Raw genomic sequence first — 72,089 nt, forward strand, 5'->3', positions numbered from 1 at the left:
CTTACCCCGAGACATAAAAAAGCCAGGCTGGAGTTTGCCAAAACTTACCTGAGAAAGCCTAAAACATTTTGGAAGAATGTTCTCTGGTCAGATGAGACAAAAGTAGAGCTTTTTGGGAAAAAGCATCAACATAGAGTGTACAGGAAAAAAAAGAGGCATTCAAAGAAAAGAACATGGTCCCTACAGTCAAACATGGCGGAGGTTCCCTGATGTTTTGGGGTTGCTTTGCTGCCTCTGGCACTGGACTGCTTGATCGTGTGCATGGCATTATGAAGTCTGAAGACTACCAACAAATTTTGCAGCATAATGTAGGGCCCAGTGTGAGAAAGCTGGGTCTCCCTCAGAGGTCATGGGTCTTCCAGCAGGACAATGACCCAAAACACACTTCCAAAAGCACTATAAAATGGTTTTAGAGAAAGCACTGGAGACTTCTAAGGTGGCCAGCAATGAGTCCAGACCTGAATCCCATAGAACACCTGTGGAGAGATCTCAAAATGGCAGTTTGGAGAAGGCACCCTTCAAATATCAGGGACCTGGAGCAGTTTGCCAAAGAAGAATGGTCTACAATTCCAGCAGAGCATTGTAAGAAACTCATTGATGGTTACCGGAAGCGGTTGTTCGCAGTTATTTTGGCTAAAGGTTGTGCAACCAAGTATTAGGCTGAGGGTGCCAATACTTTTGTCCGGCCCCTTTTTGGAGTTTTGTGTGAAATGATCAATGATTTGATTTTTGCTTCATTCTCTTTTGTGTTTTTTCCTTGCAAGCAAATTAAATGAAGAGAATAATACCAAAGAATTTGTGATTGCAATCATTTTCAGGAAGAAACTGAGTATTATCTGACAGAATTGCAGGGGTGCCAATACTTTTGGCCAGCACTGTATGCCAGAAAATGGGGAGCAGGAAGTATCCCTTCATGGAGGAGGAAGGAGAGCTATGAGGCAGCGCATTAGTGTATCAATTTCCCTGTAATCTACATATACTTCATGTTCATTCCCTACCTATCAAGCACAGGGAATATAATCTACACCTGTTTATATGGGTTATGTGTTCATTCCCCTATTATCTACATATATTCAGTGTTCATTCCCCACCTATCAAGCACAAGTAATATAATATACACCTGTTCATATGTGATATGTGTTCATTCCCCTATTATCTACATGTATTTCATATACATTCCCCACCTAACAAGCACAGGGAATATAGTATATACCTGTTTATATGGAATATGTGTTCATTCTCCTATTATCTACATATATTCCATGTTCATTCCCTACCTATTAAGCACAGGGAATATAATATATACCTGTTTATATGAGATATGTAGACAAATAGCGAAAATGGCCAGCACATCCTAACTAATGTGAACAGGAGCCAACTAAAAAAATTCAAACTATAAAAATAGGTCAAAGTTGTCTCCTTGTAGCGCTTTCTTATGTTTCTATTTCAGTAATGCAGTTTCATTGTCTTAGAGCAATCACTCTTAGCAATTTAGGAGACAACTTTGACCTTTTTCTATAGTTTGAATTTTTTTAGTTGGCTCCTGTTCACATTTGTTAGGATGTGCTGGCCATTTTCGCTATTTGGGCTCATTCTCACTTGTGAGAAAAATCGGATTGCACGCGGACAAATGTTATTCTATGTGTTACATCTCATCTGCAATTTTTTTTCTCAGCTGAAATTGGACTGAGAAAAAAATGTCAGCGTGCTGCGAATTGCTGCGTATATCGGACGAGACTCATCAATGCAAGTCAATGGGTGCGAGAAAAAAAATGGATGGCATACGGACCATCTTTATGCCATGCGATTTTTACGGATACAATACCATTCTGTAGCACAGAACTGTGTAAATGGTCCTGTAAATGACTGGAGAATAATAGTTGCAGAGAAAAAAAACGCATTGCATACGGATGTCACACGGATGCTAGGTGTGAAAAATCTCATGGCACTCGCATGAAAATCACATAGCACTTGTCCGTTTTTTTCGGTCCAGATATCAGAATGTTTTTTTTTCTCCCATGTGAGTATGAGCGCTTAGTCTAATTCTCTTTTTGGCATGTGCACTCCCTCCCGCCTCAGCCTCAGGTGATTTTAAGCTGGTCCACTCCTGACTAGTGTTGAGCGATACCTTCCGATATCAGGAAATATCGTATCGGATTGGATCGGACCGATACCCAAAAAGTATCGGATATCGCCGATTCCGATACCGGAAACCAATGCAAGTCAATGGGACACAAATATCGGAATGAAAATAAACCCTTTCTTTCCTTGTAGGTTAATTCTACATGAAGTAAAACAACTAAGAATAATGTAGAATGTATTACGCGAAAAGCCGGCAATTCATCAGCGGCATACACCGGTACCCGACAATTTACAACAGAAAGAATAGAGTATCACACATAGATTAGATAGATAGAAACATGTCAGTCACATATATAATAAGTACAGTGATAGTGTTGGTTACTGTACTTGTCATTTAGTGTAAAGGATTTATTTAAAAATATAATAGTGTTTTCATGCACCGTCTCTTTAAAAAAGCCGGCCGGCAATTCAGCATCTGTACCCGACAATTTAGAATAGAAGGAATAGAGAATCATACATAGATTAGATAGATAGAAACATGTCAGTCACATATATATGAAGTACAGTGACAGTGTTGATTACTGTACTTGTCATTTAGTGTTAAAATAAAGGATTTATTTAAAAAAAAATTGGCGTGGGGTTCCCCTTAATTTTAGGCTCTAGCGGAGGTTAAGCAGACGGCTGGGGCAGATGTTTGAAGTCTGGGAAGGGGGTAATACCCACGGAGCTTCCCAGGCTACTAATATGAGCCCCCAGCTGAATACCTAGCCTTTACTAGCTATTAAAATGGGGGACCCCCTCAAAAAAATGACGTGGGGTCCCCCCTAATTTAATAGCTAGCAAAGGCTAGGCAGACAGCTGGGGGCTGATATTAATAGCCCAGGAAGGGTGCCATGAATATTGGCCCCCTCCCAGGCTAGAAACACCAGCCGTCAGCCGCCCCAGAAATGGCGCATCCATAGGATGCGCCAATTCTGGCACTTAGCCTCGCTCTTCCCACTGCCCTGTAGCGGTGGCAGTGGGGTAATAGGGTTGGGGTAGATGTCAGCTTATAATGCCAGCTGACATCAAGCCCAGGTTAGTAATGGAGAGGCGTCTATAAGACACCCCCATTACTAACCCCATAGTCAAAGTTAAAAAAAAAAACACAAACACCCAGAATAAAGTCCTTTAATTGAAATAAACACACAATTCTTTATTGTTCTAAATTAAACTCTACTTACCATCATTCCAGCTGAAGCCAACGATCTCCTGCAATAAAAGAAAAATAATAAAGCAACCTCATCCTTACCTTTCCATGGTTCCCAGGACAGCTTCAGTTCTGCTACATCGAGATGACAGGCTGGACCGCAGCAGAACGCTGCCATCCAGCCTGTCATCCCGCAGACACTGAAAAGCGCAGGCATGCTTGCGCTCCTCAGTGTCTCTCTGTGACGGCATCCAGATGAGCCGAGTTCATGTCCAATGAACTCAGCTCACCTCATGTACGTCACTGACAGCGTGGGAGAATTCTCCTGCACTCAGCGCTTCAGCGTGAGAATTTTCCCACGCTGTCAGTGACGTGCATGAGGTGAGCTGAGTTCATTGGACATGACCTCACCTCATTCACGTCACTGACAGCGTGGGAAAATTCTCACGCTGAAGCGCTGAGTGCAGGAGAATTTTCCCACGCTGTCAGTGACGTGCATTAGGTGAGCCGAGTTCATTGGACATGACCTCGGCTCATCTTTATGCCGTCACAGAGAGACACTGAGGAGCGCAAGCAAGCCTGCGCTTCTCAGTGTCTGCGGGATGACAGGCTGGATGGCAGCGTTCTGCTGCGGTCCAGCCTGTCATCTCGATGTAGCAGAGCTGAAGCTGTCGTGGGAACCATGGAAAGGTAAGGATGAGGTTGCTTTATTATTTTTCTTTTATTGCAGGAGATCGTTGGCTTCAGCTGGAATGGGCGTGATGGTAAGTATAGTTTAATTTAGAACAATAAAGAATTGTGTGTTTATTTCAATTAAAGGACTTTTTTTCTGGGTGTTGTGTTTTTTTTAAATACTTTACTAGAAATTCATGGTGGTCATGTCTAATATTGGCGTGACCCCATGAATTTCGGGCTTAGGGCCAGCTGATAATGCCAAGCTGGCCTTAACCCCTTTATTACCCAGTGAGCCACCGCACCAGGGCCCTGGATGAGTTGGGTACAGCGCCAGAAGATGGCGCTTCTATGAACGCGCCATTTTCCGGGGTGGCTGCGGACTGCAATTTGCAGCGGGTGGGGCCCAGAAAGCTTGGGCCTCCCTACGCTGCGGATTCCAGACCCCAGCTGCCTAGTTGTACCTGGCTGGACACAAAAATAGGGCGAAGCCCCACGTATTTTTTTTTTTAAATTATTTCATGAAATTGATTAAATAATTAAGAAAAAAAGGTCTTCCCTATATTGTTGTGTCCAACCAGGTACAAATAGGCAGCTGGTGGTTGGGGGCAGCCCGTTCCTGCCTGCTGTATCTGGCTGGACACAAATATAGTGCGAAGCGCCACGTCAATTTTTTTAAAATTATTTCATGAAATAATTTTTTTAAAAAAGGGCTTCCCTATATTGTTGTGTCCGGCCAGGTACAAATAGGCAGCTGGTGGTTGGGCGCAGCCCGTTCCTGCCTGCTGTACCTGGCTGGATGCAAATATAGGGCGAAGCCCCACATCAATTTTTTTTTAATTATTTCATGAATTTCCTGAAATAATTAAAAAAAAATTGACGTGGGACTTCGCACTATATTTGTGTCCAGCCAGGTACAGCAGGCAGGAACGGGCTGCCCCCAACCACCAGCTGCCTATTTGTACCTGGCCGGACACAACAATATAGGGAAGCCCTTTTTTCTTTATTATTTCATGAATTTCATGAAATAATTAAAAAAAAAAATACCTGGGGCGTCTCCCTATTTATGTGTCCAGCCAGGTACAACTAGGCAGCTGGGGGATGGAATCTGCAGCGCAGGGAGGCCCAAGCTTTCTGCCCCCCCCCGGTGCAAATTGCAGTCCGCAGCCACCCCGGAAAATGGCGCGTTCATAGAAGCTGGATGCTGTACCTGGCTGGCATACAAAAATATGGCAAAGCCCACGTCAACATTTTTGGGAAAAATTAATTAAAAAATAAATAATAATTTAGGGACTGCATCTTTATTAACTCCTCAAATGTTATTTAGTGTTAAAATAAAGGATTTATTTAAAAAAAAATTGGCGTGGGATCCCCCATAATTTTAGGCTCTAGCGGAGGTTAAGCAGACGGCTGGGGCAGATGTTTGAAGCCTGGGAAGTGGGTAATACCCATGGAGCTTCCCAGACTACTAATATCAGCCCCCAGCTGAATACCTAGCCTTTACTAGCTATTAAAATGGGGGACTCCCCCAAAAAAATGACGTGGGGTACCCCCTATTTAATAGCTAGCAAAGGCTAGGCAGACAGCTGGGGGCTGATATTAATAGCCCAGGAAGGGTGCCATGAATATTGGCCCCCTCCCAGGCTAGAAACACCAGTCGTCAGCCGCCCCAGAAATGGCGCATCCATAGGATGCGCCAACTCTGGCACTTAGCCTTGCTCTTCCACGCTGCCCTGGTGCGGTGGCAGGGGGTAATAGGGTTGGGGTTCATGTCAGCGCCAGCTGCCATGAAGCCCAGGTTAGTAATGATGGGCGTCTATAAGACACCCCCATTACTAACCTACAAAGTGTTAAAAAGAAAAAACACACTACACCCAGAAAAAAATAATTTATTTGAAATAAAACACACAATTTTATTTATTCTTAGTTTACTAAAAAAAAATAGTTACCTGTCCACGTTCCAGCGCTGATCTCCCATGCACAGCTGTCACATCTGGAGATGGTGACAGCTGTGCATGGCTGCTGTAAGCTCACACTGCCGGGAACACGTCCGCTCCCGGCAGCGGGAGCCACTGACTGAGGTCACCGGAGTGCATTCAGGCAGCGCAGCTCCGGAGACCTCCTTTACGGCACTGCTGTACCGTGGGAATTTCTCACGATACAGCAGGGCCGTAAAGGAGCTGACCGGAGCAACGCTGCCTGAACTCCGGCGAACCCGCTTATGCAATGACGTCGCTGCTTTACGGCCCCATCATTCTAGCGGCGGCAGCGGTTCAGGGCGGTCACATTCTATGTGGCTGCTCTAAACTGGAGATCATCGTGGGACACTCGTGGACTACTACGGAGGGGTAAGGATAAGGTTGTGGTTTATTATTTTATATTTTATTACAGGAGATCGATGGCTTCGGGGAATTAGGTGTCTAGGTGAGTATAGGTGTAGTTTTTTATTTTTTACTTTATTTTAGGTGGCGATCGGCGGGGACAGGTAATGTATGAACTAATTTATTGTAGGTAACCACTGGCCACCAATGACATGTATTTAAAATTTATTGGGGAAACAGTAGGGCAATTTAAATAACAGGATCAGGCTGATGGGAACTACTGCTCCCATCGAGCTGATCCTGCTGGCACGAGTGGACGGGGGACAGACATAGGCCGATGGGAGTAGTAGTGTCACATCGGCCTATGTCTGCCTGTACGCACACACCCGCACACACTCGCAGACATCGCACAGACACCGCACACACCCGCAGACATCGCACAGACACCGCGCACACCCGCACACATCGCACAGACATCGCACAGACACCCCGCACACACTCGCAGACACACGCACAGACACCCCGCACACACTCGCAGACACACGCACAGACACCCACACACACCAATCATGACGGGCTGATCGTCTGGGAGGTGAGGCTGACCTGTGCGGCTGTGGGAAAGTTCATGTGAGTTCGTGCAATGCAGTCAAGCATGAACTCACGTGAACCCTCTGAGGGCACCGCGGCTACTTCAAATGAACAGCTGATCAGCATCACCTGATACCTCAGCTGTTCATTTGAAATAACCGGCGGGAAAGCGCAGCACAGAACGGGAAAGCCGGCAGTGAAGTCTTTTCACTGCCGGCTTCCCCGCCCGGGTCCTTCGCTCCCCGCTCCTTGGTGCTGCGCTCCCCGCCCGGTCCTAACTTACGATCGGGATGGGAGGTGGCGAGGGGAGCGGAGGATCGGGGTGGGAGGCTGCGGGGAAGCAGTATGGGGCTGTGTGATTGTTTAAAAGCCGGCTTTTAAACGATCAGGAGAATTCTCCCACGCTGGGATGGCATTCTGATGACAGGCTGGATCGCAGCTGAGCGCTGCCATCCAGCTTGTCATCCTTCAGAGACACTGCAGAGCGCAGGCATTATGGGAACTTCCGATTCCGGTATTCGATATTGTAAAAGTATCGGAATTAAGTATCGGAATTCCGATACAGCGAATATCGGCCGATACCCGATATTTCAGTATCGGAATGCTCAGCACTACTCCTGACCCATAAATTGTAGGCTTTCAGCCCAGGAGAGGTGACAAAACAGGACAGGGACCCAACAATGAAAGACGACCTTGACGCTAGCTGTTGGGCACACATATATTGGCCAATGTATGCACTAAGTGCTTTCCTTTACTGTAATTTTTCATATTAATATTACAGTAAATGTCATGTGCACATTTTGTAGTGCTTTCTTATGTTTCTATTGTAGTAATTCAGTTTCAATGTCTTAGAGCAATCACTCTTAGCAATTTAGGAGACAACGTTGACCTTTTTATATGAGATATGTGTTCATTCCCCAATTACCTACATATATTCCATGTACATTCCCTACCTACCAAGTACAAGGAATATAATATACACCTGTTTCTATGGGATATGTGTTCATTCTCCTATTATCTACATATATTTCATGTTCATTCCCCTCCTATCAAGCACATGGGATATAATATACACCTGTTTATATGGGATATATGTTCATTCCCCTATTATGTACATTTAAGTTCCTTCCCCACCTATCAAGCACAGGGAATATAACATACACCTGTTTCTATGGGATATCCGATCATTCCCCTATTATCTACATATGTTATATGTTCATTCCCAATCAAGCACAGGGAATATAATTTACACCTGTTTATATGGGATGTGTGTTCATTCCCCTATTATCCACATATATTATCCACATATATTATATGTTCATTCCCCTCCTACCAAGTACAAGGAATATAATATACACCTGTTTATATGGGATATGTGTTCATTCCCCTATTATCTACATATATTATATGTTCATTCCCCTCCTACCAAGCACAGGGAATATAATATACACCTGTTTATATGGGACATGTGTTCATTCTCCTATTATCTACATATATTATATGTTCATTCCCCACCTATCAAGCACATGGAATATAATATACTCCTGTTTATATGGGATATGTGTTCATTCTCCTATTATCTACATATATTATATGTTCATTCCCCATCAAGCACAGAGAATATAATATACACTTGTTTCTATGGGATATCTGTTCATTCTCCTATTATCCACATATATTATATGTTCATTCCCCTCCTATCATGAACAGGGAAATATAATATACACCTGTTTATATGGGATGTGTGTTCATTCTCCTATTATCTACATATATTTCATGTTCATTCCCCACCTATCATGAACAGTGAATATAATATACACCTGTTTATATGGGATATGTGTTCATTCTCCTATTATCTACATAGATTTCATGTTCATTCCCCACCTATCATGAACAGGGAATATAATATACACCTGTTTATATGGGATATGTGTTCATTCTCCTATTATCTACATAGATTTCATGTTCATTCCCCATTTATCAAGCACATAGAATATAATATATACCTGTTTATATGGGATGTGTGTTCATTCCCCTATTATCTACATATATGATATGTTCATTCCCACCTATCAAGCACAGGGAATATAATATACACCTGTTTATATGGGATGTGTTCATTCCCCTATTATCTACATATATGTTCATTCCCACCTATCAAGCACAGGGAATATAATATACACCTGTTTATATGGGTTATGTGTTCATTCCCCTATTATCCACATATATTATATGTTCATTCCCACCTACCAAGCACAGGGAATATAATATACACCTGTTTATATGGGTTATGTGTTCATTCCCCTATTATCTACATATATTATATGTTCATTCCCACCTATCAAGCACAGGGAATATAATATACACCTGTTTATATGGGTTATGTGTTCATTCTCCTATTATCTACATATATTATATGTTCATTCCCACCTACCAAGCACAGGGAATATAATATACACCTGTTCATATGGGATATGTGTTCATTCCCCTATTATCTACATATATGTTCATTCCCACCTATCAAGCACAGGGAATATAATATACACCTGCTTATATTGGTTATGTGTTCATTCCTCTATTATCTACATATATTATAGGTTCATTCCCCACCTACCAAGCACAGGGAATATAGTATATACCTGTTTATATGGGTTATGTGTTCATTCTCCTATTATCTACATATATTATATGTTCATTCCCCACCTACCAAGCACAGGGAATATAATATACACCTGTTTATATGGGATATATGTTCATGCTCCTATTATCTACATATATTATAGGTTCATTCCCCACCTATCAAGCACAGGGAATATAATATACACCTGTTTATATGAGATGTGTGTTCATTCTCCTATTATCTACATATATTATATGTTCATTTCCACCTATCAAGCACTGGGAATATAATATATACCTGTTTATATGGGTTATGTGTTCATTCTCCTATTATCTACATATATTATATGTTCATTCCCCACCTACAAAGCACAGGGAATATAATATACACCTGTTTATATGGGATATATGTTCATGCTCCTATTATCTACATATATTATAGGTTCATTCCCCTCCTACCAAGCACAGGGAATATAATATACACCTGTTTATATGAGATGTGTGTTCATTCTCCTATTATCTACATATATTATATGTTCATTTCCACCTATCAAGCACTGGGAATATAATATATACCTGTTTATATGGGTTATGTGTTCATTCTCCTATTATCTACATATATTATATGTTCATTCCCCACCTACCAAGCACAGGGAATATAATATACACCTGTTTATATGGGATATATGTTCATGCTCCTATTATCTACATATATTATAGGTTCATTCCCCACCTACCAAGCACAGGGAATATAATATACACCTGTTTATATGGGTTATGTGTTCATTCCCCTATTATCTACATATATTATATGTTCATTCCCACCTATCAAGCACTGGGAATATAATATATACCTGTTTATATGGGTTATGTGTTCATTCTCCTATTATCTACATATATTATATGTTCATTCCCCACCTATCAAGCACTGGGAATATAATATATACCTGTTTATATGGGTTATGTGTTCATTCTCCTATTATCTACATATATTATATGTTCATTCCCCACCTAACAAGCACAGGGAATATAATATTCACCTGTTTATATGGGTTATGTGTTCATTCCCCTATTATCCACATATATTATATGTTCATTCCCCACCTATCAAGTACAAGGAATATAATATTCACCTGTTTATATGGGATGTGTGTTCATTCCCCTATTATCTACATATATTATATGTTCATTCCCCACCTACCAAGCACAGGGAATATAATATACACCTGTTTATATGAGATGTGTGTTCATTCTCCTATTATCTACATATATTATATGTTCATTTCCACCTATCAAGCACTGGGAATATAATATATACCTGTTTATATGGGTTATGTGTTCATTCTCCTATTATCTACATATATTATATGTTCATTCCCCACCTACCAAGCACAGGGAATATAATATGCACCTGTTTATATGGGATATATGTTCATGCTCCTATTATCTACATATATTATAGGTTCATTCCCCACCTACCAAGCACAGGGAATATAATATACACTTGTTTATATGGGATATATGTTCATGCTCCTATTATCTACATATATTATAGGTTCATTCCCCACCTACCAAGCACAGGGAATATAATATTCACCTGTTTATATGGGATATGTGTTCATTCCCCTATTATCTACATATGTTATATGTTCATTCCCACCTATCAAGCACTGGGAATATAATATATACCTGTTTATATGGGTTATGTGTTCATTCTCCTATTATCTACATATATTATATGTTCATTCCCCACCTAACAAGCACAGGGAATATAATATTCACCTGTTTATATGGGTTATGTGTTCATTCCCCTATTATCCACATATATTATATGTTCATTCCCACCTATCAAGCACAGGGAATATAATATACACCTGTTTATATGAGTTATGTGTTCATTCTCCTATTATCTACATATATTTCATGTTCATTCCCCACCTATCAAGTACAAGGAATATAATATTCACCTGTTTATATGGGTTATGTGTTCATTCTCCTATTATCTACATATATTATATGTTCATTCCCCACCTACCAAGCACAGGGAATATAATATACACCTGTTTATATGGGATGTGTGTTCTTTCCCCATTATCTACATATATTATATGTTCATTCCCCACCTATCAAGCACAGGGAATATAATATACACCTGTTTATATGGGATGTGTGTTCTTTCCCCTATTATCTACATATATTATATGTTCATTCCCACCTACCAAGCACAGGGAATATAATATACACCTGTTTATATGGGTTATGTGTTCATTCCCCTATTATCTACATATATTATATGTTCATTCCCACCTATCAAGCACAGGGAATATAATATACACCTGTTTATATGGGTTATGTGTTCATTCTCCTATTATCTACATATATTATATGTTCATTCCCCACCTACCAAGCACAGGGAATATAATATACACCTGTTTATATGGGATATATGTTCATGCTCCTATTATCTACATATATTATAGGTTCATTCCCCACCTACCAAGCACAGGGAATATAATATACACCTGTTTATATGGGATATATGTTCATGCTCCTATTATCTACATATATTATAGGTTCATTCCCCACCTACCAAGCACAGGGAATATAATATTCACCTGTTTATATGGGATATGTGTTCATTCCCCTATTATCTACATATGTTATATGTTCATTCCCACCTATCAAGCACTGGGAATATAATATACACCTGTTTATATGGGATGTGTGTTCTTTCCCCTATTATCTACATATATTATAAGTTGATTCCCCACCTACCAAGCACAGGGAATATAATATTCACCTGTTTATATGGGATGTGTGTTCATTCCCCTATTATCTACATATGTTATATGTTCATTCCCACCTATCAAGCACTGGGAATATAATATATACCTGTTTATATGGGTTTTGTGTTCATTCTCCTATTATCTACATATATTATATGTTCATTCCCCACCTAACAAGCACAGGGAATATAATATTCACCTGTTTATATGGGATATGTGTTCATTCCCCTATTATCTACATATATTATATGTTTATTCCCACCTATCAAGCACTGGGAATATAATATATACCTGTTTATATGGGTTATGTGTTCATTCTCCTATTATCTACATATATTATATGTTCATTCCCCACCTAACAAGCACAGGGAATATAATATTCACCTGTTTATATGGGTTATGTGTTCATTCCCCTATTATCCACATATATTATATGTTCATTCCCCACCTATCAAGTACAAGGAATATAATATTCACCTGTTTATATGGGTTATGTGTTCATTCTCCTATTATCTACATATATTATATGTTCATTCCCCACCTACCAAGCACAGGGAATATAATATACACCTGTTTATATGGGATGTGTGTTCATTCTCCTATTATCTACATATATTATATGTTCATTCCCACCTATCAAGCACAGGGAATATAATATACACGTGTTTATATGGGTTATGTGTTCATTGTCCTATTATCTACATATATTATTTGTTCATTCCCACCTATCAAGCACAGGGAATATAATATACACCTGTTTATATGGGATATGTGTTCATTCTCCTATTATCTACATATATTATATGTTCATTCCCCTCCTACCAAGTACAAGGAATATAATATACACCTGTTTATATGGGTTATGTGTTCATTCTCCTATTATCTACATATATTATATGTTCATTCCCCACCTACCAAGCACAGGGAATATAATATACACCTGTTTATATGGGATGTGTGTTCTTTCCCCTATTATCTACATATATTATATGTTCATTCCCCACCTATCAAGCACAAGGAATATAATATACACCTGTTTATATGGGTTATGTGTTCATTCTCCTATTATCTACATATATTATATGTTCATTCCCACCTATCAAGGACAGGGAATATAATATACACCTGTTTATATGGGTTATGTGTTCATTCTCCTATTATCTACATATATTATAGGTTCATTCCCCACCTATCAAGCACAGGGAATATAATATACACCTGTTTATATGAGATGTGTGTTCATTCTCCTATTATCTACATATATTATATGTTCATTTCCACCTATCAAGCACTGGGAATATAATATATACCTGTTTATATGGGTTATGTGTTCATTCTCCTATTATCTACATATATTATATGTTCATTCCCCACCTACCAAGCACAGGGAATATAATATACACCTGTTTATATGGGATATATGTTCATGCTCCTATTATCTACATATATTATAGGTTCATTCCCCACCTATCAAGCACAGGGAATATAATATACAACTGTTTATATAGGATATATGTTCATGCTCCTATTATCTACATATATTATAGGTTCATTCCCCTCCTACCAAGCACAGGGAATATAATATACACCTGTTTATATGAGATGTGTGTTCATTCTCCTATTATCTACATATATTATATGTTCATTTCCACCTATCAAGCACTGGGAATATAATATATACCTGTTTATATGGGTTATGTGTTCATTCTCCTATTATCTACATATATTATATGTTCATTCCCCACCTACCAAGCACAGGGAATATAATATACACCTGTTTATATGGGATACATGTTCATGCTCCTATTATCTACATATATTATAGGTTCATTCCCCACCTACCAAGCACAGGGAATATAATATACACCTGTTTATATGGGTTATGTGTTCATTCCCCTATTATCTACATATATTATATGTTCATTCCCACCTATCAAGCACTGGGAATATAATATATACCTGTTTATATGGGTTATGTGTTCATTCTCATATTATCTACATATATTATATGTTCATTCCCCACCTATCAAGCACTGGGAATATAATATATACCTGTTTATATGGGTTATGTGTTCATTCTCCTATTATCTACATATATTATATGTTCATTCCCCACCTAACAAGCACAGGGAATATAATATTCACCTGTTTATATGGGTTATGTGTTCATTCCCCTATTATCCACATATATTATATGTTCATTCCCCACCTATCAAGTACAAGGAATATAATATTCACCTGTTTATATGGGATGTGTGTTCATTCCCCTATTATCTACATATATTATATGTTCATTCCCCACCTACCAAGCACAGGGAATATAATATACACCTGTTTATATGGGATATATGTTCATGCTCCTATTATCTACATATATTATAGGTTCATTCCCCACCTACCAAGCACAGGGAATATAATATACACCTGTTTATATGGGATATATGTTCATGCTCCTATTATCTACATATATTATAGGTTCATTCCCCACCTACCAAGCACAGGGAATATAATATTCACCTGTTTATATGGGATATGTGTTCATTCCCCTATTATCTACATATGTTATATGTTCATTCCCACCTATCAAGCACTGGGAATATAATATATACCTGTTTATATGGGTTATGTGTTCATTCTCCTATTATCTACATATATTATATGTTCATTCCCCACCTACCAAGCACAGGGAATATAATATACACCTGTTTATATGGGATGTGTGTTCTTTCCCCTATTATCTACATATATTATAAGTTGATTCCCCACCTACCAAGCACAGGGAATATAATATTCACCTGTTTTTATGGGATGTGTGTTCATTCCCCTATTATCTACATATGTTATATGTTCATTCCCACCTATCAAGCACTGGGAATATAATATATACCTGTTTATATGGGTTTTGTGTTCATTCTCCTATTATCTACATATATTATATGTTCATTCCCCACCTAACAAGCACAGGGAATATAATATTCACCTGTTTATATGGGATATGTGTTCATTCCCCTATTATCTACATATATTATATGTTTATTCCCACCTATCAAGCACTGGGAATATAATATATACCTGTTTATATGGGTTATGTGTTCATTCTCCTATTATCTACATATATTATATGTTCATTCCCCACCTAACAAGCACAGGGAATATAATATTCACCTGTTTATATGGGTTATGTGTTCATTCCCCTATTATCCACATATATTATATGTTCATTCCCCACCTATCAAGTACAAGGAATATAATATTCACCTGTTTATATGGGTTATGTGTTCATTCTCCTATTATCTACATATATTATATGTTCATTCCCCACCTACCAAGCACAGGGAATATAATATACACCTGTTTATATGGGATGTGTGTTCTTTCCCCATTATCTGCATACATTATATGTTCATTCCCCACCTATCAAGCACAGGGAATATAATATACACCTGTTTATATGGGATGTGTGTTCTTTCCCCTATTATCCACATATATTATATGTTCATTCCCCACCTATCAAGCACAAGGAATATAATATTCACCTGTTTATATGGGTTATGTGTTCATTCTCCTATTATCTACATATATTATATGTTCATTCCCCACCTATCAAGCACAGGGAATATAATATACACCTGTTTATATGGGATGTGTGTTCATTCCCCTATTATCTATGTATATTATATGTTCATTCCCACCTTTCAAGCACAAGGAATATAATATTCACCTGTTTATATGGGTTATGTGTTCATTCTCCTGTTATCTACATATATTATATGTTCATTCCCCACCTACCAAGCACAAGGAATATAATATACACCTATTTATATGAGATGTGTGTTCATTCTCCTATTATCTACATATATTATATGTTCATTTCCACCTATCAAGCACTGGGAATATAATATATACCTGTTTATATGGGTTATGTGTTCATTCTCCTATTATCTACATATATTATATGTTCATTCCCCACCTACCAAGCACAGGGAATATAATATACACCTGTTTATATGGGATATATGTTCATGCTCCTATTATCTACATATATTATAGGTTCATTCCCCACCTACCAAGCACAGGGAATATAATATACACCTGTTTATATGGGATGTGTGTTCTTTCCCCTATTATCTTCATATATTATTTGTTCATTCCCCACCTATCAAGCACAAGGAATATAATATTCACCTGTTTATATGGGTTATGTGTTCATTCTCCTATTATCTACATATATTATATGTTCATTCCCCACCTACCAAGTACAAGGAATATAATATACACCTGTTTATATGGGTTATGTGTTCATTCTCCTATTATCTACATATATTATATGTTCATTCCCACCTATCAAGCACAGGGAATATAATATACACCTGTTTATATGGGATATCTGTTCATTCTCTTATTATCTACATATATTATTTGTTCATTCCCCACCTATCAAGCACAAGGAATATAATATACACCTGTTTATATGGGTTATGTGTTCATTCCCCTATTATCTACATATATTATATGTTCATTCCCCATCTACCAAGCACAGGGAATATAATATACACCTGTTTATATGGGTTATGTGTTCATTCTCCTATTATCTACATATATTATATGTTCATTCCCCACCTATCAAGCACAGGGAATATAATATACACCTGTTTATATGGGTTATATGTTCATTCTCCTATTATCTACATATATTATTTGTTCATTCCCACCTATCAAGCACAGGGAATATAATATACACCTGTTTATATGGGTTATCTGTTCATTCTCCATTATCTACATAGATTTCAAGTTCATTTCATGTCCAAGATGCAGAAGCTATCTGTAATGCCTCTCCATATGTTTGGACCTATAAGTTATTAGGTTCATTCTTATTTATTCCTTTTCTTCATTCCTTTTAGTATGTCCCCATACCAAGAGCTGTAATGCATTGAATATTAGAGAAGCCGCTTATCCCCAGCAGCCCTGTGTATAGGCCACAGATGGGAGTCGTACTTCGGTACTACGCCCCCCACCGTACACGACCCAGCAGAGCGCCCGTGCAGTGTGTGCACAGCCATATCACAGCTGAGGCCGCGGCAGCTCCGGGTGCTTTGTTCTCTAGCACCGCAGGAGGTGAGTGTGTACAGTGACAGGAATACAGTGTGAGCCCTGGCTGCCATGTGCACGTAGTGGAGGGCGCGGACAGCGGCACCACAGCAGCTTCTTCACATCCCTGACAGCCGCTGCAGAGCTCCTGGTGCAGGTAAGACATTGGGGGCTGTCTGGTAACATGTGGTCATGCACTGACATTAGCCTTAGTGTCACCAGGCTCAGAGCTAGGGCCGGGAGCCACAAACCTCCTGATTGGATGTCAGGATCTGCATGGGCGGGGCTTAATCTTACAGCAACCAATCACTGTCCAGTGGTTTTTGGTTATGAAGCTGTAATGTAATAATCACCATGAAGCACATTATTGGACAATGTTACATTTACTGCAGGCATATTTCTAAAGGTTCGTGATTTTTATCTAATATTTATTTTACTTTGATAGATCTGTGTATTTATTTCTACATTTATAAGAAATGTTAAAGGGTTACTCTAAGTATTATAAATGGCTAAAATTGCAAAGTGTTTGCAATTTTTTTTTAAATAAAAAATCTTTTCTATTCTCAAAAACAGTTTTTTTTTTATTTTATTATTTACTGATTGTAGCATAGGGAACTTCTGATAGCGGTGATCAGGCTCCAGACAAGGCGCTCAGCACTTGTAGGCTCTTTTCTGTCCAGCTTGTAAGCGCTGGCCGGATTGCTTAGCTTCAGTGACCTCTGCACTCCTCCAATGCTGCAGAGACAGCGCTGCCTCTAGTGGCAGCATGGGAAAGTGCAACGTTCGGACCAGCAGCTGAACGAAACCTCTTGTCCAATCTGTCAATCAAGCATAATCGCACCATCCCGAAGTAGGCAGGAAGCCAGGAGGTAGGGGTGCAGTACACTGCTGAACATGCAGGATCAGGTAACAGCTTAAGCTCCAAATTTGTAAAAATATTCTTAGTCTTCAACCACTCAACTAAAAACATTTTCCTGCTCATAAATCAATACTAACCACATTGGAACCAAATATGTATTTTTTTTAAATCTTTACTGTCTTAAAGAAAATGTTTTGTCCAAATTGTCTTGATTAAAAATAACTTAAAGGGAACCTGTGATCAGTTCACATCGAACACCATATCACATATATAGCCAGCAGCTTTTGTTTTTGTTTTGGCTATGCTGTCTCCCACTCTCAATCCATCATTATCTGTGCTCCCCCACTACACCCTCAATACATCATCATTCACTGTCCCCAGTCACCCACCTTCAATCCATAATTATTTGCTGCTTCCTATCCCCAATCCTCAATCCATCGTTATTTGCTGTCCCCGTCACCCATTCTCAATCCATCAGTATTTGCTATCCCCCACCCTCAATCCATCATTATTTGCTGTCCCCGTCACCCATTCTCAATCCATCAGTATTTGCTATCCCCCACCCTCAATCCATCATTATTTGCTGTCCTCCGCCCCCAATCCATTATTATTTACTGTCCCCCATCCCACACCCCCAATCCATCATTATTTGCTGTCCCCGGTCTCCCATACTCTATGCATCACTATATGCTGTCCCTGGTCCCCCACCACCAATCGAAAATTATTTGCTGTCCCCCGCCTCCCACCACCACCCACAATCCATCATTATTTTTTCTCCCTCACGGCACCCTCAATACATCGTCATTCACTGTTCCCCATCACCACCCCCAATTCATTATTATTTGCTGTCCCCCACCCTCATTCCATGATTATTTGCTGTCCCCCGTCCCCCACCCTCAATCCATCATTATTTGCTGTCCCCCGTCTCCCACCCTCAATCCATCTTTATTCGCTCCCACCACACCCATTTAATTAGTTTTATTAAAAAAAATCACGATCCCCTGCAGGTGCAGCTCCTCTTCTGATATCCTCCTGGCGAGTGGAGCACATACATGCCGGTGTGTATGCAATAACGTCATCGCGCACGCGCTGTTACCAGCGCGTCACAGAATAGGCGGAGGGACTCCCTTGGAGCTGCACGGCTGTTCCATGGAGCTCTAGAAAGGCAGAAAGGCTCCCTCCGCCTAGATCTGCGCCGCCTACATTATTATACCCTGGGGCCCGGTGAGCAGAAGCACAAGAGGGGGAAACTGGTCTTGGCCCGGGCCCCCCCACCTTTGTTTCAGCTCACTGGGTCCCATACAGTAGTAAGGGCAGTAATGCCCTGATAGCGGCCCTGGACGTCATCAAGACCTTACTGAGCTTGCACCTTTTTTGCCACCTAATCTGAAAGCAGTACGATGTAGAGACAGACTGAGACCCTGATTCCAGCAATGTGTCACTTACTGGGCTCCTTTCTTTGGATATAATCACTGTTTTATCAGTAGGAGATTATCATTAGAGGACTAGTAAACTTGTTGCCGTATAGTTCTCCAGATTCACGAGATCTGTATAAACTCACACCCATCACTGACTGGCAGCTTTTTGAGTACACTGTGCATAGGCAGAAAGCTGACAATCAGTGGTGTGGGTGGATTTATACAGAGCTCAGCATTCAAAAACAGCAGAGAAAACATTCTTATCAAAACTACAGCAAGCAGCCCTGTAAGTGATACATTACTGGAATCACAATATCTGCCCATACATTATGCTCCACTCAGATGGGGTAGCAAAAACCTGGTGACAGATTCCCTTTAAGCCCTTACATGTAAGGAGCCAGTCAATAGCAGGTGTATGGAATGGGATCACAGGGTGAGGCCGCCCCATACCTGGCAGGTAATGGGTTGTGTGTTACAGCCAGGACCTGCCTCTAACAAGCGCTGCCTGCGATTGTTACCCTCTAAATGCGCCAGCAGGAGGGAATGTCATTTAATGTAATATGGGGTGTAAACACTTTCAGAAAAGTCTGATCTATCAAAATATAAAGTAATTAACCCAATCAGTAAAAATTGATTTTTTTTTCACAATTTCACTGCACTTGGAATTTTTTTCCTGTTCTCCAGTACACTATGTGGTAAAATGAATGGTATCACTCAAAAGTACAACTCGACCCGCAAAAACCAAGCCCTCATATGTCTATGTGGACAGAAAAATAAAAAAGTTATGAGTCTGGGAAAAAGGGAGAAAAAAAAACAGAAACGCAAAAACGGAAATTACTTTGAGTAGGTGTTAAAAGACCTTTGCATAAATGGCATTAATTTGGGATATAAAATCCTGATGACAGGTTCCTTTACTGTTTTTTGTCAGCTCTCATACAGGTCTCTTATGTAATCGTTTTATATAACGAGATTGCTAACTAGGCCGGGTTTAGACGAGCGTATGAAAAATTGTCGGCTTTTCATCTAGGAAAAAATGGCTTTTTCATCCATATGGTTTTCTGTATGTCTGTTTTATACATCAAAAATGAAAAAAATATACAAGGCCAATAAAGTTTCCTACCTTATCAATTGCAGTGGATCCAGTAAAACCACATGGATGGTGTCCATATGGTTAGTCATTTGTTTGACACCCCAATTGGATTTAAGGGGTCAGATTAGCGTATGCTTCAATTACCGAGGACCATCGATCCCTGTATAAAAATCAAACATTTATTCGAGGAGCGCCGTGACGGCTAGATTGTGAATGTCACAACCCCATTGTATGCCTGTAGAGTATACAGCTGCTGGTGTCACAGCTGCGGAGTGAAGGCAATCTTCATCTGCGAATGTATTGAGGAGTAATAGGAGATGGACGTTCCTGGTAGACCGCGCTGCTGCTGGAATAGTAGTCGTTCCACGCATTGGCAGTATTAAATAGTAGCTTTATTACCCGTTTCAAGTTCATATCGAACTTAATTTTAAAAAATAGACTACGTACAGCTGTGAAAAACGTCTTGATGATTCAGGGCTATAGGGTCTTGCCTGTACGGAGAGAGGTCAGATTGCAACCAGAAGGGATCTAGAAGTATCAATACAAAAGTGCTCGTTATATCAACAGTGCAGTGATGAAAACCAGGTCAGTCTTACCTATCTGGTCCATAAGAAAAGGCCAAGTCAGGGAAATACTGCATTAACCCTTCTTTATTTTAAATGGGCCCTCAACTGTAACGTAGCCCTAAAATTACACTGCCTCAGTGAAAGATGTCATCTAACAACACAAGAAATGTGCAGATATCTTGACTTGTAAAAGAGTTTGAACTAGTCGGTCCTTTCTTTTAAAGGATATAACAATTCAAACTATTTTCCAAATGAAGCTATCTGCAAATTTCCGTGACATGACATTACATGAGGCGTCAATGGGTTGTTCTAACGTTCTCTTATCGGAAGTGCACCACTCCCACCCCCTGATTTTCTGCTTTGCTCCTGAAAATTGACAATTTGGATCAGTGGCATAGTCGTGCTCCTGGACCTAACTGTGCGCTCTCCAAGGCTGCTACCATCGTTAGCTTTACCTGTGCTGTAGGGGAGAAGCTGTTGGATCCAGCTATCCAGCAAGCTTCAGAGCGGTGCAAGGAGGCACTAAAGCGTAGCGCTCTTCACAACTGGGTAACCGGCCTCTCTGAGACTGCAGCGTGGCTGATAACCTAGGCAATGAGCTGTATAAAATTAAAAATCCCTCAGTTTTCGAGACCCTAGAGCAGGGGTCTCAAACTCGGCTGGGTATATGGGCCGCACATGGAAAAAATTTGAATTTGGGGGGCCGCATTCTTTGTTCAATGTGACATTTTTAGTGATACCATTTTTTTTGTATACACCTTTTGAACATTTTTGCCGTGTTTATTTTTTTATGGCTTGGGTCGTTATGGATGTGGCGATAATAAACGTGCACTTTTTTGTGTTTACTTTAATTTACATATAAAACAGCATTTTTAGTGCCCAATATTTTTTCATGCTTTATTTTATTTTTTATTTTTTTTACAATTTTATTTCCCCCAATTGGCCACATACAGTAATATTGTCTCACAATTAGCATCATATAGTAATAATGGAAAACATCTTGTAGTAATGTTCCCCATCCAAGTCCCCATCTTGTACTAATGTGCCCCATCCAGGTCCCCATCCTGTGGCTATGTGCCCCATCCAGGTCCCCATCCTGTGGCAATGTTCCCCATCCAGGTCCCCATCTTGTGGCTCTGGTCCTCATCTTGTGGCTCTGTGCCCCATCCAGGTCCCCATCTTGTGGCTCTGTGCCCCATCCAGGTCCCCATCTTGTGGCTCTGTGCCCCATCCAGGTCCCCATCTTGTGGCTCTGTGCCCCATCCAGGTCCCCATCCTGTGGCAACGTGCCCCATCCTGGCGCCCATCTTGTACTAATGTGCCCCATCCAGGTCCCCATCTTGGGGCTATGTGCCCCATCCAGGTCCCCATCCTGTGGCTATGTGCCCCATCCAGGTCCCCATCCTGTGGCTATGTGCCCCATCCAGGTCCCCTCTTGTGGCTATGTCCCCATCCAGGTCCCCATCCTGTGGCTCTGTGCCCCATCCAGGTCCCCATCTTGGGGCTATGTGCCCCATCCAGGTCCCCATCCTGTGGCTCTGTGCCCCATCCAGGTCCCCATCTTGGGGCTATGTGCCCCATCCAGGTCCCCATCCTGTGGCTATGTGTCCCATCCAGGTCCCCATCTTGTGGCTATGTGCCCCATCCAGGTCCCCATCCTGTGGCTATGTGCCCCATCCAGGTCCCCATCTTGTGGCTATGTGCCCCATCCAGGTCCCCATCCTGTGGCTATGTGCCCCATCCAGGTCCCCTGTTGTGGCTATGTGCCCCATCCAGGTCCCCTCTTGTGGCTATGTGCCCCATCCAGGTCCCCTCTTGTGGCTATGTGCCCCATCCAGGTCCCCATCCTGTGGCTATGTGCCCCATCCAGGTCCCCATCTTGTGGCTATGTGCCCCATCCAGGTCCCCTGTTGTGGCTATGTGCCCCATCCAGGTCCCCTCTTGTGGCTATGTGCCCCATCCAGGTCCCCTCTTGTGGCTATGTGCCCCATCCAGGTCCCCTCTTGTGGCTCTGTGCCCCATCCAGGTCCCCATCCTGTGGCTCTGTGCCCCATCCAGGTCCCCATCTTGTGGCTATGTGCCCCCTGTGTTGTTCTTCACGCACATAAAATAGAAAAAAAAAAAGATGATTCTCACCTGTCCTCCGTTCCCTCGGCGGCCTTCCTGCAGATGTGGCCCGCAGGCACCACAGAGTCCGACCCCTTGACGATCCCGACCTGGTCCAGGAGGAGCCGCCGACAGCAGCGCTGCATTGCCGCACAGAGACTGTCTCCCAGCACAGCATTTTCAATGTCAGCCGCCGGCCAATCAGAGGCCAGCAGCTGACATCTGCATATGGCAATGACGTCATACTCGCTGCGCCGACACGCAGATATCAGCTGCTGGCCTCTGATTGGCCGGCGGCTGACATTGGAAATGCAGTGCTGGGAAACAGTCTCTGTGCGGCAATTCAGCGCTGCTGTCGGCGGCTCCTCCTGGACCTGGTCGGGATCGTCAAGGGGTCTGTGCCTGCGGGCCGCATAAAGCAGCCTCAGGGGCCGCATGCGGCCCGCGGGCCACGTGTTTGAGACCCCTGCCCTAGAGCATTTCTAGTAGAAAGTTAATAATAAAGTTGCTTGTTTTACCAGCACTTTGCAATTTTGCCTATTTAAGAATGTAATGTAAGCCCTTTAAAGGGAACCTGTCATCACGATTTAGTATGTTAATATAAAGTTATGGCCATAATGGTGCTTTTATACTGGTTTAATAGATACCTGTAGGGAAGAAATCCGGATCCTGATTCTTGTTTAATTCATGTTAGAAGTTTTGGTGCAATATCCTGTTCGTGCATCAGGGCAGGACTTTGGGGTGGGACTGTGGGTAGGGTTTTTGGCTCTTCTGCGGCCCCTCCGCACTTGTACGAGCCTTCTTTTTTAAAGTTCGCACTAGCACCTCCCTTGCTGCTGTTGGCGCTTCAGCACATTCATCTCCCAGTGTTTTTCAGCAAAATAGTGGCGGTGGTGGCGCATGCGCAGATTGAGATCTCGGCTCGTAATTGAGCTGAGGTCTGAATCTGCGCATGCGCCGTACCCAGCTCCATTTTACTGAAGACATTCAGATGTCGATCTGCGCATGCTCTGCCATTGGCGCCATTTTGCTGGCTACAAGTGGGAGATAAATATGCGCAGGTGCCGCCAGCAGCAGGGGCGGCGCTAGCGCAAACTTTAGAAAAGGAGGCTCGTACAAACAGAGAGGTCGCGGCAGATACGAAAACCCTACCCACAGTCCCGCCACAAAGTCTCGCCCTGATGCACGAAGAGGATATTGCACCAAAACTTCTAACTTGAACTAAACAAGAACCAGGATGCAGATTTCTTCCTTACAGGTATCTATTAAATCAGTATAAAAGCACCACTAAGACCGTACCTTTATTTTAACATACTAAATCGTGATGACAGGTTCCCTTTAAAGGGATTTTGTCACCCTGAATCTTCAGGAGCACACTGCTCTCCTGCCTCCCGACTTCCTGCAGCACTCCTCATTGACAGATCAGAGCAGCGATATCATTGAGCCACCTTGCCTCTCCAGGGCAGCAGCGGCACAGGGGCACGGTGACTGGCCAGATCCAGCGATTTGACCAGCTCATACAATGCAGCAGTGGCAGGTAACGTAGGCGACGAACAATAAACAATAAAATTAGGGAGCCCTTCATTCTTGAGAATGAAGAGGACTTTTAATAAGGAGTACATTGCAGAGTTGCTTGTTTTTATAAGCACTTTGTCATTTTATCAATATATGATAATAAGATTAACCCTTTAGCAACTGTGACTACTTTTAGTATATAGTGTAATCTTTGGGTTTTTTTTTTTGAACAGGGAAATGGCGAACTTCCCATCAGCCATACTGTCTATGTACAATGAAACGCTGGAAAGGAAAGAAGCAGTTAAACATTTCATCTCATCCTTGGAGTCAATGGTAAACCATATTCCTATGATGCCTTACAGAAAAATGTGCTTGCCTGTCTACGAGTCCTAATGCAGATTTTCCATAAGGCCCTCCAACTATCACTGATCTTTTTTATAAATTCGTTGTTTTGAAAAAAATTCTTCATAATAAAAATTACAGTTATGCAATGAATGGTACAAATTCTGATCTTGTTACAGATATCTGCAGATATTAATTACACTACAATGTCTTATATCATATATTAACCAATGATAACTACTATACAGTAGAATAGATTAATGTACAAATCATTGCAGTCATCTGATGCATCGAACTTATATAGATGTAATGGAGATCCAAGTACACATTAATCAAACACAAGGGTACACTGTTTAATCCATGAAAAATCATGGATCTCATCACATATATGAATGAACCTGGAGCACACTAGGGTATATAACGCGAAAGTGAAGAAGTCAGTGCATTAGGACATAAAGTTTGTTAGAGGTGAGCTACACCATTTCCACAGACTTTATGGAACTTTTGGGGACACCCCTATTTCTATATACAATATTTTCATATGGTATGGCATGGCATGTCAGAGTGAGGAGACTTATATGCCTTTCATGCTGTTCTGAGAAATTAAATATGCAACTTGCCTCTCCCGAGAAGAAGAGGAGTAGAACTCTAGTGCCACCTATTGGAAGTAGTCAATATTGACCTTTTAACGGACCTTGCTATATGACTTACTGCAGGATAAAAGCCAAACCATAATCTCAATTTGCAGACATGGTGTTTCGGTATATTGCCCCTCATCAGTGGACCATCCATGGCGTATAAGTCTCCTCACTCTGACATGCCAGGCCTGGCTTGTCACTCTCCACAAGGAGAAACGTTACCCCTTAGATCCCAGTCTTAAGGCTATCACCTAGTCAAATCAGATCTCATACTTTGCACTGACGAGGGGCAGTACCCCGAAACACCGTGTCTGCAAATTGAGATTCTGGTTTGGCTTTTATCCTAAGTCACATAACAAGGATTGTTAAAGGGTCGATAGTGACTACTTCCAATAGGTGGCACTAGAGATCTAGTCCTCTTCCTCTCTGAAGAAGTAATTTGCATGTTAAATGACAATAAAACTTCATTTTCAATAACATGGTCTAGCGTTGCTATGTGACATCGTATCCAGAATATAGGGTCCTGTAGTATTTTAAACTGCAGAAATTCGGGGATATCCCACAACTGAGTCTCACCCATTTGGTCAGTAAACTTTAGGACATGCTTATTCTCTTTCCATACCTGTATTGCCTGGCTGTGTGCATTTAATAAGCCCTGAGGTGGTTTCTAGCATCCTTCTAGTATCACCCACACAGAATTCCCATTCTAGAATTGAATGAGATGGGCCAACTATCACTGATATTTAAAGGGGTTGTCTGATACATTTATTGCCCTTTATAAATATGTATCTTTAAGCCCTAACCACTTTTATATGACGTACTGTTTCGGGAGGGGGGATAGAAGCTGTGGGAAAGTCGTTGTGGGGCCATCCTCCTGTGATGTCCCATTTAAACTTCCCTCAAACAAAACTTCAACGGAAGTAAAAACATTAGCGAATAGCAGGATAGGGAGAATGGTAGGGAATTTTATAATAAAGCTAAATGCAAAAGTGGTTAGTTCTTAAAGATAGATATTAGAGATGAGCGAGCGTGTTCTGTTAACCCTTTCGGCAAGCATGCATCGGTGCTTGCCGAGTATTTGCGGCGTGCTTGAATGTTATGTTTGAGTCACTCCGTGTGCATGATTTGCAAATGTTTGACAGCTTTATATGCATGTGAGGAATTCCTAACAAACAGGCATTCCTCACATGTATTAAAGCTGTCAAACAGTCGCAAATCGTGCACACGGGAGTGACTCAAACATAACATTCGAGCACATCGAAGATACTCGGAAAACAATCGCGCATGCTCGTAAATCTCAAGTAACGAGCATGCTCACTCATCACTAATAGATATTTATGAAGGGCATTATTGGTATCGGACCACCCATTTAATAGTTATTTTTATTTGGGTCTTAGGGACCTTTTAGGCCCTCTCTAGCTGCTTCACTGTATTACAGGATTATTTGAATAGAAAAGAATAGCTCTAGAACATAATGGATCATGTTTCCTGCATAATCAGCACTGCATCTGCGCCAGACTGCTGGGATCAGCAAGGACATGAATACTGCAGCCAATCAGCATTGCTGACTGGCTGCAGAGTTCACATTTCCTCCTATTGGAACAAACAGTGTTCTTTGTGCTCTGACAAAATTTGAACGCTGCAGGCGATCAATGGATGACCTCCCCAGAAGTTGATCCCAACAGAATGGCTGACGGCGCAGTGTTATTGGTCTGTGATGTGAGTATATTTTTATCACCTCCCTGGGCCCATTAAAAGGGGTTATACAGTAGTGGAAATCACCCGTAAAGGAGTACAGAGAGTAGTCAGGAACTTTTTACACTGTTGGCTCATATTAAGATCTGAGAAAAGTGAAGGAAAGCATAGCTAGCTGCAGGCAGATACTTGCAGCCCCCCCCCCCACACACACCCACCGCACAATGGATATATGTATGACAAATGATAACTGTTATAAATGTTTTCACATATATAACATATTGCTGTATTCTTTTACAGTTAATCTGAATTTTTCCACTTTTCTCTGCAGTGCAAGCAGTTTGCCAGGGTGAAGGCAGAAGTAGCATGCATTGCTGTATGTGATTCAGAAGCGTTGGTTGTTGGCAGCAGGAAAGGAAAAGCCTTCTTTGATTCCAGGAAGGATCTGCAGAACGATTTCATACAGTATTGTGAGTATTTTGGAACATTAAATGCAATGATGCTCCATAATTCTTCTCAAAAACTTTTGTGCACAGTAAAAAAAAATAACACATATGGTAGAAATTCTATGCTTCTTATCCTTGGATTTCTTGCAGGCAATTTGGATGAAGTTTGTGTTTCAGAAACTGTAAAGAAGACGCTTAGATTGAGATCGAATCACGCAGAGATTGAGTCACTCCAGAAATGTGTTGAGGATTTGTTCTGTCTTTGTTATGGTATGATGCATTACTGTGCTTCTTTGTAATGTCTATTATATATAGTTTATGTATAGTTAATCTTAGCAGTGGTCACCATTTAGTTTCACCCACTTTCCTCTGTTGCTTGTAAAATATGATATCTGAGAGCCGCTGTTGGTATCTTCTCCAGACTGTAATGGACATAAACGTCATATTCATGTTATTGCCCTATTTGTCTAAGCAGATCATAAATGACCCACAGATTCTAGTTGAGGAATTGTAACCAGAAACCTCCAAAATAAAATAAATTTGTTTTTATTGAAAAAATATATTAAAAACACCATAATATACAATTAGAAATGATCTCAAAAGAAGAAAGAAAGTACAAACACCCATGGTACAACGGGAAAAAAGCAATTCACATCAATTTCATAATTGTGGTTATATGAACACAACCTCAGATAAGTCTATGAAGAGTAAATAAGTGCACATACGTATCCTAGTAAACATGCGCAAATCAGTGTCTAATATATAACTTACCGATGATGCCAGAGGTGGAGAATCCTCCTTGCTGCACCGACGCGCGTTTTGCTTGTTACTTTCCTAAGGGATAGTGCACTGTAGGATGCCTTGCTCTAGTTAATATAGGCTCCTTCATTATTGCCAATTAATTGGCACATCAGCACCGCAGACCAGATATAATGCTTCCGCCTTCAGTCATCTTTACGGCGCGCGCATGTGGGTTAAAACTGACTCGGTGACGTCATTTCCATGCGAGCGTCGCTCTACGGATGTTCCAGGCGGAAGCAAACATGGTGAGGGTTACAACGCGCATGCGCACATCGGCAGCCATTTTACAGAAGATCAAAGGGCACATTCATATTCATACCACTATTATGAAATTGATGAGAATAGTTTTTTTCCTAATGTACTATGGGTGGTTGGATTTCCTCTTGTACTTTCTTCCTCCTTTTGAGACTATTTCTAATGGTATATTATGGTGTTTTAAATATATTTTTCAATGAAAACTAATTTATTTTATTTTAGTGGTTACTTCATAGTCGTTCTTTGGTATACATAATTTTGGGCGTACTCCATCCCTTATCCAATTATGTGCATTGATTGGGGGAACTTAGTGTTGGTATGTTCCTAGCCTGGAAATATTATTGGTGCTATATGGGATTGTTCAATTAATCATTTGTACTCATAAAACATTTCTTCTTATGATTTACTAAGGTTCTGTTCACATTGCTGTCAAGAGACTAAAATAGCGGGCACCACAACAACACCCTGACAGGAAGAAGCACTGTAAGTCATTGGGGGCTGTCAGATGCAGCAGCTATGTATAGGAGCCACAACACAAATGTGAACACAGCCTAAACCATTCATTTTATTTAATAGAATAATTCTTGTTATTCCGTACACTAAAGAGATGACTGCCACTCTTATACAAAAACCTCTGGCTGCGTACACAAAAAACTGTAACCTGCCTGAAAAAGCGCTAAATAACGGCTATAAGGAATGAACCTATGCACTGTAGTGTATAAATGACTTGCTGTTCTTAGGTTCATACTTTTGAGCTTTTTTTAATTGCTTCATGTTTCCAAAGCTATGATGTGACCTGACCATTCTTCTCCTCTTGGAAACCGCTCAATAGTTTATACAGGACAAGTAAAAAAAATCATTGGTGGCCAAAGACATCACAATAAACACTAAGAAAGTGACCTAAAAAGCTAAAAAAAAAGATGCTTCAGGACAAAAGTCTTCGGCGTGTCCTGAAGAGTCTTCTGAGAAACTCATGGGGCTTGCACACATCTTATAGACGTCTTGTGTAACATAACCTAACTTCCCTTTCTGCATTTTTTTACGCAACGTAAATTGACTTGCGTTGCTGTTACGGGTCCAGGTAGTGGAACCTCTGTGCCGAGGTGCAAGGAGGGACCCAGAGGGGCGTGACTAAGTATCCACCCGAACCGACCCTGGTCGTACGGCAGCTAACGACACTGTGACCAGGGAGGATCCGGGCTGAGGGACCAGGTGCTACTCTGGGGACGACCTTGTAAGAGAGCAGGTGGCTCCCACGGTTCAGATGGCTGGGACTGACCGGTATGGCGGATGGACACGGCAAGTAGGCGGAAGTCTCTGGTAGCTGACAGGTGGTCACAGTTCGAGAAAGCAGGGCAAGAAGCAGTCTTTAGGTTTACCAGGAAGGTGGTCACAGCAAGTGACGGCAGGGTCTCCAGGCAGGCTGGCAGGAAACAGGCGGGTGCTCCCAGGTGAGCGGGCAGACAGACGAGGCAGGTAACTGGCAGGTAACTGGTGGGCGCTCCCAGGTGAGCGGGCTGACGGACACAGCAGGTAACAGGCGGGTGCTCCCAGGTGAGTGGGCAGATAGAAGAGTTCTCTCCTCAGGACCAAACCCCTTCCAATCTACCAGAAAAAAGGTCTTTCCTCTTACCCTCTTGGTGGCCAGAATACTCTCTACTAGAGATGAGCGTTGTTCGACTCGAACTGTTCGCCAATCTCAAATTCGAGCTGTTTTGGGCGGTGTTCGAGCTGTTCGGCGAACACGAACGATTTGAGAAAAATTCGGCTGTTCGAGGTTATGTTCGATAACTGTTCGTGCACCAAAATCATAACTGGATTTTTTCTCAGTAATGATGAAAATTAATGTTAATACGCAGTTTGAGTGTACAGCGGGGTGGGGGGAGGGGCAGGAGATGGATCTCTGCAGGAATAATGAAGATCTCCATTTTTTTTTCTCTTTCCCGCATTTGCAGTGGGGAGGTGCAATCTGTCAGCCTATCAGCAGCGCACACACGGAGCGAAGTGCTTTTTTTCACACAAGCAAGGGCATGTGTCATTGGCAGTGTATGTCACATGTCCTTGCCCTATAAGACCAAGCCATTTTCCCCGTCGCCACCATTTTCTCACTGCTGCAGCTGCGTGTTAGACGGCACCGCTGTTGCTGTGTGCGCTATACCTTGTTAATTTCAAGCCAATTATCGCACAAATCTACAGATAGCTTGGGAGTAGGGAATAGTTGTGATTGCAGTCCTTTAAGGACTAGGTTACAGCATTTCCTACGACTTTTATCAGGCTGGTCTGTGCTCTTAAATAGATAGGTTGGGAGTAAAGACTAATTGTAATTGGAGTCCTTTTCAGGACTAAGTTACATCAGTTCCTATCAGTTTTTGCCAGGCAGGTCTGTGCCAGTGCTGTGCAAGTTTTTTTCACAGCATTTGGCTGAATCTAGCAAAGCTAATCCCTTTTGGCCTATTGCAGAGTGTGTTAGTCAGTGGAGTAGCCTATCTGTGTTGCAAGATACACCACCTGTGTATAGAATACCAATTTTTTTACTGCACCTAGTGAAGTAAAACCTTTTGGGCATAGCATCATTCTATTAGTCCATCTATACTGACCTCCATAAGGTTGCAAATTGAATATCATTTTTTTCTGCATCTAGCTCTGAAAAAATATTTGTCCTTCTAGCAGTGTGTGGGACTTGTTCTACTAGTCCATCTATACTGACCTCCATCAGGTTGCAAATTCAAAATAATTTTTTGTCTGCATCTAGCTCTGAAAAAATATTTGGCCTTCTAGCAGTGTGTGGGACTTGGTCTATTAATCCATCTATACAGACCTCCATCAGGTTGCAAATTCAAAATATTTTTTTGTCTGCATCTAGCTCTGAAAAAATATTTGTCCTTCTAGCAGTGTGTGGGACTTGGTCTATTAGTCCATCTATACTGACCTCCATCAGGTTGCAAATTCAAAATAATTTTTTGTCTGCATCTAGCTCTGAAAAAATATTTGGCCTTCTAGCAGTGTGTGGGACTTGTTCTATTAGTCCATCTATACTGACCTCCATCAGGTTGCAAATTGAATATAATTTTTTTCTGCATCTAACCCAGCCAATACTTTTGGGCTAATACCACAGTTTGGCCACTCAGCTCTGCTCGGTTCCCATCCATTGTTTTTTTGTGCAAACAACTCCAGAGTTGTTAATTAGTTAACCACCAAAATGAGTGGAAAAAGGCCTGCTGCTGGTGGAAAGGGGAATAGGCGTGTTGGGAAGGGGAAAAAAGGTTGTGTCTGTGGGGTAGGTGTTAAAGCAACAATAACTTCTGCAGAAGAAAGACCATCTTCCAGCCAAACTAAAATGTCTACTTCTTTTAGCGGACAATGTGATAAGATCCCTTTCTTACGGCCACGCCAATCGCTACAAATTCCAGATGAGGCACAAAAACAGCAGGTGCTTCAACGGATATCAAGTGTTCCTTTAAGTGAGCTCTCCTCCACATCAACTTCAACATCACAAATACTCCAGTCCTCAAAGGTGTCACCCCAATCGCACTTGCTTCCTCACAGCTCCCAAATCTCCAGCTGCCCGTCTGAGTATGAGGTAGAACAGATGGTTGAGTCTGCAGAGCTGTTTACTCATACTATAGCCTGGGAATCAGAGGTCGGCTCCAGCGCTTCTGTGAATCCAGTAAGGGAAATGATCTGCACTGATGCCCAGAATCTTTATGAGTCGGATCCAGGACCAGACGCTGAAGGTTCTGACCATAATGTAGACCCTCATTCCCAAACTGTAACTCCTGTTGGTGGAGACAATGAGGAAGACGATGATGAGACTCAAATACCTGATTGGAGCGACAACTTTAGTTTTTTGTCATGGCAGGAACAGGTTGGCTCTGAGGACGACGGGTGTGATAACGCACAGGGTGATGATGATGAGGTTGGAAATCCCACTTACTGTCAACCCACAGTCAGCCAATAGATGAGGTCAGCAGAGGAGGTGGAGGAGAATGCTAGTGACGACGAGGTCAGGTTGCGCCTTCCTGGACAGAGAAATAGTACTGGAAGCACGTCAACAACTGCATCCTCAAACACAACTCTGCCTCTCACCACAAGTCGTGGTGGCTCTTTAGGTCGCATGGGTGCTAAGTAGTGTTGAGCGATACCTTCCGATATCAGGAAATATCGTATCGGATTGGATCGGGCCGATACCCAAAAAGTATCGGATATCGCCGATTCCTATACCGGAAACCAATGCAAGTCAATGGGACACAAATATCGGAATGAAAATAAACCCTTTCTTTCCTTGTAGGTTAATTCTACATGAAGTAAAACAACTAAGAATAATGTAGAATGACATGAAAAGCCGGCAATTCATCAGCGGCATTCACCGGTACCCGACAATTTACAACAGAAAGAATAGAGCATCACACATAGATTAGGTAGATAGGACCATGTCAGTCACATATATATGAAGTACAGTGACAGTGTTGCTTACTGTACTTGTCATTTAGTGTAAAGGATTTATTTTAAAAAATATTAGTGTTTTCGTGCACCGTCTCTTTAAAAAAGCCGGCCGGCAATTCAGCAGCAGTACCCGACAATTTATAACAGAAAGATAGAGCATCACACATAGATTAGATAGATAGAAACATGTCAGTCACATATATATGAAGTACAGTGACAGTGTTGATTACTGTACTTGCCATTTAGTGTAAAGGATTTATTTAAAAAAATATTAGTGTTTTCGTGCACCGTCTCTTTAAAAAAGCCGGCCGGCAATTCAGCATCTGTACCCGACAATTTAGAATAGAAAGGATAGAGAATCACACATAGATTAGATAGATAGAAACATGTCAGTCACATATATATGAAGTACAGTGACAGTGTTGATTACTGTACTTGTCATTTAGTGTAAAGGATTTATTTAAAAAAATATTAGTGTTTTCGTGCACCGTCTCTTTAAAAAAGCCAGCCGGCAATTCAGCATCTGTACCCGACAATTTAGAATAGAAAGGATAGAGAATCACACATAGATTAGATAGATAGAAACATGTCAGTCACATATATATGAAGTACAGTGACAGTGTTGATTACTGTACTTGTCATTTAGTGTAAAGGATTTATTTAAAAAAATATTAGTGTTTTCGTGCACCGTCTCTTTAAAAAAGCCGGCCGGCAATTCAGCATCTGTACCCGACAATTTAGAATAGAAAGGATAGAGAATCACACATAGATTAGATAGATAGAAACATGTCAGTCACATATATATGAAGTACAGTGATAGTGTTGGTTACTGTACTTGTCATTTAGTGTTAAAATAAAGGATTTATTTAAAAAAAAATTGGCGTGGGGTTCCCCTTAATTTTAGGCTCTAGCGGAGGTTAAGCAGACAGCTGGGGCAAATGTTTGAAGCCTGGGAAGGGGGTAATACCCACGGAGCTTCCCAGGCAACTAATATCAGCCCCCAGCTGAATACCTAGCCTTTACTAGCTATTAAAATGGGGGAACCCCCCCAAAAAAATAACGTGGGGTCCCCCCTAATTTAATAGCTAGCAAAGGCTAGGCAGACAGCTGGGGGCTGATTTTAATAGCCCAGGAAGGGTGCCATGAATATTGGCCCCCTCCCAGGCTAGAAACACCAGCCATCAGCCGCCCCAGAAATGGCGCATCCATAGGATGCGCCAATTCTGGCACTTAGCCTCGCTCTTCCCACTGCCCTGTAGCGGTGGCAGTGGGGTAATAGGGCTGGGGTTGATGTCAGCTTATAATGCCAGCTGACATCAAGCCCAGGTTAGTAATGGAGAGGCGTCTATAAGACACCCCCATTACTAACCCCATAGTCAAAGTTAAAGAAAAACACAAACACCCAGAATAAAGTCTTTTAATTGAAATAAACACACAATTCTTTATTGTTCTAAATTAAACCATACTTACCATCACGCCCATTCCAGCTGAAGCCAACGATCTCCTGGAATAAAAGAAAAATAATAAAGCAACCTCATCCTTACCTTTCCATGGTTCCCACGACAGCTTCAGCTCTGCTACATCGAGATGACAGGCTGGACCGCAGCAGAACGCTGCCATCCAGCCTGTCATCCCGCAGACACTGAGAAGCGCAGGCATGCTTGCGCTCCTCAGTGTCTCTCTGTGACGTCATCCAGATGAGCCGAGTTCATGTCCAATGAACTCAGCTCACCTCATGCACGTCACTGACAGCGTGGGAAAATTCTCACGCTGAAGCGCTGAGTGCAGGAGAATTTTCCCACGCTGTCAGTGACGTGCATGAGGTGAGCTCATGTCCAATGAACTCAGCTCACCTCATGCACGTCACTAACAGCGTGGGAAAATTCTCCTGCACTCAGCGCTTCAGCGTGAGAATTCTCCCACGCTGTCAGTGACATACATGAGGTGAGGTCATGTCCAATGAACTCAGCTCACCTCATGCACGTCACTGACAGCGTGGGAAAATTCTCACGCTGAAGTGCTGAGTGCAGGAGAATTTTCCCACGCTGTCAGTGACGTGCATGAGGTGAGCTGAGTTCATTGGACATGACCTCGGCTCATCTTTATGCCGTCACAGCCAGACACTGAGGAGCGCAAGCATGCCTGCGCTTCTCAGTGTCTGCGGGATGACAGGCTGAATGGCAGCGTTCTGCTGCGGTCCAGCCTGTCATCTCGATGTAGCAGAGCTGAAGCTGTCGTGGGAGCCATGGAAAGGTAAGGATGAGGTTGCTTTATTATTTTACTTTTATTGCAGGAGATCGTTGGCTTCAGCTGGAATGGGCGTGACGGTAAGTATGGTTTAATTTAGAACAATAAAGAATTGTGTGTTTATTTCAATTAAAGGACTTTATTCTGGGTGTTGTGTTTTTTTTAAATACTTTACTAGAAATTCATGGTGGTCATGTCTAATATTGGCGTGACCCCATGAATTTTGGGCTTAGGGCCAGCTGATAATGCCAAGCTGGCCTTAACCCCTTTATTACCCAGTGAGCCACCGCACCAGGGCCCTGGATGAGTTGGGTACAGCGCCAGAAGATGGCGCTTCTATGAACGCGCCATTTTCCGGGGTGGCTGCGGACTGCAATTTGCAGCGGGTGGGGCCCAGAAAGCTTGGGCCTCCCTACGCTGCGGATTCCAGACCCCAGCTGCCTAGCTGTACCTGGCTGGACACAAAAATAGGGCGAAGCCCCACGTATTTTTTTTTTTTAATTATTTCATGAAATTCATGAAATAATTAAGAAATAAAGGGCTTCCCTATATTGTTGTGTCCAACCAGGTACAAATAGGCAGCTGGTGGTTGGGGGCAGCCCGTTCCTGCCTGCTGTACCTGACTGGACACAAATATAGTGCGAAGCCCCACGTCAATTTTTTTTAAATCATTTCAGGAAATTCATGAAATAATGAAAAAAAATTGATGTGGGGCTTCGCCCTATATTTGTGTCCAGTCAGGTACAGCAGGCTGGAACGGGCTGCCGCCAACCACCAGCTGCCTATTTGTACCTAGCCGGACACAACAATATAGGGAAGCCCTTTTTTTCTTAATTATTCCATGAATTTCATGAATTTAAAAAAAAAATACGTGGAGCTTCGCCCTATTTTTGTGTCCAGCCAGGTACAACTAGGCAGCTGGGGGCTGGAATCTGCAGCGCAGGGAGGCCCAAGCTTTCTGGGCCCCACCCGCTGCAAATTGCAGTCCGCAGCCGCCCCGGAAAATGGCGCGTTCATAGAAGCGCCATCTTCTGGCGCTGTACCCAACTCATCCAGGGCCCTGGTGCGGTGGCTCACTGGGTAATAAAGGGGTTAAGGCCAGCTTGGCATTATCAGCTGGCCCTAAGCCCGAAATTCATGGGGTCACGCCAATATTAGACATGACCACCATGAATTTCTAGTAAAGTATTTAAAAAAAACACAAACACCCAGAAAAAAGTCCTTTAATTGAAATAAACACACAATTCTTTATTGTTCTAAATTAAACCATACTTACAGTCACGCCCATTCCAGCTGAAGCAAACGATCTCCTGCAATAAAAGTAAAATAATAAAGCAACCTCATCCTTACCTTTCCATGGTTCCCACGACAGCTTCAGCTCTGCTACATCGAGATGACAGGCTGGACCGCAGCAGAACGCTGCCATCCAGCCTATCATCCCGCAGACACTGAGAAGCGCAGGCATGCTTGCGCTCCTCAGTGTCTGGCTGTGACGGCATCCAGATGAGCCGAGGTCATGTCCAATGAACTCGGCGCACCTCATTCACGTCACTGACAGCGTGGGAAAATTCTCACGCTGAAGCGCTGAGTGCAGGAGAATTTTCCCACGCTGTCAGTGACGTGCATGAGGTGAGCTGAGTTCATTGGACATGACCTCACCTCATGTATGTCACTGACAGCGTGGGAGAAGTCTCACGCTGAAGCGCTGAGTGCAGGAGAATTTTCCCACGCTGTCAGTGACGTGCATGAGGTGAGCTGAGTTCATTGGACATGACCTCGACTCATCTTTATGCCGTCACAGCCAGACACTGAGGAGCGCAAGCATGCCTGCGCTTCTCAGTGTCTGCGGGATGACAGGCTGGATGGCAGCGTTCTGCTGCGGTCCAGCCTGTCATCTCGATGTAGCAGAGCTGAAGCTGTCGTGGGAACCATGGAAAGGTAAGGATGAGGTTGCTTTATTATTTTTCTTTTATTGTAGGAGATCGTTGGCTTCAGCTGGAATGGGCGTGACTGTAAGTATGGTTTAATTTAGAACAATAAAGAATTGTGTGTTTATTTCAATTAAAGGACTTTATTCTGGGTGTTGTGTTTTTTTAAATACGTTACTAGAAATTCATGGTGGTCATGTCTAATATTGGCGTGACCCCATGAATTTCGGGCTTAGGGCCAGCTGATAATGCCAAGCTGGCCTTAACCCCTTTATTACCCAGTGAGCCACCGCACCAGGGCCCTGGATGAGTTGGGTACAGCGCCAGAAGATGGTGCTTCTATGAACGCGCCATTTTCTGGGGCGGCTGCGGACTGCAATTAGCAGCGGGGGTGGCCCAGAAAGCTTGGGTCTCCCTGCGCTGCGGATTCCAGCCCCCAGCTGCCTAGTTGTACCTGGCTGGGCACAAAAATAGGGCGAAGCCCCACGCATTTTTTTTTTTAATTATTTCATGAAATTCATGGAATAATTAAGAAAAAAAGGGCTTTCCTATATTGTTGTGTCCAACCAGGTACAAATAGGCAGCTGGTGGTTGGGGCAGCCCGTTCCTGCCTGCTGTACCTGGCTGGACACAAATATAGTGCGAAGCCCCACGTCAATTTTTTTTAAATTATTTCATGAAATAATTTTTTTAAAAAAGGGCTTCCCTATATTGTTGTGTCCGGCCAGGTACAAAAAGGCAGCTGGTGGTTGGGGGCAGCCTGTTCCTGCCTGCTGTACCTGGCTGGACACAAATATAGGGCGAAGCCCCACATCAATTTTTTTTTTAAATAAATCCTTTATTTTAACACTAAATGACATTTGAGGAGTTAATAAAGATGCAGTCCCTAAATTATTATTTATTTTTTAATTAATTTTTCCCAAAACTTTTGACGTGGGCTTCGCCATATTTTTGTATGCCAGCCAGGTACAGCATCCAGCTTCTATGAACGCGCCATTTTCCGGGGCGGCTGCGGACTGCAATTTGCAGCGGGTGGGGCCCAGAAAGCTTGGGCCTCCCTGCGCTGCGGATTCCAGCCCCCAGCTGCCTAGTTGTACCTGGCTGGACACAAAAATAGGGCGAAGCCCCACGTATTTTTTTTTTTAATTATTTCATGAAATTCATGGAATAATTAAGAAAAAAAGGGCTTCCCTATATTGTTGTGTCCGGCTAGGTACAAATAGGCAGCTGGTGGTTGGGGGCAGCCCGTTCCTGCCTGCTGTACCTGACTGGACACAAATATAGGGCGAAGCCCCACATAATTTTTTTTTAATTATTTCATGAATTTCCTGAAATAATTAAAAAAAAATTGACGTGGGGCTTTGCACTATATTTGTGTCCAGCCAGGTACAGCAGGCAGGAACGGGCTGCCCCCAACCACCAGCTGCCTATTTGTACCTGGTTGGACACAACAATATAGGGAAGCCCTTTTTTTCTTAATTATTCCATGAATTTCATGAAATAATTAAAAAAAAAAAAAACGTGGAGCTTCTCCCTATTTTTGTGTCCAGCCAGGTACAACTAGGCAGCTGGGGGATGGAATCCGCAGCGCAGGGAGGCCCAAGCTTTCTGCCCCCCCCCCCCCTCGCTGAAAATTGCAGTCAGCAGCCGCCCCGGAAAATGGCGCGTTCATAGAAGCTGGATGCTGTACCTGGCTGGCATACAAAAATATGGCAAAGCCCACGTCAAAAGTTTTGGGAAAAATTAATTAAAAAATAAATAATAATTTAGGGACTGCATCTTTATTAACTCCTCAAATGTCATTTAGTGTTAAAATAAAGGATTTATTTAAAAAAAAAATGGCGTGGGATCCCCCATAATTTTAGTCTCTAGCGGAGGTTAAGCAGACGGCTGGGGCAGATGTTTGAAGCCTGGGAAGGGGGTAAAACCCACGGAGCTTCCCAGGCTACTAATATCAGCCCCCAGCTGAATACCTAGCCTTTACTAGCTATTAAAATGGGGGACCCCCCCAAAAAAAATGACGTGGGGTCCCCCCTATTTTAATAGCTAGCAAAGGCTAGGCAGACAGCTGGGGGCTGATATTAATAGCGCAGGAAGGGTGCCATGAATAATGGCCCCCTCCCAGGCTAGAAACACCAGCCGTCAGCCGCCCCAGAAATGGCGCATCCATAGGATGCGCCAATTCTGGCACTTAGCCTCGCTCTTCCACGCTGCCATGGTGCGGTGGCAGGGGGTAATAGTGGTGGGGTTCATGTCAGCGCCAGCTGCCATGAAGCCCAGGTTAGTAATGATGGGCGTCTATAAGACACCCCCATTACTAACCTACAAAGTGTTAAAAAGAAAACACACACTACACCCAGAAAGAAATAATTTATTTGAAATAAAACACACCATTTTATTTAATTCTTAGTTTACTAAAAATAATAGTTACCTGTCCACGTTCCTGCGCTGATCTCCCATGCACAGCTGTCACATCTGGAGAAGGTGACAGCTGTGCATGGCTGCTGTAAGCTCACGCTGCCGGGAACACGTCCGCTCCCGGCAGCGGGAGCCACTGACTGAGGTCACCGGAGTGCATTCAGTCAGCGCAGCTCCGGAGACCTCCTTTACGGCACTGCTGTACCGTGGGAATTTCTCACGATACAGCAGGGCCGTAAAGCAGCTAACCGGAGCAGCGCTGCCTGAACTCCGGTGAACCCTTACGGCCCCGTCATTCTAGCGGCGGCAGCGGTTCAGAGCGGTCACATTCTATGTGGCTGCTCTGAACTGGAGATCATCGTGGGACACTCGTGGACTACTACGGAGGGGTAAGGATAAGGTTGTGGTTTATTATTTTATATTTTATTACAGGAGATCGATGGCTTCGGGGAATTAGGTGTCTAGGTGAGTATAGGTGTAGTTTTTTATTTTTTACTTTATTTTAGGTGGCGATCGGCGGGGACAGGTAATGTATGAACTAATTTATTGTAGGTAACCACTGGCCACCAATGACATGTATTTAAAATTTATTGGGGACCATGGGGCAATTTAAATAGCAGGATCAGGCTGATGGGAACTACTGCTCCCATCGAGCTGATCCTGCTGGCATGAGTGGACGGGGGACAGACATAGGCCGATGGGAGTAGTAGTGTCACATCGGCCTATGTCTGCCTGCACGCACAGACACCGCACACACCCCGCACACACACACCCGCACACACACCCCGCACACACACACCCGCACACACACACCCGCACACACACCCCGCACACACACCCCGCACACACACATCCGCACACACACCCCGCACACACACCCCGCACACACACCCCGCACACACACACCCGCACACACACCCCGCACACACACACCCGCACACACACACCTCGCACACACACTTCGCACACACACTTCGCACACACACACCCCGCACACACACACCGCACACACACACCCCGCACACACACACCCCGCACACGCACACCCGCACACACACCCCGCACACACACACCCGCACACACACCCCACACACACACACCCGCACACACACACCCCGCACACACACTTCGCACACACACTTCGCACACACACCCCGCACACACACCCCGCACACACACTAATCATGACCGGTCTGATGGTCTGGGAGGTGAGGCTTACCTGTGCGGCCGTGGGAAAGTTCATGTGAGTTCATGCAATGCAGTCAAGCATGAACTCACATGAACCCTCCGAGGGCACCGCGGCTACTTCAAATGAACAGCTGATCGGCATCACCTGATACCTCAGCTGTTCATTTGAAATAACCGGCGGGAAAGCGCAGCACAGAACGGGAAAGCCGGCGGTGAAGTCTTTTCACTGCCGGCTTCCCCGCCCGGGTCCTTCGCTCCTTGGTGCTGCGCTCCCCGCCCGGTCCTAATTTACGATTGGGATTGGAGGTGGCGAGGGGAGCGGAGGATCGGGGTGGGAGGCTGCGGGGAAGCAGTATGGGGCTGTGCGATTGTTTAAAAGCCGGCGGCTTTTTACCGCGCGCCGGCTTTTAAACAATCAGGAGAATTCTCCCCCGCTGGGATGGCATTCTGATGACAGGCTGGATCGCGCTGCCATCCAACTTGTCATCCTTCACAGACACTGCAGAGCGCAGGCAATATGGGAACTTCCGATTCCGGTATTCGATATTGTAAAAGTATCGGAATTAAGTATTGGAATTCCGATACCGCGAATATCGGCCGATACCCGATATTACAGTATCGGAATGCTCAACACTAGTGCTAAGCCTTGCATAGCCTGGGCATTTTTTCAGATCGATAAAGATGACCCAACTCGTGTTATCTGTAACATTTGTCAGCAAAAGCTAAGTAGAGGCCAAAAAATACATAGTTTGAGTACTTCATGCATGAACCGGCACATGGACATGAAGCATAAGTTGCAGTGGGAAGTTCACTGTGCTACAATGCGGCCTAGCCGGCCGGGCCAACCACCGTCTGCCATATCTTGTGCATCCACGGCCTCTTCATCCTCTGTGACTGGGGGGACAGCAGTCACACCTGTTTTGGGGCGCAGACCTGCCACCTCTTTACCCGCAACAGCCAGCGTGATTGGCAGGTCATCATTTTCTTTGGAGGTGGTAACACCAGCTGGTGTTGAGCGCTGTCCGACATCGATAGCACCACCTTTGGATCAAGGCAACCTAACATGTCCGCCTGCATCTTCCTCACAGACCGGCAGTTTGCCGGGGACACCCTTATCAACCCCATCTAAGCACAATAGCCAGCCCTCAGTCCCTCAGATGTGGACAAGTAAAAGACCATTTCCTCCTAGCCATGAGAAAGCTAAGAGGTTGAATTTCACCATCTGCAAGCTCTTGGCTACAGAAATGCTGCCTTTCCGCCTGGTGGACACAGAGGATTTTCGAGACCTTATGTCCGTCGCAGTGCCCCAGTACCAGATGCCCAGTCGGCACTACTTCTCAAAGAAAGGTGTGCCTGCGCTCCACCAGCATGTCGCACACAACATCACCGCTTCTTTGAGAAACTCTGTGTGTGACAGGGTGCATTTCACCACAGACACTTGGACGGGTAGGCATGGACAGGGGCGTTACATGTCGCTGACTGGGCACTGGGTAACTATGGTGACAGCAGGACAAGGGGCTGCTGTCCAAGTCTTGCCGTCCCCACGAGTTGTGCGTCAATCCTCTTTATCTCAAAGTTCCTCCACTGCTTCTGCCTCCTCAACCTCCTCTCGGTCCTCCACCTGCACCCAAAGCCTGTCTGGTCATGCCACAAGCTTTCTAACTGCGCAGAAGGGATGCTGCACACCTCCTTACTATGCTGGCAGTAGGGCTCAACGTCATCAGGCGGTTTTTACTTTGAAATGTCTGGGAAATGTGAGTCACACAGCTGAGGAATTGTGGTCAGCTCTGGAGAACCAATTTCATGAATGGTTGTCTCCACTGGACCTGAAACCAGGGAAGGCCGTGTGCGACAATGCTGCAAACCTGGGTGCGGCCCTTCGCCGGGGCAATGTCACACACGTGCCTTGTATGGCTCACGTGTTGAACCTGGTTGTCCAGCAATTTTTAGCCCACTATCCCGGACTAGATGGCCTTCTGCAGAGGGCACGGTCGCTGTGTGCTCACTTCCGCCGTTCGCATCCCGCAGCTCAGCGACTTACATCTCTACAGAAGTCGTTGGGCCTGCCACTTCACCGGCTAAAATGCGATGTGCCTACCCGGTGGAATTCAACTCTGCACATGTTGCAGCGACTGAGGCAGCACCGACAAGCCCTGGTGCAATACGTTCTGACTTATAGCCTGGGCCAAAGAGATCCAGAGGTGGGGCAAATCACGCTGGAGGAGTGGTCTCAGATCAGGGACCTATGCACCCTTCTGCACAGTTTTGAAATGGCGACGAAGATGTTTAGTGCTGACGATGCCATTTTCAGCATGACTATTCCGGTGATTTACATACTGGAGCACATGTTAAACAGAATTCGGAGTCAGGTGGTGGCACAAGAGGAGGTGGAGGAAATAGAGGAGGAGGAGTTGTATGCGGAAGGGCTAACATCTGCAAGGTCCAGACGGTCGGCAGCACCAAGGCGGCAGGCATGTGAGGGTGGGGGAGATGGTTTTACCAGGGCGCATGGTAGCAGCCAAACTAGTGAGGAAGGTGCAGGAGCCCAGGAAGAAGTGGAGGACGAACTGATGGAAGACTCATCAGATGAGGGAGACCTTGATCACTTTTCTGTTGTGCGAGGTTGGGGGGAGAGGACAGAGGAAGGAAGCATGATTGTTACCTCGCCACCAACACAACAGGGACTTGGTGCTCCTGGATGCGCAACACACATGAGTGCCTTCTTGCTGCACTACCTGCAACATGACCCTCGAATTGTGAGAATTAGAAATAATCCTGACTACTGGGTTGCCACACTGTTAGATCCCCGGTACAAAAGTAAATTTGCAGAAATTATTCCTGCCATAGAAAGGGATGCACGCATGCAGGAGTATCAGCAGAGACTGTTGCAGAATCTTACATGTGCTTTTCCACAAAACACCAGTGGTGCACGTACTGAATCTCACAGTTCCAACTTGCCAACCGTGGGACCGTCGAGTGTTCAGCACTCAAACCGTAACAGAAACACAGTATCTGCTGGTAACATCAATTTTGCGGAATCATTTCACCACTTTTTTAGCCCATCCTTTGCAAGGCCACAGGAGACAAGAAGTCTGACACATAGTCAACGCCTAGAGACGATGGTACAGGAGTATCTCCAAGTAAACATTGAAGCCATGACTGTGTCACTGGACCCTTGCTCTTTTTGGGCTTCCAATCTGGATAAATGGCCGGAGCTAGCCACTTACGCCTTGGAGATCTTGTCATGCCCCGCAGCCAGCGTTCTGTCTGAACGTGTGTTCAGCGCTGCTGGTGGTGTGCTGACAGATAAGCACACGCGGCTCTTCCCTGATAATGTAGACAGACTCACGTTTATAAAGATGAACAAATCATGGATCCGAAACGACTTTTATACCCCTGTGTCATTCTGGGGAGAGTAAAAGCTTGATGATTGGTTAAAATCACCTCACCAACCATTTTAAGCTTTCAAATTACTAATCATGTTTATCTGTATCTTGGCTGGAAAATTATTTGGGCTTTGTAGCAGTGTGCAGTACTGATTCTATTAGGCCATCTATACTAAGCTCCACCAGATTTAAAATTACTAATCATGTTTATCTGTATCTTGGCTGGAAAATAATTTGGGCTTTGTAGCAGTGTGCAGTACTGATTCTATTAGGCCATCTATACTAAGCTCCACCAGATTTAAAATTAATAATAATTTTTAGCTGCATCTAGCCCGGAAAATAATTTTGGGGCTCCGAGATGCGCAAAACACATAAGTGCCTTCTTGCTGCACTACCTGCAACATGACCCTCAGATTGTCAGAATTCGAAGTAATCCTGACTACTGGGTTGCCACACTCTTAGATCCCCCACACTCTTCGATCAACCTTTTCATTTTAATAAAGACCAAAAAAATGGTCATTTTTTAAATTATAAGTATTAGCAGGTTATTAGAAACTGAAATCAAACAGTTTTCAACTCAAAACTTTATTCTAGGTGATGTTACATTTGCACATAGGACCCCTTGTTCGAAAGGAGCTTCTGAACTCTCTCGTCCATTGAATTTGTCAGGTTTTGGATGGTTTCTGCTTCAATTGTTTTGCATGAGGACAGAATACCCTCCCAGAGCTGTTGCTTAGATGTGAACTGCCTCCCGCCATCATAGACACTCCTTTTGATGATGCTCCAGAGGTTCTGAATGGGGTAGAGGTCAGGGGAGCATGGGGGTTACACCATAGGTTTGTCCCCTTTTATGCCCATATCAGCCAGAGATGCAGATGTGTTATGTGCAGCATGAAACGGTGCATTATCATGCATGAAATGATCTTGCTGTGGAATACACGGTTCTTCTTCTTGAACCATGGCAGGAAGTGCTGTTTGAGAAACTCCACATACATTATGGAGTTCATCTTTACCCCTTCAGGGATCCTAAAGGGGCCGACAATATCTCTCCCCATGATTCCAGCCCAAAACATTACTCCACCTCCTCCTTGTTGGCTCTGTAGCCGTGTTTGCGTGGGGTGTCCATCAACCAGCCATCCTCCACTCCATCCATCTGGACCATCGAGCGTTGCACGGCACTCATCCGTGAACAAAACAGTTTTAAAATCAGTCTTCATGTAATGTTTGACCCACTGGAGCCGTTTCTGCTTGTGTAAAGTGGATAGAGGAGGTCGACAGGATGGCGTATGCACAGCTGCAAACCTCTGAAGGACCCTGCATCTTGTTGTTCGGGGGACGTTGGAGGCACCAGCAGCTTCAAAAATTTGTCTGCTGCTATGTCAAGGCTTTTTTGCCGCTGCTCTTTTAACCTGACGTAATTGCCTGTAGGAAAGAGTCCTCAATTTGCCCTTATCAGCACGCACACGTGTGTACTGTGAATCAGCTACATACTTCTTGATTGCCAAGACACTTCATCCTGATCATCGCACAATGTTGATTGTAGTCATGCCTTGACCTAAACACTCCACAATTTGTTGCTTCTCAGCAGCCGACACATCCTTTTTCTTTCCCATTTTGGCAGAAAATGTAGGCTGCTTAGTAATGTGGGACAGCCTTCTTAAGTAGACTTGCCTTTCATTGGACACACCTGCCAAACTAATTAGCACAGGTGTCTGCAATTGCTTACAGTGATATAAAGAGCCCTGACACACATCACCATCAATGAGTTTAACTGACAAACAAACAAATTCTTCCCTTATCACTCCTAAACACTTTTTGCATAATAATTTGGAACACAGTGTACATGTGCTTTTCCACAAAACACCAGTGGTTCACATAGTGAATCTTACAGTTCTAACTTGCCAACCGTGGTTTGTATGGAGTTGTTCAATAAAGGGCCCAAAATTAAGATAACATAGATGGGAGAGGTCTCTATGAATAGGAATTCCTAAGTATTTGATACCCTGTGAGGGCCAGGCAAAGGGAAAGTTGGACTGGATGGAATCCTGTATGGATTTGGGGAGGGAGACATCGAGGGCCTCAGACTTCGCTGCATTGATTTTAAAATTTGACCATGTAACAAAGTGATCTATTTCAGCCATAACAGCAGGGATGGATATATGTGATTGAGTGATATATACTAGGTCATCATCAGCAAATAGAGAGCACTTGTACTCGGTGCCTCCCACCTCAATCCACCTAATATTGGGGTTATGGCGAATTGATGAGAGCAGGTGCTCCGTCACTAGGATGTATAAGAGAGGGGACAGAGGACATCCCTGCCTTGTCCCATTGGTGATTATGAAAGGTGATGAAAATGTTCTGACGCGCCCTCTGGGCCTTGGGACACCCGGAGCCGGACCCTTTTTGGTGGATGCTGGTGGTTGTAGTCTCCATGGCGGCGACCCGGTTCCGTGGCTCAGGGCGGTCAAACCAGTGGCGGAACTATTTATGTGGTTTTGATGTTTAAATGTCCGACTACGCCACCCGTGGTTTGCGGTCAGAGTGAACCGCCGCTGCAGGGCAGACCGCTGAGGCTGGTGTTGTGGGTGCAGCAGAGCGTAGCATAACTCCCCACGGGAGGAGTATAGCCTCAGGGCAGTGTATGCGGAGGATGGGGGTGATGGTGCAGGGCAGCAGCAGTAACGACACGGAGTCAGTGATGCAGTCCAGGGCCTTTACTCACAGTTCTTATTATCCAGACCACGTCTGCAGGTAACGGCTGCCCACGTCGTACTGTGCTCACCAGGTGAGGGGCTCAGACAACTCCCAGATAACTTTGGAGCGCTTCACAGGACCCCCTTTGTGTGTCCTTTGTCTGGCCTTAATTACCAACCCTTCTGTCCGGCTGCCTCGGGCCTCCTCTTGGTAAACTTGGCGCCAGTTTCTCTGACCCTATGTGGTGCCTTCCTAGCGGGTGTAGCGAGGGGCTGCGCCACATAAAATGTCACAGCCTCCGGTTTCTAGCTGAGGGTCGTTTCCCGCCTCCACTAGTTTCGGGGACCGGTCTCCCCCTTTGGCCTGACCCCTCCACGCAGGTGGATTCGGGCGTGCGGTGGCGACTCGCCCGTCCGCACCCCTGGGATCCCTTCGTTCCTCGTTCCTGGAGCCTTCTCCGCTCCTCTTCCTTCCTTCTCCCTCTTCCAGGCCTGGGCCTCTGTTACTATGCCCGCCTCCGGAGCAGAGCTCATGCAGAGCCCCTGCTCCCTGTCACTTCTGCTCAGACTTCTCTGCACTGAACTAAGATGGTGCCCACCTTTTATACTCCCTTCTCAATGCACCCAGGAACTGCTTCCTCCCTGCTCCTGCACTACAGGGTTCCCCTTCCTCAGTGTTCCCTCCCCCCACTCCAGCCAGGGACAGGGACTGTCGTGCCCATCTCAGGGGCATATTGGTCGCCCTGCCCCACGGCAATGTGGTGTAATGCATGCAGGTGTCGGGTCCTGATCCACACTCCATCCTTACCTGAGAGTGAGATATCACACCTCTGGGTGAGGTGCAATACCTCTGTAGCAACCGAGCCCTCAGGGTGCTACAGTTCCATTTATCTTCAGCCTAGGTGACGTATTGCGATACAGGGCCGTGATTTTGGCTATAAAAGGGTCCCCTAGACCTCTACCCCAAACATTTTAAGAGAATAATATATGGCGTGCCAGGAGACTCTATGGAATGCTTTCTCAGCATCCAACGAGAGTATCTAATTACAAATTTTTAACTGCATCTAGCCCAGGAAATACTTTGTGCCTAGTAGCAGTGTCTGCTAGTCAGCGGATTATCCCGGCTGTTAAGCAAGCTACACCACCTGTAGTTTGGACACTTAATTTTTTCAAAGGAAATGCTTCGGGACCATGGGATAGTCAGTGAAGAGCATCAGGAGGCACCCCAAGGCATAGGGGCTGGGACTGGCAGTAGGATTCCTTGCGGTGGACAGCCGAGCTCGATCCTTATAAAAGCTTTTTAACTGCAGCAGCTTTAGTGGACACTACTGGAGCTGGAATTACGCGGCTGCTGGCATGAGACTTGCCCTCCAATAGATCCTTGTAAATGGATTTAAAGTGTATTCATTCAAATTAGAGAGACAATTTAAATTAAAAAGCTTAGAGCTGCCTCCACCACAGGGGGGCTCGCTCGACCCACCAGCGGACAGGCACCAGTATTGGGAGAGGGGGGCTGGCCGTCAGGGTTCACCGCGGCTCTGGCACAAACCCGGCGACACGGAGGTGGCACGGGCAGGAGCGGACTGGCCGTGTCGGCTTCTCACTTTTTGGATTTTAGAAGGGCATGACATGCCTATATCTGTGTCTCCCCCGCCTTTTACTCCTCCACCTCTTTTCTTTTCGCATGACTATATGTACTTGTCACTTTTCCATGTGTTAGTTATGTCTTCTGAGCAGTTTGTCAGCTTTTGGACACCTTTGAAGGTGTTTTCTATGTGTTTCTATGTGTTTTTGTTTGCCTGCCATTGGTTTTAACGGTGTTCGAAGGTGTTCGACGAACAGTTCGGCGAACACACGGGTGTTCGACGAACCGAACCGAACTCGAACACTACGGGGGTGGCTCAACACTACTCTCTACCTCAAAGACGTCTTCAGCGGAAACCGGAGCAGAGGAAGCACCTGGATTGTTGGAAAAAGAGTTAAAGACAACGGGTTTGAGGAGAGATACGTGGAAGGAGTTGGGAATCCGTAGGGTGGCCGGGAGTTTAATTTGTAGGCCACTGGATTAATTTGCTTGAGGATTTCGAACGGGCCGATGAAGCGAGGACCTAACTTGTAGGAGGGTATCTTGAGCCGCACATGTTTGGAGGAGAGCCAAACCTTGTCTCCCGGACGGAATTGAGGCGGATCCAGACGTCTCTTATCAGCATATCTCTTCATCCGCTCGGAGGACAGAAGAAGTGCGGACCTAGTACTCTCCCAAATGGTAGAAAACTCGCTGACAAGAGACTCTGCGGCAGGATTGTCCACAGAAGCAGAGACGGGAAACGGAATCCGGGGGTGTTGGCCATAGACAATAAAGAACGGGGATTTGGAAGAGGATTCGCTCTCGTGGTTATTATAAGAGAATTCCTCCCAAGGAAGGAGGTCCACCCAATCAGAATGGTGGGCATTAACAAAGTGCCGGAGGTAGCTGGTAAGGATCTGATTGATCCGCTCCACTTGACCATTGGACTGAGGGTGGTAAGCGGAGGAGAAGTCCAGGGTGACGTCCAGTAGTTTACATGTGGCTCTCCAGAAGCGTGAGGTGAACTGAACCCCTCGATCCGACACGATGTGGAGGGGTAGGCCATGGAGACGGAAGATATGGCGGATAAAGTCCTTAGCCAGCTCAGGTGCAGACGGGAGACCAGGCAGGGAATGAAATGAGCCATTTTAGAAAAGCGGTCCGCGACCACCCAAATGACAGTACACCCGGCGGAAACAGGGAGATCGGTAATGAAGTCCTTGGCGATGTGTCGCCAAGGGGCAACAGGTACGGGAAGCGGCAGGAGATGGCCGGCTGGTAAGTGTCTGGGAACTTTGTTGCGGCCACAAGATGAACAGGCAGAGACGAAGTCTACCACATCCTTATGCAGGGTAGACCACCAGGAATGCCGGGAAATGAGCAGAAAAGTCTTCTTTTGGCCGGCATGGCCAGCTAGTTTAGAAGAATGACCCCAGCGAAGAACCCTCTCACGGTCAGGAACCGCCACGAATGTCTTGCCGGGTGGAAGACGAGTCAAATCCAAGGGGACCACATTCATCACCTTGGAGGGGTCGATAATGTGCATAGGCTCCTCCTCTTGGTCGGAGGACAGGAAGGATTGAGACAAGGCATCAGCTTTGACATTCTTGTCCGCCGGGCGGAAATGAAGGATGAAATCGAAGCGGGCAAAAAACAAAGACCGCCGGGCCTGACTTGGATTAAGTCTCTGGGCATTTGGGAGATATGCCAGATTTTTGTGATCCGTGTAGATGATCACCGGGTATAGAGCCCCTTCAAGCAGATAGCGCCACTCCTCCAGCGCCAATTTGACGGCCAGCAGTTCTCGGTCTCCTATGGAATAATTGCGCTCAGAGGAGGAAAAGATTTTGGAGAAAAAGCTGCAGGTTACCATTCTCCCTGATGAAGACTTTTGGGTGAGCACCGCTCCGGCTCCAGAGGAGGAAGCATCAACCTCCAGGTAGAACTGTTTGTTGCAGTCTGGACGGTGCAGCACAGGGGCAGAGGAGAAGGCTTGCTTCAGGGAAAGGAAGCTTCGGGCAGACAGACGAGGCAGGTAACTGGCAGGTAACTGGTGGGCGCTCCCAGGTGAGCGGGGTGAGGGACACAGCAGGTAACAGGCGGGTGCTCCCAGGTGAGCGGGCAGACAGACGAGGCAGGTAACAGGCAGGTAACTGGTGGACTCTCCCAGGTGAGCGGTCTGACAGACAGGGCAGGCGGATGCTCCCAGGTGAGCGGACAGATAGCCAAGGCAGGTAACAGGCAGGTAACAGGTGAGCGATCCAGGTGAGCAGGCTGGCAGGCTCGGCAGGTAATGGGCAGATAACAGGCTGGCAGGCAGGACGAGAAGTCAGGCTAGCAGCTTGACCTGAGGGCTGAAGCACAGATCAGACACAGTGCAAACAACTTTGCTCGGGCACCTCCATTTTGGAGGAGGTGCCTTATATATGGGAGGTCCTCCTGCAATTGGCCGGGGACTCCTTAGGACTGCAGCAGCGTGGAGAGAAGCGCTGGAGGACGCCGCGCCAGGAGCGGGGAGGTGAGAGGGACGGCTTCTCTGCCTAGCAAGGGGCAGAGACGCCGATGCTACAGTTGCGTTTTTGAAATCCACAACGTATCAGTTTTTCTTCTTGTAAAAATGTTTTATATTTGCAGATTTTCCCTATAGATTTGAATGAGTTGAGCAAAATCCATGTGTTTTTAGTGCGTTTCCGCAATGGAAATTCACAAAAAATGCATATAATTCGCACATGACTTTATCAATAAAGTTCTATGAAATCCAAGTAACAGGAAGTATCCAAAACAAAGCGGTTTTATTTATAACATGACGTACCAAAAAGAGAAAAAATGTGACGTATGTAAAAAAAAACCTCAAAAACGTAAGTAGCCTAATTTAACTAAATGGTGTAGAAATGCTGCAAAACATCTGCAACCTCAAAAATGAACCAAATACTCATTGTGGGAACTTAGCCTAATACTTCATTGTAATCCGGTCTGTGATGATAATAAGACTGCTGAAAAGTTTCTGTAACAACCTGGAAGTAACAGTCTGATATTAGACCTAGTGGCCAATGTGAAAATTACTAAATTTCAGATTTTTTTATGTAGATAGTTATATGAAAATATATATATATAGTCAGTTTTTTTAAAATATGTGTAACATAAAAACCTGATTTATACAATCGAATTTGTCTGATGGCAAATTACTATTAAGCGTAAACCAGTCATATTTTCTATTTCCAGGCAATTTCTGGTCTTTTACAGTGTGTGTGTTGTTAAAAGAGACTCCATGTTTCCAAATTAGAAACTATGTAAAAGCTGCAACTGATATATTTTAAAATTTGGCTCAAAAGTAAAAAATTTGCAAAACTTCTCCAAGTGGTTTTGAATGCATTTCAGTCATACTAGTTATTCTGTATTATTTTTCCTTTTACTATTCCAAATAAGGTAAGGCATTAGGAAGAACAACGCCAGTACCCATCCCATATGAAAAGATGGCTGGAGACCCCACTGCTGTTGTGGTATGTGGCCTCCCAAATGATATAGTCATTAAAAATCCATCAACATATGACCTTCACACTATCAAGCAAATCTTGGAAAACAAGTCGAGCATATATTTTACCATAAAAAGGTGAGTATTTGATTACTTGCTGCTATGATAGAGCACCCATGTCCAGGGGGTGTCACCTCACCAGAGCAGTCCGGCCTCAGATGCTGTAATGAAGACCCCTGGGCACGATTAACGTCCTCCTCACTGCACTGCAGAGATGACAGGACCAGTAAGGAGGACGTCAATCATGCCCACATGAAGGCTGAGGTAAGACTCTTCTGGGTAAATCAAACCCCCCAGGACTAGCACTAGTCCAAGTTAATTAGCATCGTCCAGGACAGCAATAGCCATATATTAACTATTGTCTGTGTCTTCAAGGATTTGACATGGGTGCAGGATTGGAGCACTAAATGAAAATGGGTCTGTTTGGGGGACTTGAAAGGGTATCTTTAAATCAGTCCAAAATATACTTTAGAACAGGGATGTCAAACTCAAACACACAGAGGGCCAAAATGTAAAACTTGGACAAAGTCGTGGGACAACCAATATACAATATAATGGGCCCCACATAGTCCTCCATACAGAATAATGGTCCCACATAGTCCTCCATACAGAATAATGGCCCCACATAGTCCTCCAAACAGAATAATGGGCCCTGCATAGACCTCCATACAGAATACTGGGCTCCACATAGTCCTCCATACAGATTAATGATCTCCACATAGTCCTCCATACAGAATAATGGCCCCACATAGTCCTCCAAACAGAATAATGGGCCCTGCATAGTCCTCCATACAGAATAATGGGCTCCACATAGTCCTCCTACAGATTAATGGGCCCCACATAGTCCTCCATACAGAATAATGGGCCCCACATAGTCCTCCATACAGAATAATGGGCCCAACATAGTCCTCCATACAGAATAATGGCCTCACATAGTCCTCCATACAGTATAATGGCCCCACATAGTCCTCCATACAGTATTATGGCCCCACATAGTCCTCCATACAGTATAATAGGCCCGACATAGGGGTGGTGGTTCTGGAGTCACTGGACAAATAAAACCACCTTGAGGGCCAGATTTGGAGTTTGACGTGTATGCTTTAGAACGAACCAATTAATAGAAGTGTAGCTGCATACTAGGCCGCATTCACAATGCAGTGTTAAGGCCCCTATACAAATTAGATGGCTCTCAGCTGAATGATGGTTTGGCCGGCAGCCATCTCGGCCAGCTCTCTCATAGATTGAGGCGCTCCTGTGTTTTCTATGAAACAACTGCCGCCAGACACCACTGCCAACAGCTTATCTCAAGGAGAACAAAGCGATCCTAAATCGGAAATGCCCAATCGACATGTACCCCGACCATCAGTTAGCTGGCGCACCCATACACATTAGAGTGTCCACTGAACCCGTCAATATCGGGCACCTGTGGCGGACATCCTAATGCGCATGGAAGGGCTTTAGTAGAATTTTTGATGATTTTTGCTACGTTTATCTTCTATGCTTCTTCCCCATTTAGATCCAGTATTGGTGTTAAAAACACCCACAGTTTTTAATTAACGTTACGTTAAGACTTTTTTCACAATGCATTTTCCTTCCATTAAACACATATGAGGGAAAAGCTTCCAACGTATTCATCTAATGAAAGGCTGTCATGGATGTCGTACAGTGGCATCCATTGCCCATGGTACTCCATTGTAAAAAATGTATACTGTGCCACATGTGTTTTTTATACTGGATGCCATAGTACGCATTAGTGCCGCCTGCCGAACTGTTCAGTACCTTTGTATACTGTGGACTGGAAGTACAAGGTGGAGAAGGAGGACCAGTGCTCAGCCCATTCATTCTAGCACCTGCTGGCAATTTCAGCACCAGAATACATATATATATACATATATTCACTATGTTATTGTATGTTTTTTTAATCAGGTCCTTTCCTGATAGGTACTTACCTAGTGAAGATATTCTAACTATGAACTTTTATTTCTTTCTTTCATCCCCAGATATATTCGGTTGTGATTTTACATTACAGTAAGGACTAGTGTTGAGCGAGCATGCTCGACACTGCTCTGTACTTGCCCGAGCATCTCACTACTCGGGATACACGGCGAGCACCGAGCATTTTCGGGTTACTCGGGCGGGAGCTCGGGTCTCCGCCCTGCATGTTTGGCGCTCTTTACAGAGCCAATGAACATGCAGGGATTGCCAGCCAGTCACTGTAGTGCCACAGCCATGTTGGTTGTGGGCATTACAGTGAATGGCTGGCCGCACAGCGTCACCTTGAGTATTTAAAACCGGGCACCGCCATCTTGGACACAGTCGCTCTGGATCAGACAGTGTAGGGAGAGTGCTGCTGAGCTAGGGAGAGATTTATACTGCGAAATAGGTAGTGTAGGGTCTCTATAGCCTGCAAAATCAAACAAACAGTCCTTCTGAGGACTAATATCCATCCCAGATATCAGGCTGGCAGGCTGTATAGGAGGCGCAGTGGTTATACCAACAAACACTGCATTACAGTCCTGTGTGCTGCTAGACTTAGCCCCAGGTCTCAGGGGCCAGGAAAAATCCTTTTTTTTTCATCTAAATCCTCTTTTTTTTTCCCTCAGTCAGACTGTACAAATACCCGTCTTATTAACCTTTTGTTACCCCCCCTCCCAAAAAAAAAAAATTGAGTGTGTCTGTGAGTGTTCAGACACAAATATATATGTTTAAAAGAGTCTGGTTTCGGGCAGATAACTAGAACTGTGGTTTTGCAGTTCCACAGTTCAAATCTCTGTATTATCCACTTTTTTGCATTTTTTTCCATAAATAAAAAACAGTTTGAGTGTCTCACTGACTGTTCAGACACAAATATATCTATTTTAAAAAGTCTGGTATACACCAGGAAATTAGAAATGTGGTTTTCCTCTTCCACGGTTCATATCTGGGTGTTATCCACCTTTTTGTCTTTTTTACATAAAAAAAAACAGTTTGAGTGTCTCACTGACTGTTCAGACACAAATATATCTATTTTAAAAAGTCTGGTATACACCAGGAAATTAAAACCGTGGTTTTCCTCTTCCACGGTTCAGATCTGGGTGTTATCCACCTTTTTGCCTTTTTTCCATAAAAAAAAAAACAGTTTGAGTGTCTTGCTGACTGTTCAGACACAAATATATCTGTTTAAAAGATTCGGGTGTAGGCCAGAGAACTAGAACTGTGGTTTTCTTCTTCCACGGTTCAAATCTGGGTGTAATCCACCTTTTTGCCTTTTTTACATAAAAAAAAACAGTTTCAGTGTCTCGCTGACTGTTCAGACACAAATATATCTGTTTAAAAGATTCTGGTGTAGGCCAGAGAACTAGAACTATGGTTTTCCTCTTCCATGGTTCTAATCTCCTTTTTATTACTGTTTTGCCATTGATAATGCGATTGTAAGCTATTTTACTTCATTTACAACGGGCAAAGTGCTTGGCAAGGGACGTGGAACTGGACGTTCTGGTGATGGTGCGTGCAGAGGACGGGGCCGTAGCCAAGGTGAAAATGTGCCACAACCAACAGCCATATCTTCTCACTCCCAGTTCTTGACCAAATTACTAGGGAAGCACACAACAACACCACTATTGCGAACTGATCAGTGTGAACAGGTTATTAATTGGATAGCAGATAATACTTCCAGTCACCTGGGCACCACCACCTCCGGTCTGTCTTCCACACGGTCAAGTCTTAGTAGCCGTGAGTCTCGACCGCATACTCCTCCTCACCCTGATGCTCCTTCCTCCCACCATGCCGAGTGTCGTCAGACAGCAACTGATCCCACAGTTGGACACTCTGAAGAGCTGTTCACTGGTCCTTTTCCATATTTGGGCCCCTCGCCTGCTCCGCTTGAAGTGGTGGAAGAGGAGATCCCATGTAGCGATGGCCAAATATTTGAACAGCCACAGCCACAGGAAGGCGACGCTTGCAATTTGTCACAAGAGGTGGACTATGACGAGACACAATTGCCACGAACTGAGGAGGAGGACCGTGGTGTGGAAGTGGAAGAGGAGGAGGTGGTGGATGATCTAGTAACTGAACCAACGTGGCAGGAGGACACGCAGAGCGAGGCCAGCAGCACACAGGGAGAGGGAGACAGAGTACCCCAACAGGCATGAAGAAGCAGTGTGGTGGCCGCAGACAGAAGGCGGGCAACCGTTCCCCGTAACACCAACACGAGGGACGTTGCCAGTACAACTGGTAGGTCTTCCAGAGTCTGGAATTTTTTTTAAAGACTCTGCTGATAACCTCAGAAAGGCCATTTGTACCACCTGCCATGCCAGCATCAGCAGGGGTCACAAAACTATCAGCCTGACCACCACCAGCATGATCAGGCACATGTCAGCAAAGCACCCGACTTTGTGGGGCGAACCCCAGGGTCCACGACCAGTGTCAGCGGGTGTCACCACAGCTTCTTCCGCTGTTGTGCGTGTAAGAGAACCCCCTGTTGTATGTGCAAGGCAATCCCCTGTCCATACTGCATGTAAAGATGCCCCCTCCTCTTAGTCTTCACTTGTTATGGCAGTTTCTCAAGAAACAGCATCAACGTCCACGTCCCACCGCAGCGTTCAATTGTCCATATCCCAGACCTTTGAAGGAAAGCGCAAATTCGCAGCCAACGCCCCACAGGCTACAGTCCTAAATTCGCACATTTCATGACTGCTTGCGTTGGAAATGCTGCCTTTTAGGCTGGTGGAGATGGAATCCTTCCGCAACCTTATGGCGGTGGCCGTCCCTCGGTACTCGGTCCCCAGCCAATACTATTTTGCCCGGTGTGCCATCCCCGCACTACACAAGCACGTGTCCTAAAACATCTGCCCTGCCCTCAATAACGCAGTTACTGGGAGAGTCCACCTGACAACGGACACGTGGACAAGTGCTTGTGGCCAGGGACGGTACATCTCCCTGACGGCACACTGGGTAAACATAGTGGAAGCCGGGACCCAGTCGGACCTTGGGAGGGAACACATCCTCCCCACACCGGGGATTGCGGGCCCTATGTCAGTCAGAGTTGCCCCCACAGTGTACAGCTCCTGCGCATCATCCTCCTCCTCCTCCTCATGTTCAGCCTTCATCTCAGATATCACCACATCAGTTACAAGCTGGAAGCACTGCAGTACTGCCTCAGCCAAGCGGCAACAGGCTGTGCTGAAACTCATAAGCTTAGGTGATACACCTCACACTGCTTGTGAGTGTTGGACAGCTGTGAAAAAGCAGGCAGATCTGTGGCTGAGACCGCTGAACCTACATCCAGGCATGGTCGTGTGTGACAATGGCCATAACCTTGTGGCGGCTCTGAGGCGAGATCACACACGTACCATGCCTGGCTCATGTACTTAACCTCATGGTTCAGCGGTTTCTTAAATCATACCCCACGTTGCCAGATCTGCTCGTCAAAGTACACCACCTGTCAGCTCATTTTCGGAAGTTGGCTACAGCTTCCGCCGCCCTTGCTGTGTTGCAGCAGCGTTTGCAGTTTCCGGCACACCAACTGGTGTGTGATGTCCCCACACGTTGGAACTCTACCCTCCACATGTTGCAAAGCATTTGTGAGCAGAAGAGAGCAGTTGTGGAGTACCAGCTGCAACAAGGCCGTCGATATTCAGGTCAGACTCCACACATAAGACCTCAGGAGTGGACCTGGATGTCTGACATATGTACCATCCTGACAAACTTTGAGGAGTCCACCAAGATGGTGAGTGGCGATGACGCCATGATTAGCGTCAGCATCCCACTTGTCGGTCTTTTGCAACGCTCTCTGCAGAGAATTAAAGAGGAGGCATTGCAGCCAGAGTATGATGAGATGGATCAAGAAGCCGTAGCGGGTGATTACACACAGCCCAGCCTCATCTCATCCCAATGTGCATTGGGGGACAATGAGGGAGAGGAGGAGGAGGAAGAACAGGAGCTAGTATCATGCGCTGTAGACGGTAGTACCTGTACAACTGTCATACCGTCGGTTCAGCGTGGGTGGCCTGAGGACAGGGGGGAGGAGGAGGAGGAGAGCATGGTCAGTCGTCATCTTGGTGAGGACACAGAAGTCTTGCCCGTTACCAGTCTGACACGCATGGCTGACTTTATGTTACGCTGCCTTAACCGTGACCCTCGTGTTGTCAAAATGTGACAGTCATTACTGGTTGGTGACACTTTTAGATCCCCGCTACAAGGAGATCTTTCACTCTTCTTATTCCTGAGGTGGAGAGGTCTACAAAAATGGGTCAGTACCAGAAGGCCCTTGCTGCAGAACTGTTAAAAAAATTCCCATCTGAACACGCTAGCGGCAGAGGTCACAGTTCATTGCCCAACCAAGGCGTACAAGCGAGAGAGACGCAACTTCAATCCAGCAGAGGCAGGGGAACACTGTCAACGTTCTGGGACAGTTTTCTGAGACCCGCCCAGCTTACAGGCCCTGAGGCGCGGGGTACTCTCACAAGGAGTGGAAAGTTTCAAAAGATGGTGAGGGAGTACCTTGCCGACCATACCAGCGTCCTCCGTGATTCCTCTGTGCCTTTTAATTATTGGGTATCCAAGCTGGACTCTTGGAATGAACTCACTCTGTACGCTTTGGAGGTCCTGGCCTGCCCTGCCACTAGCGTGTTATTGGAGTGTGTTTTTAGTGCCACTGGGGGAATTATAACTGATCAGCGCACTCGCCTGTTAACTGACAATGCTAACAAGCTGACCCTTATCAAAATGAACAAGGGCTGGATTGGGCCAGACTTCTCATCACCACCAAATGACAGCAGAGTAACATAAAGTCAAATCCACTGTGTTATTTCGGGAGGTGTATTCCCATGCACCGCTTCACACCCACACATGGGTATACGCTTCCTCATTTCGGCTGTTTTTTGCTCTTCTCCTTATCCTTAGCCTCCACCACCACTATACCACCAGGGTGACCGTGGTCCGTGTTGCTAGCATTGCAAGTTCCTCCGTCCTAATTTTTGGCAGCTTTTGCTTGAAAGGCATAGGCAAAGACTATGGGAGACCCACTCCCCAATAATGAGAATAATGTTTTTAATATGCTGTACTGCATGGCTCTTGTAAGGGGCATTGCAAGTTCCTCCGTCCTAATTTTTGGCAGCTTTTGCTTGAAAGGCATAGGCAAAGACTATGGGAGACCCACTCCCCAATAATGGGAATAGTGTTTTTAATATGTTGTAGTGATGAGCGAGCATGCTCGCCACTGCTCGGTACTCGCCCGAGCATCTCAGTACTCGAGATGCTCGGAGCTTGCCGAGTACTTTCGAGATCCTCGGGCGGGAGCTTGGGTCCCCGTCCTGCATGTTTGGCGCTATTTAGGGCACCAATCATGCAGGGATTGTCTGCCACTCACTATATTGTCACAGCCATGGTGGTTGTGGCATTACAGTGATTGCCCAAATTGATGGGAACAGTGCTCACAGTTAAACATGAAAAGCCGGCAATTCAGCAGCGGCATACACCGGTACCTGACAATTTAGAACAGAAAGAATAGAGCATCACACATAGATTAGATAGATAGAAACATGTCAATCACATATATAATAAGTACAGTGACAGTGTTGGTTACTGTACTTGTCATTTAGTGTTAAAATAAAGGATTTATTAAAAAAAAAAATTGGCGTGGGGCTCCCCATAATTTTAGTCTTAGCGGAGGTTAAGCAGACAGCTGGGGCAGATCTTTGAAGCCTGGGAAGGGGGTAATACCCACGGAGCTTCCCCGGCTACTAATTTCAGCCCCCAGCTGAATACATAGCCTTTACTAGCTATTAAAATGGGGGACCCAAAAAAGAAATTACGTGGCGTCCCCCCTATTTTAATAGCTAGCAAAGGCTAGGCAGACAGCTGGGGGCTGATATTAATAGAGCAGGAAGGGTGCCATGAATATGGCCCCCTCCCAGGCTAGAAACACCTGCCGTCAGCCGCCCCAGAAATGGCGCATCCATAGGATGCGCCAATTCTGGCACTTAGCCTCGCTCTTCCCACTGCCCTGTAGCGGTGGCAGTGGGGTAATAGGGCTGGGGTTGATGTCAGCTTATAATGCCAGCTGACATCAAGCCCAGGTTAGTAATGGAGAGGCGTCTATAAGACACCCCCATTACTAACCCCATGGTGAAAGTAAAAAAAACCCACAAACACCCAGAATAAAGTCCTTTAAGTGAAATAAAGACACAATTCTTTAATGTTCTAAATTAAACTTTACTTACCGTCACGCCCATTCCAGCTGAAGCCAATGTCTTCTGCTATAAAAGTAAAATAATAATACAACCTCAGCCTTACCTTTCCATGGTTGCCAGGACGGCTTCAGCTCTGCTACATTGACATGACAGTCTGGATCGCAGCAGAACGCTGCCATCCAGCTTGCCATGCACCAGACACTGAGAAGCTCCTCAGTGAAGCTCCTCAGTGTCTGGCTGTGACGGCATTCAGATGAGCCGAGTTCATGTCCAATGAACTCAGCTCGCCTCATGCACGTCACTGACAGCGTGGGAGACTTCTCCTGCTCATGCGGTGGCGGCAAACATCACAGCTTGAGCAGGAGAATTCTCCCACACTGGGACGGCATTGAGATGGAAGGCTGGATGGTAGCAGCACGCTGCCATCCAGCGTGCCATCCTTCAGAGACACTGAGGAGCGCAGGCATGCTTGCCACTCGATCTATGGATAGTGTATCAAATAAGGTCATGATAAATGTGGCTTTCTTTATGGCTCACCAAAAAGGCACCTCGTTTTGTAATAAAAGTAAATATTTCGCACCCCTCCCTTCTATCTCCACCCTATTGTCCGGTTTACTCAATAACCTATGTAATAAATAAATAAATGTCACTGATTATACGCAATCATAATTTACTGCATCAAATAAATTAGTTAATCACAACATTCTCATGACATGGTGAATTGTCATTGTCATTTTGGAATTGTTTGTATGACTCGGTGCATGATTATGATTTTTGAGCGCAGAGTATGCGTTCCACGCTCTGAAATTGAAGCAATGGACATTGAGGATGTGCCTCTATATTTGCGTAGTGGTGGAGTGCAGAATGTGCAGCTCATACTCCGGAGGTGACGTGGGGACGCAGATCAGCAAGGGACTGCTATGTGCGCCTCTGACCTCGGAGCTGATGTGGGAGGAGCGCAGCGACTGCATTCAGGCGGCTGTGTGACGCGGAACAGCTGTTCGCGAAACCGGAAGTGGGAGGAGTTTCATGCGATCCACAGGTTCAGGAAGTAGTGGCGCACACACCGGATGCTGCGCTGAAGCACCTACATGTGGATGCATGGTATCTTAGAAGGGATCAGGGAGGTGACACCTACAAGGGGGATGTCTATAGGTAAGCCATATGACACTACCAATTAATCTCACACACTGAGAGGTATTTATACAGACCCTGTTCTGCATCCCACTCTCTGCAGATTAGGACAGAGAGTGGAGGGACCCATGTTGATTCTATGCACCTAGCACTTTAATACCCTGGATACAAGATAGTCCCCTGAGGATTCTACTTGGATGAAACGCGTAGGGACATGAAAAAGGGAAAGCGCAGGGTCTCCATACAGGGCTAGCTGTGGATTGTCCTTGTAAGGGCAGGAGTTGTGGGGTCAGTAATATTGTGAGCTGACAGGGATTAAATAGGGTCAGCCCACCTTGTGTTCAAAAGGTATCTCTGGACATTAATCTCATCCCTTGAAAACAAAGAAAGAATGGGTGAGAAAATTCCATTTTCTTCTTTTATATAATTGAATTGTGATAATTGTGTCTGGTCTGCACTCAGACTACACTATGTACAATCACCTTCTTATGTCACTTTTATCTTCATGAACTCTTGGATACTAGGTAAATGTGTGGTCTTTGAGTACATGCTCAGTGATTATCTTGGTTATTTATACCTATAAAAAAATCTATATTTCAGAGGGTGTCTGTTTGATACAGGGTTGTTACATTGATCCCTGTCCATCTACTGTCCTACTGTTATAGAATCTATCCAAAAAGGTTTTTGATCTCCATACTGCAGGGTTGATCAATAAACTAAAAAATGTTCATATACACAGGGACGGTCTCAGCTATATTTCTGGTTGTTATCAGGTTGGCCCAGTGACTCGTTCCATGTTATTGTGAGTGGCACATTTTATATATCGTATTAAAAATTCTGATGTAGATGTAGCAGAGCTAAGTCTTCTGCTCGGTGTATAATCCGCCCACACCCCTCACTGGCAGCCTCCTGTGTTACACAGATTATCCTGACCGGCACACGAGATGTAGTGTTAATCTCCTGCTGATAAAATACTGAATGTATTTGAGCAGCTTTTAATATTTTGCACAGAGCACCTGTTATTTGCTTGAGAAAGGTCTCCAGCTTGAGACTGAAACGTTGCCACAGCCACATGGGCTGTTAAAATAACTATTTTTGACTCCACGATTGAGTGCTGCCTCCATTTTTTTGTGTATATATATATATATATATATATATATATATATATATATATACATACATACATACACATATATATATATATATATATATCTCACAATCCAAATGGATTATAAAGTGCATGTGCAATCATTAAAGCATTAATATAGTTACAGCATTTAGGGTAGCAGTAATTAAGAGATAAATATATTAAAAGTCCTTGAGTGATGGACTAAATAACGAGGCAGCTTAATATAGATGTAAGTGACGTGATGTAAACCCTTCAGGTTTTATGACAAATCTGTGCAGAAAATCTGTGACAATCTGCAACGTGTGCACAGGCCCTCACACATACAGGATAATATATGACTGACATTTGATATACTGTTATACACATTGTATGTATATACAGATATATGACAGTGTGTATAATGTATAACAGCTGATGTCTGTATTATTCTTTATACTATAGTGGAAACACTAAGAGAGTACACGTATGGATATTAATAAAAGAATTACAATGTTATGATATCATGTATATATGTATTAATATTATCTTTTTAGTTTTTCCTCACGTTCACCTTTTCCCCCTCCTCTCACCGCCCCTCTCCTCCTTTTTTTCCCTTCCTTTATTCATTGTTCACGTCACTGTAATTTTCTTATATTTTATATATTTTTTCATGTCACTGAACCTTTATTTATTGTTCACATGTCACTGCATTTTTATATATTTATATAAACATTCACTATTAATTTTCACAATTTCAATAAATGTATTAATAATCACTTAGTATTTATTCCCCCTTTTCTCCATCTACTATCATGGTTATTTTTAGTCTAATTCATTAAACTTTGTATATGGGACTAATATCCGTATAATATATATGTTTAGTATTTATTATCACCTGATCACACAGAATATTTTATGATACGATTTCTAGTCTTATATACATGTAACACTCACTACCCCCGTTTCCTGTGTATTGCAGTAATCTATAACCTATACTCAGTGGAGTACCACCAATGGCTGCAGACCACGACACCACTGCTATGGGGCCTGTGAGCCGGGAGGGCCCGATGTCATTGGAGCCCCACCCCCCGCATTGGGCCCTCCCCTCATCATGCCCCCACTGTCTGCAGCAGGAGCTTCACTGATAATAGCATTGTCAGTGAAGCTTCTGATGGAGACTGGTTGAGGACCTGTAGTGACATCACGATCATGTGACTTGTCATGTGACCATGATGTCACCTCAGGTCTTGCAGTCTGGGGAGCTTCAGGACCTTTGATGAAGGCCTGGAATGAAAGAGGAGCGTGCTCCTGTCCTCCTGCACGGACCTCTGGGGGAGGGGAGCCAGAGACCGGCATCTACCAACCTGAGCTGCCACATCAGTGCTCCTGTGCCCACCTGTGTGCTGTGCTGCTCCTGCAGTATAAAGCAGTGTGTATGTGAGGTGGGTGCTGTCTGTGAGATAGCTGTATGTGTTTATATGAACATGTGTTGTCCTGCAGACATGTGCTGTGTGTAATGTGTGTATCTGCTGAGCATTTGTGCTGCTGCATGTGTGTGTGTATGTTTGTGCCGTGTATAAGTGTGTGCCATGTACATGTGTGTTACGTGTGTGTGCCGTGTACGTGTGTGCGCATGTTTGGTTATATATTTTATTGCATTACTCTAACTTGTATGTATGTTAATACTATATGTAGATGGGCAGGTATAGACACAGTGGCAGTATGTGACACTGTGTGTGTATGTGTTTGTGTGTGTATAGCTTCCACATTTATAAATCCCGGCTGCACAGACGAGCGCTCATAGGTGTAAATATATCGGCAATCATCCAACGAACAAGCAAAATGCTGCTCATTCATCGGGTGATTGGATTGTTTATGGCAGAACAAACATCATTGTTCTCAGCAGCACATTGCCGGGTGTAAGCTGCAGATGTGCTGCTGATAACATGATGTGTATGGGGACAGATTGATCTATTAGTGATTGTTCTGTCCCCATCATTCTTCCTCAGTCGGTGTAAAAAGGCCGGGGAAAAAGTATAGAACAACTTCAGTATTGTCAATCACGCCCGTTTAATGGCCTGTGCGCAGAGCATGTAAAAACATACAAAATCTGTGAGTGTGATGGTGAGCATTTGTGGCCCCATTGTAAACTTTTGCTTAGGGCCCCACTTTCTCTAAAACCGGTCCTGCCTCTCCCATCATTCCCCCTCTGCATCTGACGCAGCGGCGCGATGACGTCACTTCACCGCACCACTGGGTCAGGCAGTGGAGCTGAGGAGACGCGCTGCAGAGACTGAAGCAGCAGGGGTGCAAGGATCGGTGAGTGTGTATTCATTTAAATGTGGTGCACATATTACTGGAGGACTGTGGCTGCACTTTGCCCTATGAGGGCCGCACTATGCCCTATGGGGGCTGCATTATACTGCATGCAGGACCATGGGGGCTACAATATATTGTGTGGAGGACTATGAAGAGTGCAGTATACTATATGGAGGACCATGGGAGTGTATTTTATTGCATGGAGGACCATGGAGAGTGCATTATACTATGTCGAGGATTATGGGGGGCACATTATACTATATGGAAGGCTATGTGGGGGCATTATAATATTTGGAGGGTTATGTGGAACCAATATACTGTGTGCAAGGAATTATACAGTGTGAAGGTTTGTGTGGGGTCCTTCATACTGTGTGGGGGTCACCTTACTGTTTGGAGGGATAGTGTGGGCCATTATACTGTATGTAGGCCCTTTAACCTCTTTATGACCTGGTATTAGTATTAGTACGCCCCAAGCGTACTAATACTGTACACCCCAAGCGTACTTGTGCGCTTGTACGCCCCATTAGTACGCCCCAAGCGTTCGTGTGCCTGAACCAGGCACATGTCAGCTGATCTATACAGCTGACATGTGCCCGCAACAGCCATGGGTGAAATCACGATCCACCCACGGCTGTTAAATGCCACTGTCAATCACCGATGGGTTGGCATGACAACCTGGGGTCTGCAGCAGACCCCTGTGGTTGTCATGTCCTAATTGCTATGAGCGCCGCCCAGTGGTCAGTCGCTCATAGCAAGTGAGCAAATCTGCTGCATACAGGCGATCTGCTCATCACCTGTATGCAGCAGAGGCGATCAGACAAGTGCTGCTTCTAGTCTCCTATGGAGACTATTGAAGCAAGCAAAAAGTGTAACAAAAAAAAATGTTTTTAAAAATATAAAGAAATATAAAAGTTTAAATCACCCCCCCTTTCGCCCCATTCAAAATAAAATAATAAAACAAAAAAACGCACATACACACATTTGGTATCGCCGAGTTCAGAATCGCCCGATCTATCAATATAAAAAAATAATTAATCCAATCGGTAAATGGCGTAACGAGAAAAAAATTCTAAACGCCAGAATTATGTTTTTTTGATCGTCGCAACATTGCAATAAAATGCAAAAACAGGCGATCAAAACAGCGGATCTACCCCAAAATGGTATCTATAAAAATGTCAGCTCGACATGCAAAAAATAAGCCAGCACCTGGCCCCAGATCTCGAAAAATGGAGACACTACGGGTCTCAGTAAATGGCGCCATTTTTTTTTATTTATTTTTTTAAGCAAACTTTGGAATTTTTTTTCACCACTTAGGCTGTGTGCCCACTATGCATTTTTTTAGGCGTTTCCGCAGCGGCAATTCCACTGCAGAAACGCTTAAAAAACGCTTGGTAGAAGATCTCCCATGTTCCCCAATGATAATCCGCATGTGCTGTGCACAGGCTGCGGAAATTTCCGCTGCGGATTATCATTACGGAAAAATCTGCAGCACTACCAATTTTTTCGCGGAAACGCTGCGTTTTCGCCGCCATTGACTTGCATTTGACCGCATGTCATCCGCATCACTGGATCTGTATATGCCGATAACATGCAGTTCAATGTGGGGATGGTACCCGGGTTTGGAGAAGTGGAGACTCTCCTCTGGACCCGGGTACCATAGTACCTGTAAAAAAAAATAAAATAAAAAATAAATATTATATTTACCTTCTGATGGCCCCCGGTGTCCTTGTCTCGGCTTGCCGGCAGCTCGCGTTAGATTAAAAGGACCTGCGGTGACGTCATTTAGTCATGTGATGGGTCACGCGACAGCTGACGTCGGCAGGTCCTTTAGTCTACCGCGAGCTGCTGGCAAGCCAAGACAAGCACACCGCGGGCCATCAGAAGGTAAGTATAATATTTTTTTTTTTTTTTTTTTTTACCATTCCTTCGGTCACACTATATACATCCATGCCGGTTGCATGGATTTATATAGTGTGACCAAGTTGTCAAGCACTTTCCAAGTGATTCTAAAATCGCTTGGAAAGCGCTTGTCAACCCGCATGAGGAAATGCCAGTGAAAAACGCTTCACATCTGCTTGTCCCTGGCAGGAAAAACGCATGTACAATCCGCAAGTACAATCCACATGCGTTTTTTCTGCCAGGGAGATGCAGAAACACTCAGGAAAAAATCCGGAGCATTTCTGCATCGTGGGCACATAGCTTACAATAAAAAAGAACCTATACATGTTTGGTGTCTACAAACTTGTAATGACCGACCTGGAGAATAATAATGGCAGGTCAGTTTTAGCATTCAGTGAACGTGGTAAAAAAAAAAAAAACAACTGTGGAATTGCATTTTTTTGCAATTTCACCGCACTTGGATTTTTTTTCACGCTTTCCAGTACACGATATGTCGTTCAAAAGTACAACTTGTCCCGCAGAAAATAATCCCTCACACGGCCATATTAACCTAAAAGTAAAAAAGTTATGGCTCTGGGAACAAGGGGAGCAAAAACGGAAAATGCTCCAGTCATTAAGGTGTTAATGTGCATGGAGAGCTGTGTGGGGGTCACAGTTGGGGGGATCATACTTTTCCTTGGGAGTTGAGGTGGGGTACAGTAGGGTCATTATACTGTGCATGTGGAGGAATTCACCATGGGGGTATCAAACTGTGTTTAGGGGGGGCACTTTTGTTGGCATGATACTTTATGGGGTCAATGAAAGAGGAATCTAGGACTTCAGTAGGAGGAAAATTACTTTATAAAGGCTGGAAAGTTGTGAGATCTGCTCTTCTGTGATCCCGACAATTATTTAATTTTTGTTTTTTTTCTTTTTTGAGGGGTGCCCCAATTGGAACTTTTGATATGGGGTCCCATGATTTCTATGTACGCCCCTGGCTATACTCTTTATCCATTATTATAAATTAGGAAGATTCTGCATTTCATCCGATCCATCCACACTCAATCAGTAGATTAGATGTCTGCTGAAGAGGCGGTATGCGTGAACGCCCTGGTCTCCACGTCATCCCTGCCGACTGTATCTACATGTGCCCCGTGACACCCCGATAATGTGTCTCCATCACGTGCTCACAGCGTCACGGGTCACATGACGCGGTCGCCATAGTTGCCTTGTAGCGTTGGTGCGCGTCATGCGTCACGCCACGCCTCCTCAGCACCCATTGGTTGATGGAGACATACTTCCATCCTGATTGGCCATAGTTGTCCATTTAACTCATAGCTCTTTCCGAATCATGCCACCCCCCGACGAAGGCAAGAACCAAAATGCGCTTCGGGGTGGACGCCATTCAGGAGTGGGATCTGTATCTGCTATAGCGTGAGTATAATGAACATGTGGTCACCCTTTTTAAAACGCTTATAGTGGATACAAGTACATATCTGTCAGCAGCACATATGTCCAAGTCAGTGCACTACTCTCTACAGGATTCACACTGACATCCAAACAATAAGGGATCAGCCCTTTTGTATATATACATATACTGTTGAAGCACTAGCACCTTCTTGCATCTATTTGTTCACATATGAGATATATAATTTATGTAGATTTATACTTTGGAGGCACTTGCACTTTATGTAAAGTTTAATTATCATAATCATATGTACAGATATATCTAAGTAATGGATATGTGTATATATTTTTGATATACTGGATTAATTTGTGGCTTGATTCTCTGTATTATCCTTTTGCTGTTCTAATCATGATCCATTCCCACTGGTTTTAATTGTAATTCCTGTCTCGGCGTCCCCTTTGCTTATTGTTTTTAATTTTCCCCCATTATTTTGCATTTCCTCTGTTATCACCTGGTTATCAATAAAATAATTATTTGCATCACCCTCGTGCCTGGACTCTTTTGGTCGATGTTTCCTTTCTGCTATATACTAGCGTGGTATACTATGTGCACAGATATATGATGTGACATATACTTATCAGGAGGTAAGCGGCGTCCACCTCGTCACCGCACAGGCCCCCAAGCTCCTCTCCGGCAGGAAGAAGATGCATTCAGGCGCGCTCCTACCACTTCAGCAGACGGCAGTACACCGTGTGCAGTGTGGACGTGTCTTCACCACTGTGATGGGACGGACCTGCACATATACATATGCCCCTCTGCCCCCCAGCCCCTGAATTGTAGCGCACGTAACTGAAGGGACTGTGCACTGCAATCCTCGGACACACATCCAGTTGAAATTTCTGCTGCCGTCGGCGGGCTCCTGACCCCCCTGGCAGTGACAGTTGCTGCGACTGCGGTCATTACGCCCCTGGCTACATGAATCATATGTCCCATTTCGGTGCTCCTCACTGTTTGGCACAGTTATGCATGCTTATCTATCACCATAGCATGCTGCAAACAATCAGGATGGCTTCTACTACATGGAAATAAAAAGATAGTACATCTGTATTTCTGTGATACGTAGAGTGGATGGAAATCATACATCTTGCTAATGTTTATTATATTACACTCATATGATGCTCTGTAATAACAATGTAAGTTAAATTGGTGACTTAGTGCAGTTCTATTACTATTAGTAAATGTGGCACCTTGTGTTCCACAGAATACCTGAATTTTACCTGAATATTGCATCTCAGCTAATGTTCATTTATCTCTTAAATATCATTGGTCAGATGCTGATCACATGACCAGTGGTGGTGCATGCATGATGATTCCATATGAAGTGCACTGAGTTACAGTTGGAAGTGACAGTTGTAATTGACCAACAACAGTGGAGGAGATGTCGTCTGAACCAAAGTAAAGCGATAATATGGATACAAAAGAGGAGGAGATTGTGGTGAGGAGAGAAGGAGCGAAGAGACGAAGACCTTCCCATGACACATCTGATGATGAGAGGAAGTCTTCAGTCAAGAGGACCAAACAACCAGTCCAGAAGAGAGAAGTGGAAAAAAAGGAGGAGGAGATTGTGGTGAGGAGAGAAGGAGCGACGAGGCGAAGACCTTCCCATGACACATCTGATGATGAGAGGAAGTCTTCAGTCAAGAGGACCAAACAACCAGTCCAGAAGAAAGAAGAAGTGGAAGAAAAGGAGGAAGTAGAAAGTCAGAAGATGGGAGCCAAGAAGAGAGGAGCCATCTTCATTTTATCGGGGGACAAAAAGGAGAAGAAAAGAAGGATTACATCAGGACCGAAAGCCATGGATCTAAAGCAGGACGCTGAAGAAGCTGAAGGAAGCAGCGGTGTTCGGCCAACCGGCTCCAAAAGCACAGTCTCTGATACTGATACCATCAAGAGGAGATTATTATTCCATCATGTGCTTGGCCGTGGATGTTATGGAATGGTCCTGCTGGCGGAAGATTCATCTACCCGCAAACATTTTGCTGTTAAGATCATCGGCAAAAATGCCCTGCTTGCTGACGGTGATGAGCGTGTGATGGTGGAGCGGCGGGTTTTACAGCTGGTATCTGGGAGCCCCTTCCTTGTCCACGCAGACTTTGCATTCCAGACCAAGGTACAGTATTGATTGCTCGATATTAGGAAATGTCACACGTACCACACACTGCTCTGCCTCATGGACCCCACTGATATCATCTTCTTATATTTCAATATAGCATGCCCAAGGTAGCAACAGACTATAAGATTAATGTGACGCTTATACACATAGAATATTGTGGCCCATACTGTAATCAAGAACATTTATGGCGGGGCGTGGTACATTGGGAAGCATTCATTAAAACAGCCTTATCCTAGCCAATCACAGAACAGCTTTTACTTTTCCAGGTCAGTTAATACAACCTTAGTTGAGCTCTAATTGGTTAGCATGGGTAACTAGTTTTCTAGTGGGCAGATTTATTAATGAATCCCAATGTACCCCGCACTATAAATTATAGAAAATATCAGATGTCATCACAGAGGTCAATGACCTGTACAAATTCACTTACCCCGGACCTCATGATAGTAATTGGATGACTGCTAATATTTGTATCATTTTCAGTATTAGCTGTGCATTCTCTCGTTTGTAGGCATCATCGCCATGTAGTAGTCTATGGACATTTATATCCACTCCATGATCAGGGCTGTTACAAAAGAGGCACAATATTCTTTGTAATATTCAACCTGCTGCTGCAGAACCTCTTCCTGCCATCTTAACCTTCTTGATATGGCATCTACATTGCTCTGCAGGAAAGTTTTTCTGTTTAGTAAAATATGTTTTTTGCCAACCATATGGTTTTTTGGACTCTAGGCCATGTCTTTGACACTGTATAATTTTGCATATTATTGTCTTGTACAGACATGGGATTGCAGAATAGATTCAATGTATTTGTTATTTTTTGTTATATCCTGGATGACCTTGTATTTTGTTTGTACCATGTGGGGACCCTGTGTACACTATATGTTAGGGCTATTGACTTTTGTGTACTTTATATATAATTTGAAAATGTATTAATATTTTTATATACAAGTATTATCTGTATCTTAAAGGTTTTTTTTTTTAATTCATGGTGGGACAATTTTATGTATGTGCGTTTACTTTTTCATTGCCATGTTTTCTATGTATGAATATACTGTAATAAAGTACCAAATCCACTGTTTTGGAGTGAAATTTCTTCTAACCTAACCAATTAATGAAAAAGATGGTATCATATTGACCAGGGGCGGGATGGGCAGAGGGGCACATACCCTCCAGGCCAGTCGTCAAGCAGCTGTTGAGGTTCGCCCAGCCATCTGCTTCTTCAGAGAAGGCAAGGCTGCCCTGTATCTTTAAATGTGTACTGTGCTGGCCGGGCGTCTGCAGCGCAGCCCAAAAGGCACTGCTCACGTTCTTCTGGCTGCCGGAGAGAAGCTTCAGCCGCTGAGCAGTACGGGAGATCAGACATCTTGGTTCTTGTAAGTATGAGCCCCGGATAGTGGTGGGGGCAGGAGATTTATGC

The 72,089-nt window shown here is 44.3% G+C and overlaps 1 protein-coding gene across 1 annotated transcript; it reads left to right on the top strand.

Moving 5' to 3' along the window:
- The first annotated feature begins 17,382 nt into the window (after positions 1-17,382).
- On the top strand, positions 17,383-52,563 carry LOC141252817 (general transcription factor II-I-like). The gene is made up of 5 exons (XM_073670575.1): positions 17,383-17,502; positions 25,133-25,232; positions 27,906-28,044; positions 28,171-28,290; positions 52,376-52,563. Exons 2-5 carry the CDS (start codon positions 25,137-25,139, stop codon positions 52,561-52,563), a joined length of 543 nt encoding a protein of 180 aa, XP_073526676.1. The 5' UTR covers positions 17,383-17,502; positions 25,133-25,136.
- The last annotated feature ends 19,526 nt before the right edge of the window (positions 52,564-72,089 follow it).

The sequence above is a fragment of the Phyllobates terribilis genome, unplaced genomic scaffold (genome assembly GCF_046119375.1).
Source record: "Phyllobates terribilis strain yellow unplaced genomic scaffold, ASM4611937v1 Scaffold_2__4_contigs__length_985480577, whole genome shotgun sequence".
Classification (NCBI taxonomy): Eukaryota; Metazoa; Chordata; class Amphibia; order Anura; family Dendrobatidae; genus Phyllobates; species Phyllobates terribilis.

Bases quoted from the DNA above. Each gene is read 5' to 3' on its own strand.
- LOC141252817 (XM_073670575.1), top strand. From the start codon at position 25,137: ATGGCGAACTTCCCATCAGCCATACTGTCTATGTACAATGAAACGCTG. The intron at 25,233-27,905 runs GTAAACCATATT...TTTTCTCTGCAG, and splicing joins TCTCATCCTTGGAGTCAATG to TGCAAGCAGTTTGCCAGGGT. The intron at 28,291-52,375 runs GTATGATGCATT...ATTCCAAATAAG, and splicing joins TTTGTTCTGTCTTTGTTATG to GTAAGGCATTAGGAAGAACA.